We start from the raw sequence: 70,587 nt of genomic DNA on the forward strand, positions 1-70,587 counted from the left end.
AAATGGGAACCCACCAGTTCAAGTCGTGTAGATAGACGGGGAGATAGCTGATGAGTTAGGAGTAGCTAGACTTGGCGCCGGCTAGCCGGAGTTGTAGCTTTTTGAAGATAGTGGGGTCTTAGCCAGACCTGATACAGACCACCGATGCGAGTGCTTTGAGACAGGAAATCATGGTTACGTATTTACACAAAGCAGGAAAAAAGATGAATGCTATTTGACTGGATTGTGAGGCTTAATAATTGTTAGATGCGCAGAGTAGCTTATTGTGCTAACTCAGCCAACGATCGCAGGCGGGCAGTCTCTTCAGCACCGAGCAGACTTTCGAGATGTTCTTTTTTGATGTCGCGAAAAAGCTCCTGATAGAAGAACTTTCGTTGCATTTTCCATTCAGCAACGTCCTCCTCTAGGGTTCCATACTTCTTGACGATGACGGTTCGAGACGAGATCCACTCATCGACTTTTTGGCTACAACGGGCCCTACTCTGATCGATCTCATGGACCAGATGGCGAACGGCCTCTCGGTCTTTGAGTCTGAATTCGGCCTTTTGGTTTTGCGAGCCATCTCGGAGGAATTCATTGACTTTCTCGCAGTCGTCACATGTACATTCTAATTGAGCGCATCGGGGGTTGATGCCTGCATGCGGACATGGTCCAAGGGTTTGGTCGTCAAAATGCGCGATGAATTGTCTAGTGAGCTGCTGGTACAACGGCGTGTTGAGCGGGACTGATCGAGCGACTAGAATTTCGATGAGTTTACAGAGGACCAGCATCCAGAAATCCCTCATTTCTATCTCTGAGAATGTAGCATGCTGTGCGCTTATTTGTTCGATAACCGGCTGCAGCAAACTCTCTCTATCGGTGCTCAGGTCGCGAAGATCACAGAGAAATTCAGACAACGCATCAGAGGAGACCTCCGGCCAATGTGCCCGCGTGTACTCGGTTTCGACTCCTGTAACAATCTTCGACGGCGTTCTTTCATGGTTAAAAACACGCGAGCTAAGATTTCGGCGGAGTTCTAAGATTTCGGGGTTCGGCAAACCTGCCTTTGTTTCAAGAGTCTTGAGCTGCGAAAGGAAAGCAAGCAAGAAAGCAATTGCTTCAGGTTTAGGGAAGTGGTCAAATATCGAGGTGAGACTAAGCAGATTGGAGGCAATTGGAATTCAGAGACAGTCCAGATCATGACTTCCATACATGATTCGATGATAGATATCAAAAGCTTACAGTGCGGATGTTTTTGGCCAGGTATCATTGAGATTAAACACCGCAGTCACAATCGCGCTTCCCTCTTCTTCAGTGGGTGTCGAGGTGGTCTCGAGTGACTTTTGGATAGATTGACGGAGTAAATCTTGAGCCCAGGGCTGGTTTGTAAGTGCTGCATCTGGCGCAGAGGCATCACCAGTGGGTTTTGACATCCTATCAAAGAAGCCGACGCGATCGGCGACGGACGGATAGGCTTTGACGAGTTCTGGTATCCTGATGGACATTTCAATCAGACACGCATGAGCTGCTGATTTGAATAACCCAGAGAAAAATCTCGAGCATACCACTTCTCGTACTTTTCAGCGCGGTCCGCGTCGGGGAGCGCGCTTAGCCATTCCCTTACCCAATCAACAAACGAAAGTGGTAAATTGCCTTGGTGACAGCTGCCAACGGCATGGAATAGCTCGTAGTGACCGTTTTGACAGGCGGCCTTGAGGATAGCACTCACTGTCTCTGGCTCCAGTTGATGGCCAGAGCGCTTGCTACAGATTTTGGCCATCAGATCAAGCAGGCGTATTGAAGTTGAAGGGAGCGAACAACGTTGTCCGAGGTGGCAAAGAATTTTGTTTCTGTTCTGGTCCTTTTTGCTCCCAGATTCGCATTCGGATAAATAGTCTTCAAGGTTCTCGTGGGGAACGATGACAAGAGCTGCGCAGCGATACCAATGGGTAGCAGAAGGGCCCTGGAAGTACGAAGGTGCAGATTCCTGATGAGTCCCTCTCGCTTGAATAATGGAAAGAAGTTCAGTCGACGGACATACCCAATTCCCGTGGTAAGCTTCCTATTCTTCTCTGGCAATGCCGACAAAGGCAAAGGGATCGTCCTCAGTGCATTGGTCTGTATCGAAATCAAAGTCGCTGGCAATGGCCTTGCCATCAAGTGCGTGGAGTGACTTGACAACATATTCAGTGTCATCGACATCTTCGAGGACATGCGAGCCCCCAGTCTCATCAACCTCGATCTCGCCATCGTAGCCGCCACAACGTTTGTAGTCATCGGTGCCATCTGGCTCGCACATCCCCTGTTCTTTTTTCTCCATCAATGCCAAGAATATTTCAAAGGGAAGTTCGGCCGTAAGATCCTGGACGGCCTTGACCCTGGCATAGTCTTCAGCCTTGAGCGCTTGGAGAGACATGGAAGCTTGCGTGTACTCATGTTCAAGGGGATAGTAAAGAAAGCTCTCCGCATCATAGAGGCGCGCGTCTTTGCTCCAGCGTCTGAGCGTTTGTCGGAGCGGCACCTTTTCCAAGTCGAATGTACTTGCTGATGGCCGGGCTTCATCGGGCCTGGTGGCCAGATTATAAGTCAAGACGCAACGATAACCAGATTTCACGGGCAGCACCTCGTGAGTCACATCGGAAAACCAGCACGCAAATGATTGTTTTGCATCGGATGTGCTCAAAGTCTTGGTTTCACCGTTGTGCTTGACGACCACTTCACCACCCGTGTGAGCTGATGACAAACAGATTATCATAGTCCCGAACATGCCAGGTGTTTTCTCAGTGCTACAGATTGCCGCGAAGATAAAAAATCATCGCTTGGTCAGTATCCGGTCTGAAATATCGTCGGTCGAAGTGGATTGAAATAATTCCAACTCTGTGTGAGGTTTAAACATGGCCCCCTTTTCATATATCAGCAGCTTGTGCAAATCGGATCGAATCGGCCTGTCGATACCAAGACTCTTGGCGACACGTTTGTTTAAATCGACCAAGTAAGGCAGCCATAAGGGGTCGAGGAAGCGCAACTGATCGCCATCGATTTCCCATGTGTTGCGGACAGAGACATCGACCAGTGTCTCGCTTCTGCGGCCGAAGGGAGCCTGGTGTGCTTTGGCGATAAGTTTTCGAACGCACTCTTCGCTCAAGGGCATCGAGATGTCTCCCACTCCATCAACATGGAGCCCAGCCGGTAGAGCTCCCAGCAGCACCTCCCATGCCGCAAAAGTCCCGGGCGTCTTGATCGCTTTGAGAGCCTTGTTCAAGTCATCTGGCAAACTGATCTCGTGGTCGGAATCATCTTCGCTGTCATCGTCCATGTCGTCTTCGCTGTCTTCTATGCTGTCTTCGTCCATCTCATCTGAGCTGTCTTCGTGGAGAGTGTCGGGATCATCAGAGTCTGCGATATCGTCGACGACAATAGTATCGGAAGTATCCGACAAGTTTTCTTTAGTCTTCTCGTGCCCCTCAGCGGGGTCGTGCATGCGTTTATCAGACATGACCAGTGTGTTATTGAGTGGGGGATCTTATGGTTATCAACACCGCGTTGGAAGTGCTGCCACACCTTCCGGGCTTTCACGCAGATTACAGAAATTCCCCACGGTGCTGATTCTGAACATGAGCTTGACATGTGGGTCTACCACCCACTGCGGCGCTGCCAGTCCTGAAGTCCTGACACGCCGGCACCTGCACATCACCACAAGGATGAGAGCACAGGCTTCCCAAGGCAGGGAAAGTGGGGATATTCCCAAAGAAACAGGTGTTGTGACGCGGTTTTTGAGAAACACTGTCTTTGGGAAGGGAAAAGGAAACTCCCGGCAAAAAACAGTTTTCTACCCCTGAGGCTGTTTTTATTATCCTGATCTCACCGGAACCTAGCAAGACCCGAGATGGACACGTTCTAGGGATGGAAGTATCCACGGCCTCCAGACAGAACATAAGCACCCTTTAACCCCGTATTGAAACATTCCAAAAAATTCAGGCGCTCAAATTCTCAACCGACTACATAGCCTCATCTGGCCATCATCAATGCCAGCATCCTGAAACACGATAGCCCTTCGGTCCCGAAACCCGATGAAAACATTTGATGGTCCCAACAACCGGGGTGACATACAAGGGACAAATCACCACGTGGTGAGGCATATGCTATGTACCTTATGGAAAGCTCCAAATGATTCCTGCTTGATAGAAACATCTATTTACGGAGCTCGGTTAAATACCAGCTGAAACAGATGTCACTGCCACAGTCGACTTCTTCACTAATGGAACATCTCGTATAATGCTTCTTCGACCTTGTACAGTGGAAATATCGATGGCAGCCAACGGAAGTTGACATGATACCCAAGACGCTACCATTTTCACCATAAAGAGCACTTGGGTGGATGCGCACTCAATATTTATCTGTGCCGCGGTTGCGAAAACGGTTTGGTCACGTCTTTACCCTATCGATTCTTAATACCTCTCTGCACCGCTGAACAGGTTAAAAATATCAATAAATATTGTAAAGCTTAGCTCTCTTGTCTTTGATCCTGTCAAGATTCTCTTGGACTCGCACTTGGAACGATAACCTCGTATGCTTGATCCCTCCAAAAACCTCAAGCATCAGCACTTACTAACATCTACTCTTCTTCGGAATCTTCGTGTTCTGAATCTGTGACAAAAAAGCCAAGTAAAAACAAAAGACCACAATGGTAATGAAGCTATACACTTTCTTGATAGCTCTTTCTCCTTCTTCTGTGGTTGCACTTGGCGAGCACATCATGGCTGGCTGTGAGTCTTGGATTTCCAAACAAACGCGTTGCGATTTTTTGTGGAAGATCTGACCTCACACTCCGCCAACCGTTGCTGATCAAGTCATTCATGTCGACGATTGGAGGCCAGCGAGTTCCTTGTTCGACGAACAACATGCGGCAACCCGGCCGTTAATCACCGACAATGTCAATATGATAAAGTTTACAGACCGAGACAGCGGTCATGTCCTAGCCCACAGCTATGCAGCTGTAAAAGGGGATGCTCAGGCTCTTTTCCAGTGGAGCTACGTAAGAAATGTTGGCCTGCTTCAGAACATTGGCCCAACCAACATCCTGTACGCGATACGCCATGATCAGACTTCAGCCTGGGTAGTTGGTTCCCCATTAATACCCGGACAAATCCAGATAGTCCAGTTTCCTACCCTTTGCGCACAAGGGCCATACTGGCTATACCTACAGGATATCACTGCCTCGGACTACCCAAAATTTAACTACATTTAAAAGCAGGTCTGACAAGAAAAAAAAATCAGCACAAATCAGCACAATTCTTATTTCTCCTATGCAAAACCATTAAACCCGCAAGTAACATTGGGCGCTTCTCCTTCATCAGTGGTTTTTCGTGAATTCTTCAAGTGAATGTGCTTTTACTTCTAGTGGTGAATATTTTTTCTGCTGGTTTAGTTTGCATTGACAACGTGAAACATTAGTTAGATTACAGTAGGTTGAAAATAGCCATCTTTTCTACGTACCCTTGAAGTCATACTTGATCTCGCGAAGTGTCACCGGGATCCTTTGCCGGGCTTACGAGCAGGTGGGGCTCAGGGACATCGATTTATTTGCTCTTGAGCCCAGATAACCAAATCAGTCCGACAGGAACTGCAGGAGAGCTTGTTTCTCTAACCTCATTGGTTGTATACGGGGATGGTTGGAAGAGGTGATGGCCTTGCTGATGTGCGGGCCCCAGGCTGACAAATGTTGATTGTTGCAAGAGGAAGGGGAGGAACATGTGCCCCTCATTGTCTTTTGGATCACCAAAGTTACATATTTGAGTCCGAGGACTGCACCCATCTCAGCCTGATGTTATGTTTAACTTTGCGTGATAATAACTCGATCCCAGATAGTTGCAAAGGTTTAAGTTTTGATGATAGGGGGTTGATGGGAATAAGATTCTCTCAGCTCGGGAAGACAGGTTAGCAAATAAATTATTTACTAGCCACTGAGATCAAATCGGCTTTGTCTCTTTCTAAGTTTTCTTGAAGCTCTTTTACTTCGTCTCTCAATTTTCCTTTTTGCGCACCTCCAACTAATGCCGTGATTTTCCTAATACTTTTTCGGAAATTACTTTCTAATCGCTCGAGAATCTCCTTCGTTTCCTCTACCCGCTGATGGTTTCTCTCGATCGACGGGTCTGTCTCGCTTATCCAACTACTGATGCTTGCTTCGTCATCCGGAGTTGTTAAACGGTCCCCGGTATATTCTTTGGACTCGATCGTTGGATCAAAAGGTGGTTCTTCTTCCGCCGTTTCGGGTTCCTTTTTGACTGCTACGGGTTGAGTCTCTTCTTTTGATGTTTCTCGACTTGATATCACGGTCTCGTCCTTGTCTGGTAATCTTCGGCTGACTTCCGCCTCTGGGACGTCTTTCCAGGAAATGTACGAGCGGTCTTGCGTCGCACTTGTCTTCCTCCTCGAGGGCCTCGCGCTCCGCCTTCCAAGTGATGACTCTTCGTCTGCTCTGTCCTCGCTCCGGGTCATCGGGTCTCGAGTTCGTTTTGGACTTGGCTCAAAATCTGGACTCGAGTGACGTTTGCTTCTTGAAGTAGACCCGCTTTGTTCCTTCGAACCGTTACTGTAATGGCCTCGGCAGGTTGCATCTGACGTTGTGCCGCACAAAACAAAGCAAAATAATCTCATCAGTTTGATTATCATGCTTTGTTCAGATGTAATCGTACTTACTTTGGTCGCTGCGTGTAGCAGAGTTTTCGAGATGTTCGTCCACGTTGTAGGGGGGTTGAAAAGCTGGAGTTTGGGTTTTTCGCGAACTCAAGGATTAGTGAGTGTTCTCTTTTGGTAAGATCCTTCCGCGGGTAGTTGAACTTTGGTCGGTTTGGCTCATCACATCTGCATGCGCAAATGTAGCCAGAGAAATAGAAAATTAAATTCAACGCAAATCTGACAACCAGTGTTAAAAAAAATATGTACATGGAAAAAAACGGTGGCAATGATTTGAAAATTAAGTAATAATGAATTGTAACTAGGATATGTGATCAGCAGTGGCAATAACCCAATGGAATGGCAGATCTTGTAGTCGTGATAGCAAATGAAATGATCGACAGTTGACCTGTACCAAATCGATGAAGTCGGTGGTCCTTGATCAACCGCTCCACGATATAAGCAGCTCCCCTCTCCGAGTGCTCCCCCCACAAATGTACCAGCCGCAACCCCTCGTGCATCGGGATATCATCCTCAGCCTCGCCCTCCTCTTGCCCGCTCTTGAGTCGCTCCAATCTTACTGTTCCATCAGCTCTCCCCGCGACATGCTCTCGCTATCGTATCTGCGTCCTCGCAGCCACCAGATTCGCATCCTCCAGCATCCCCACAAGCTCGAAGAGACGCTCCTTAAACAGTATCATCGACAGCTCGTCTGAGTTCCCACTGAAAGCCTTTGAGTGCGTCTTGGTCTTCAGCAGCCCATCCATCCGCTTCAGCGCCGCCCAACCGACCTCCGCCAGCTCACCGACCAAAACAGCTATCTCTGCGCCATTGAGCCGAGAAATATCTCGAACGTCCGGAAACGAAGGTGCCGTCGTGAGACCGATCCCTGATACACGATCTTCAACCATTCGCAAAAGGGTGTGGCAGAGGACCTGAAACTCGTGCATCCGGGATGTTGAGGATTGCTTGGCCAAATCTTTGCGGTTTGCCTTTTTCTTGAGGGCCTCCTTCACTCGGTCAAACGCCACAGTCGCAGACTTGAGTAAGTTGTTCATTTTCCCCTCGTGAGAGAACGGTCCTGCCATTGATACATGTGTTGTTTTACTCGTGCTGGACTCGGGATTCGTAGTTCTCGAAATATGCGGGCGAAGTGCGGGGTGCGCCGTATCAAAGCCAGTGAACGCCGTGCGATCGGGGCAGGCCCTCTTAGGAAAACCGTTGTCACGCGGCGAGAGCGCTTCGGCATTGGATCGCTTTGAGGTGGCTGTTGTGGGCAAGGTTGAGCAGCTAATCACTTCTATCTCCGAGTCACTGTCGAGAGAGACAGCAGGGTTGCGTTGTTGGTTGTTTGGGGCCCTTGACAGTTAGCAATTTATATTCTCGTGCCAGGTAGTACATGTGTTTACATGCACTACCATGGCGAGTGAAATACGGACATTCGCAATTGATCAGGCGGCCCTCGGCAACACCAGTTGGTTGCTCGAACCCAACTCGGTAGACATGTACTGACGGGCTTGAGAAACTGCCAATGGTGAACTACAGATCCATGTCAACGAGTGATTATAAATGTAGCTTTAGTGTGCAATTTATAACCTTACATGATTTGTATGCCTGTAAACTTTGGCACCTATCAGCTCCAGGTAGCCTTTCGCGATACCGTCTGCGCGACTCTTGGCATGTGATTGAAACCGGTTAACTGTTTGTTTCACAAAGCCTGTGTTGACCTGGCAGGTTTTCCGGCTGTATTTTGGCTCAACGATATCGCAAAAGATCTGGATCACTTCGTCGATACGGTGTCGTGTGGATGGCTTGAGGTATCGGGTCTTGAGGACGTTATGCCATGCCTCAACGTAGTTATTGGTGTCGATGCCCTGGTATGCGGTCTTCCAACCAAAAAAGAAAACAGTCATTATGTGATTAGGTAGGGAGGGGAAGCAGGGAGGCACTTACTGTTTGGTAGAACCGGGACCAATGCTCGATATACGTGTACCATTGCGAGTCGACGTAAGATGCAAATGCCGGGTGGACTTGCCTCCACTTACTGAGGTATATCATCATTCGGCTGTGTGGGTACTTACCCGAGTACATTATGACTTCGAATTCGTCCACTGCCTCCTGCAATCGTTTTCCCAAGTGGACAAGTGCTTTGGCCTTGAAGGCCTTGATGACGTGGAAGACACACCAGTAATGCCTCGGGGCTTGATCCATCAGGTAGTCGAATGTTGCTGTGACTGCCGCCTTGATTGCCAGAGCACAGTCACTCATTACAGAATGAGGGATCAGCCCGGTGGACTGATGCAACCACGTGAGGATCTGCTCAATTGGCTCGCTGACAGGACAAATGGGGAATCAGCCACAAAACTTGAAGTCATAGAAATACATGATTGGTTGGAAAAGGAACTTACATGGCGAGTGAACCAGTAAAGGCCCAACATACAGGAAGGCCCATGCCCGTAACTGCATTTCGGATCATCACTGTGTACAGGCTGGCTTTCCGACCTTGCGAGAGAAAACAGTTGTTCACCGTGTTGTGTGTCGCATCGACCAGAAGCATTGTTGTGCCGTGCGCCATCATCATCTTTCGTTGCCAGGGAGATTGAATGCAAAACAGGAACGCCTCCGAATCGGCGATAACGGGAGCGAAGGTATGCCACCCAAGAGATTTCAGGTGAACTTCCCAGAGGGACAGCGATTTGAAAACATCACGGTGCTTTCGAACATTGTTGCACCTACGTGTTTTGATTAGGTGGCGGACAAGGTCGGCGGTGACACCATTGCCCTCTGGGATGGCCGCACTGGTCTCGCAAAGCTATTTGGTGGGGTTGGGATGGATAGATGGAAAAATCAGTGATCAAACAATCAATCCATGGTGAGATGATGACGGGTACTTACATCATCAAGATCTCGTGATAGAACTAGGTCTTGGATGCTGTCCCACCCGAGCCCCGAGTCAATGCAAGCACAAACCCAGTCATGGACAGCCTTTTTAATGCGGGTTTTCTTCATGTCTTCGACAGTGTTGAGCTCGTGAGAATGTTTCCAAAACCACTCGACCCGCAGCGAGGCAGTCGCAAGGTGGAGTGAAATGTTGAATTTTGCTTCACAGCCACATTTTCTTCCAGATTCAGATTTGCGAGAGTTTGGCGGAGCTTCGTGGTGGCCTTTTCGGGGGCATATGTAGAATAGTTTCCACTGATATGTTGGGGGCCGGCCAGCGTTTGACTTCTTTGCACCAGGGATTTTGGGGGGTGAGAAATTTTCCAACGTCCATCGGACAGTGGCCTGCATGGCAACGGCAAAAGCAAAAGCATCCCCCAAGGAGCCTCCAGGGATCGTAAAGCAGTGTGGATTGGTATCAAATGTTGGGGGGGCACTACCAAGCCATCGGACCATGCAAAGCGTACAGGGAGGTAATTTGATTCCGTGGGGGACTGGGATCTGGGATCTCCTGTGTGAACGGCTCGGGGACGATGTCATCAATGTCGGGGATGAGGGGATAGTTGTTTTGAGACAGCTTTGGGGTAGAAATAATCATGGTTGAGGGGGCTTGTTGGTGGTGTTGGGTAGATCCGGAGGGCTGGGTTGGAAATCCGGGATGGGTGCAAAAGGGGCAAGGAGTTGGTTTGGGAGGGATAAGTCAAAGAAGTCAAGAAGCGCTTGAGGGTGAGCTTAAGGGGAAGTGGAGAGTGGAGTGTCCAAGCTGGGGTTCGGTCAAGGTGCGGTGGCATGTATCTGAGTTTGTAGGTCAAGAAAGGATCTCCAAGTACATAAGCACAAAATAGTAGGTTTGGTCGCAAGCGTGATGTGGGGAAAGTTGAAAGGCAAAGATCTGGCGGAAGTATGGAGGTAACTATGCAATTGGAAAAGTTTGATTGTAGGCAATATTTGGCTAAGAAGTATATTGTAGTTGTTGAAGTTTGTTGTGCATGTTGTAAAAGGAAAAGCCAGGGATATTGGGGGAGAGCAGTAGTGAGTAAAGGAAATGACAAGTTGGGGAAAGGCACCTGGCCAAGTGGGGGGATAGTTGGGTCTAGGGCTCGATTAAGGGGAGTCCCTTATAAGGGACTCACGTTTGTCAGGCTCCCCTAGGGGAGACGGTACTTGCAAGCTTTCTTGGTGTGGTTGGCAGCACAGGCAATGATGCTTGGCTGGGGGGATAATCATGTTACTCATGATTGTACGTCCAAACGGGAAATCCCGTTGATTCTGCTTGCGGTTGTTTCTTTTTTTACAAGGGGAATAACGATGGAGATCACTAGGGGATGCTCTCCAAATCCAGAATTTCTCTGGGTTTATTCGTCGCCCCATAGAAACAGGAAGCATCCGCATCCGTTGCTAAGTTAACCCTACATAGTTCAACCCCGCACCCGCATTGGGTTGGATTAACCGGGAATCAGCTTGACCCAGAGCTCCAGTTATTTGTGATCCAAGGCAATCCAAAACAGGTCCAGGCAGTCTTAAGGGGTTGGATGAAAAGGGGGAAGGCAGAAATCTAGCCCGTGAGTGGGTAGGCAGGTGGATTGGACAAGAGTTTGAATGTGTCTCCTATTCTCCATTGATCAACAAAATGGCTGCATGCAGACAAGTTGGCAGCAAAATAAGGTATCACGGGCTTTGGATTTGCTTATTAGCATTGACAATGGGAACTGTTGTAGTCTACAGATTTCTAGAAAACAGGAAAAAAGTCCTCTCGACTTATGATGATACAAGCATGGAGCGATGCCCTATGCAAGCAATCAGGCAACGGGGTATATCTATACAAAAAGATTATTACATGCCTGATCCCACACCAAAATAACAGCAGAACCGAAAAAGCAAAAGATTCTGGCTTGGTCTATTTCTTCCGTGCCGCTCTTTTCAAAGCAGCTTCGGCAGCAGCAAGCCTGGGGTTGAGGTTCTGCGCTTGATCGCTAGCCACCGAGCCTACTATCTGTCCCGGAGCCCGATTCTGAGGCTCAATAGCAACCGAAGTACTGCAATGAAAGTCGAGTGCGGCCGTTTCAGGTTCGTAGTGGTCGCCTAGCTCTCCGCCCAGTCGATGACTTGATGCTTTGATGCTTTCGTCATACGCCAGCATCCCCTTGTGAATTTTAGAATCCAACTCTTTGAATTTATTGCTTAAAACAAAAACAATGCGTGGGATTGAGTAATGTGCTGGGGGAATTGGTGTTTACTTTTTGGATTTAGGTAGAAAAGAGGCATGCAACTTGACTCAACTCATGGGGACCGAAAACGTTATGAGCGAGCTCGTGGCTCAAAACTCTTCTGACCATCGTGAATGGTCGAACGGACTTGAGGTCGTCGGTCAGGAGCCTGAGACGGATAGATTGTCCGGCGTTTTGATTTACTCCCAACAGTTGAGGATCTGCCCAAGGATGCAACTCGCCCAGATGTTCAACCGTGAATTGAAATTTGACCATTTGTTGGCGTATCGAAGGATGGGTTGAGAGTTTTTCGATTAATTCTTTCCTTCTGGACTCGAATGGCAAGTTCGGTAAAAGAGCGACCTGTCCAAACCTGCAGCGATCTTCGGGATTGTTTCGGTTTTTCATAGTCGTATCTCGGATTTTCGCCGGGTTCTTTAGAGCCGCTTGACGTGCTTGTTCTCTTTTGAGGTTGGCTTGAGATGCTTCCGCGGATCGTTGAACTTCGGCCAGTTCGGTCGTAAGGAGTAAGACCGGATATTGAACATCACTGGAAGTGAAACCGAGTTGATGGAGTGTTTTTCTATCGCAATCGCCTGGTGATACCAATGTTCTGGGTGGGTCCTTCAGTATCAGCTTGAAGATTATTCGGTCTGCGGGTGATGCGAGGGGGTTGAGAGTCGACAGTCGTTGATAACAGAGGTCATGTAAAGTAGTGCCATTCGAAACTAAGAGGGCGGTAGATGAGTTCTGATGCCGGATGCTGAGCGAGATGAGGATGTTGTCCAAGCCTGGGGCGGAGCACATGTTTGTTACGAGCTGATGCGAGTGAAGGGGAAAGGAGATAAGTCCCCCCTGCTGGGAGGCTCGCTGTGGCCGGCGGGTCCGGCCTTGGGCATGTACATGCTCTCGAGCGGAGGGTCCGGGCCGGGGGACCCCTCCCGGAGGGGGCCTCCCACCTCCCAGGGACGGACTTCTGCACAAAATCAAAATTTTGGCTGATAAAGTAATCACAAATGGCTGGAGGGAAAAAGTCCCAGCCAACTTGAATTTAATGGTATATATCTTGCAGTGGAGTGACTTTCTCCCACCACACTGCGTGTGCAAAATTGTGCACCACAACACATGCCCAACAAACCTGCAGATTATGTACATCATTCTAGCTGAACTCACTAGAAAAAAACTCTAGAAACTGCCAGAAGTTGACATGCAGCATACTACAGTATAACTGTGTAACTCCATTAAATTACATCATGCCTTTCATGCACAGTCACTGTGCAATGTGCACAGTGACTGTGCATTAACCTTGATTGAAATCACCTTTAAAAAAAGGCTTGAGTATCAACTCAAGTATCCTTTGATATTCTGCATCTCAACTGCTAGCATTTTCTAGAGTTTTTCTTGGAGTAGACTAAACTGCAAGAAAAACTCGCGCAACTGACGCCAGTTGACATGCAAGATGCCCCTGTGTAACCGCTGTTGTAGCATTGACCAAAGACCCAACGGTCTATTTTTACAGTGACTGTGCATCATGCCCAATGACTGTGCATTGAAGGTTGGTGGGCAGAAGCCTTGAACATAGCACCACAAGCTTCTTTGGAGCTCTCACATGTCAACTGGCATCAGTTGTGCGAGTTTTTCTTGCAGTGCTAGCAACAGTGGGTAAGCTACGCTACCATAGCTGTTAGTGTAGCGTAGCGCAGCGCAAATGCACTATTTTTTAGCATAGTGTTAGTGCAATCGCGCGCATCTGCGCTAACGCTACGCGCACAGAGTGCAAAGCTATTTTAGCTTTTAGCGTAGCGTTAGCGCAGATTCGCGCAATGGCGCCAACGCTAAGCACGCAGGGTGCAAAAGAGCTTTTGCTATGCTGCGCTACAGCGCTTTTTGAGGCAAAAAAGGCCTTTTTTCCGCTAAAAGCGCCTCAATGCAACGTAGCAAAGCATAGCGGCTGTAGTGTAGCGCTAACGCTAAACAAAAATTGGTGTGCTGTTAGCACCACTGAAAATTAGTGCAGCGTAGCGGCGCTAACAATATTCAAAAAAGGCCAGCGCTTTTTGCCACTACGCTAAACATTAGGGCTGAAATAGCGTAGTTTAGCGTAGCGGCCAGCTTTTGGTCCTAGCACCAAATGAAAGCTGAGGCCCAGAAGTATCATTTGGCACTGGCACATTTCTGCGAGAGCTGATTGGGAGGTGGTCTAGAGAACTTGGCTCCGCTGCGGTTGTAGGATGCAAAGCATAGGTAAATAGCGGAGAGTAGAAAAAGCAATAAAACATTTTCCGCCGGAAATAAACATCAACACCATAAAAAAACAACTCTGCTGTAATAGAAGTAACTCTTTGTTATGAGACCTCCTTTGGGGTGGGTTGGCAGTCCTTTGAGGGGGAAATAACAATATGATATTCCAGCTAAGTAATACTACTTTTACAGGTGGTTTGAAAGACCTGCCCCTCTATTATACTACACAGAGTTCTGACAACAAATTTATTTATTGTTGTGGTGTGACTTTATGATGGAGAAAACTTGTATGTAGTAGCTGTCTCTATCAGACCTAGATCAGTTTTATCAAGTAAAAGATGCTTATACAACCTCTATATGGTGAGATGGGTAAAGAATATAATCAAGTAAAAATCTGTTATGTGGTATTTTATGGTTTTTAGCAGAAAGTGTAAGATTTTAGACAACTAAGATGGATTTCATTTTGTCAGAACACAATGTTGAGAAAGCTATGTACAATGAAAGTGCGTATGTATTTTGTGCCTCAATGAAATGATGAGAGTGAAACATCTATTCACCTAAGAGCAGGCGCGATTGCCATGATCCTGAGTTGTTATAAAGAGAAAAAGAAGATTGGACACAACATCTTGTGGTGATGTGATGGAGAAATGGGATTGGGGATTGGCTAAGAGCCATGATGGAGATTGGAATACTGCAATAGTGTTTGTATTGCATCAGTTCTGGGCTTCTGTCATTCAGACAGTTTATGGAGGGACAAGTACCTCTCTTGTTCCTCTCACTCGCAACAACAATGTTGAGATTCTGACAAAGTGGGGAGTTGATCCTGTTACGGCTATTGTTGAACATCTTAATTAGCTAGGTGCATCATCAGCTCCATTAGGAATGATGATGTTACTCACTTGTTAGTCAAGAGACTGATCTGAGAGGCTAGGGTTGGGGGGCTGGTTGATATTTTGTGAGTTAGTGAACTATTGAGAGTGGGTAATTGTTAGTCTAGTGCCCCAGTTCTCAGCTCAAAGCTGTCTCTTGAATACTCACAAGATCAAAGAATTGGCACTCAGAGCTGCCCTGATGCTGCTATCTTTTCTTTCTGTACCACGTGCCCTTGGGGAGCTGTTGCAACGGTGTAAAAAGTGCTATACATGTATATGTATTGGCATATACAGTGTATAGCACTTTTTTGAATACATGAGTCCATGAATACTTTGTATAGCATCAAATTTGCAATACACCATAAATACATTGTATTTATTTTTGCAGATACAGAGATTAGAATCCATTTGTATTGCATTCTAAATGCAATACAAGTCAGATACAGTATTCCTTGTATTCTCTCTACATTTGTTTTTTTTTTTGCATTTCTAGGCGAGGGGAAGGGGAAGGAAAGCCAGGAGAAAAAGACATGATGACTAGAAAAATAAAGAAAGATAAATTAAAGCAAAGAAAATCAACCTTTGGCAGTAGCTGCCTTGGTTTTATCATCTTCCAAGCTGGCCAATTCTTGAGACACAATCTCTTGAGCTGTTTCAAAGTCGCCATCCACCTCAAATCCCTGCCGCAACCATTGATGAACACTCACTGATCTCTCGATCGTTCTGGGGGATAAACTCCCTCGATCTTGTCCACAAACATCTGCCGCCGCGGAGAAGCACCGTTCCACGCTTGCTGATGTTGCCGAGCAAGCTAGGTAATACTTGGCCAAGGAGGCCAGTATGGGAAACTTGTCGTGGTGTTCCTGGGATAAAGAGATGGAGATAAGAATCACAAGATTAGTTACAAAGCTATAAATCTGAATCAACTTGTTTAAAACATTGGGAACTACTTACTTTCCACCATACAAGGCACTGGTCTGCCTGGGAGGGAAGATATTTATATTTACCGCCAAGATAGTTGGCCAACTCGTCAGTAACCACGGCATCCATGACAGCAGGGAACAGGTCAATGTCATCGATTGGACGCCGATGATGGTTTGGTTCTTGTTGCGATGTAGCTGGGGGAGAAGGTTGTGTTGATTCCAAATCAGCAGCGAGTTCCAATTTTTGGTAATTGAATTTCTGTTGTAGTAATGTCTTCGCATATCCGTGGTGAGAGGGAAAATATATCTGGAAAATTGAAAGCCGGTAAGAAGGGTTGAAAGTTGCCGCTAGGAGTATTGCGTTGCACTGCAATGCCTCAGAGAGGTAAGTTTTGCTCTTCTTGATCATTGCTCTGAACATCGGTTTGAGCTCGAAGTCGGTCGTTGACGAGAGGCGTCCCTTGAGAAAATCAATAATTGACTGGTATTCGACCAGGAGCATGCCTGCTGACGAGTGGTCGCCCTCCATTTTTTTCGTTATGAAGTAGAACTCCTGTGTGTAAGAAATTTATTAGAAAATTAGTGAAAGAAGCAATTACAAGTGAAAGAAGCAATTACAATGGTAAAACAGGAAAATCAAGAGGATTGCTTACGCTGAGGACATCATTCAATCGCTTGACGACTTCCCAGTCGCCTTGGGTGATCTCATGATCGTCAAAGAAGCTTTTCCCACCGTTTCGTTCTTGCCGATCCTTCTCATTTTCAATCAGTTTGTTAATAACATTGCGGCTGCGGTACGCTCGATCTCTACTTTGCCACTTAATATTCCATCGAATGCCATACCCTGCAATGAGGGTTGGCCCGGGGTCGTCCAGCTTGGAGTGCCATACCTCAAATTCCGAACGTTTGGAAGACGAGGAGGTTATCCTCTGAATAACAAAATCCACCTTAGCAAGTATTTCGGCGATGGTCTGCGGCATTTCGGCGGACTGGGTGGGTGGAACTGCCAATGGAACGATAGTGCTGTCTTTGTCATCTGAATCTTCCAGTGGATCTCCAAGTTCCTCATTGCCAGAAACAAAGCCGCCGACTTCGTTGTTGCTTTCTGTAATTGCATCGAGCTGAGGAACAAATCCGAGTGTTTTCTTCTTGGTCTTAGTCAAGCCCTCTGTCTCGGTACGTATGGCCTTCAGCCCGGCCGTTATTATCAAGGCAATCTTATGACAAACACAGCGGATGTGATTGTCGCTAAGACCTGGGTTGGTGCCGGTTTTCTTGGTGATTAAGCGGTCGGCCTTGGCGGTCATCGTTCAATTGTTTGAGCCTGAGTCCGTTGTCTGAGCTAAGATGTATATGAATTGAAAGTAATGCATAGATTGATTGATAAGTATTTCAAATGAAAAGCGAGGAAACCAAAATAAAATAAAAACACTCATCTTTTCATGAAGGGATGACTTCGTGATAATATTTGCAAAGGGAACAGCGAGGTACTTCCCTTTGTGAGTCCAGGCGATATACTTCATGCCAAGATGGCATATTTTAAACATCCAATCGTCCGTGATGTAAGCTGCCGCGATACCAAGGAAGGCATGGTGATTGCCTTTTGTAGTCCATACGTCATGGATTAATGTAAACTTTGAGGAAATTGACTGGGTAAGCCAAAGGGGGGTCAAATAAGCTAACAATCCAAGTATTTGTTGGAAAAAGAATGAATCCGATTGCTCACCTTGAGGTTTGAAATAACCTTTGCTTGTAAGTTGACATATAATTGGTGGGCTTCAGTTGCAACCCATGTTCGTGAATTGAGCTTGACACCCGCCCGAGCATAGTTGAAAGAAATTGAGAGTAAAGTATCTTCGAGTCGAATCCAAGGGAGCGCCGATTGCATGAGCCACATGACAAGTATTTGGTTCAATATCCGATTGTCAAAGGTCCCGCCGTGCACAAACCTGTTCAAGGTGTCTGCAGAATTTTTTTTAGCTATTTTTTCCTTGATGGTAATTGGTAGGTTTGCCCCGTTCTTGATCGCTTTGTTTCTTGAAGGGCAAGGGTTTTGTCCAGAGTCTCCATCACAATGCTTGTAAAGATTAGACCTCGTTTGCCCTCCCTTCTTGTAGATACGATCACACCATTTGCACCTGTAGTAAAGCTTTTCCCCACTAGTCTAAAAGTTGTAAATCAGTCTGTAAAGCAAAATGACAGATTGTAAGGTGTTCAGAGAAGACTTACTTCACCCTCCCCATATGTTGGAAGTTCGAAATAGATATTGATGTCGTCAAACTCAGTCAAATTAGCTGCTTGGTTTTTTTTTGTGCGTTTAGTAACCTTAGAATTGTCTTCGTCCGAGTCTTGAGCGAGGTCCAGTAAAGGTAAGGTCTCATCGGGTTCGGAGTCGTCAATTGCTGATTTTTTTGACTTCCTTCGTGATTTCTGCGGTATCAAAGCTGACGTGGATCCTTGCTTGCGAGCAATAGACGAGGTGCTAGAGACTCGCTTGCGGGGCCGAAATTTCTGACTAGGGGTGGGCTGGCACGAAGGGATGGACTCGCTGTTTCTCTGTTCCTCTTGTCGGACAGATCGGCGTGCATTGACTGGAGTGGAAGCTCGGGTAGATTGACCAGAGAGGCGGCGAGAGGAAGATCGAACCATTGAAGCGATTGCGCAATCGCACCGGAGCAGTTGCCAGCAAATTTAAGGAAGTTCTGTGGGAAAAAAGGCTGGATATTAGTACATCAATTCCGGAATCTTGAGGTGATTGGAGGAAAAAGATAAAAAAAAACTTACCTTGGAGTCGGTGGATTTGGAAAGGAATCAGGAGGTGGGAATCGGACTCCGGAGGTTACGGACTTAGAGTTTGGAGCTTGAGCCGCCAGCAATCTCGGTTAACTTGACCATTGACGTCACATATTACATGAAAGCTGATGAACATGGGATGTGACACTTGATGCCGCGGTTCCAGCGATACAGATTCTGGTCTGGAGGTCTGTATATGTAAAATACATGTAATTGCATCCATGGATGCAATACACTAAGGTGTATTGTATTGCATCCGCAGCAGCACCAACTGAGTACAACATGTATTACATCGGACTTGCGATGCAATACAAATACAATGTATTGCCTATACATTCTGCAGCAATACAGGGTCAATACAAATACGTGTATTGGACTTTTTACACCGTTGGCTGTTGCTTGTTTCATCTGTTGTAGAGATGGCAAGACCGGAGACAACAGGGCTAGCAATGATGGCTTGGGTATGGAGGTATGAAATTTGGGGCTTATGATGCATTGCATCAAAGTCAGTTTCTTCCCTGCGCCTTTTGGCACCTAGAGTTTCAACCTGTCAGCCCTTGGCTAGTCCAGACAGCGCCAAGGCTAAAACTGCACGCGCCGCAGAAGAACTGTGCGCGCATAGTGCCGCTCCAGGCACAGCACGCGCCGAAGACGACGAGTGCGCACGTAAGCACAACTGAGTAGAGATTCAACCACGTGGGAATACCTGCCATTGGGTATCATACCCGGCTGGGTAACACTCACGGGTTGTTGAGCTCAAGTGAGCACAATCCACACGAATTTTCCACGTGTGGATTTAGTTTTGTTGAGCTCAAGTGAGCACAAACCACGCGAATGTTCTACACGTGGATTTAGTTCAAACAAGAACATCTTGAACACACAACATCTAAGTGCGGCCTTCATATTAGGCTATGAAAGACCTGGGGCCTCCGCCCCACAAAAGGCTTGCTAGATTATATTTTAGATTACTACGCCCGTCTACCTTGTTTGATACAAATAACTGGGGCTTTATATCTATACATATCTCATTTCCTTTTATACCTTCAAGACCTCTCCTCCTTGCCTCCCTTGACTCCGCCTCCGCCTCCACTTCCCTTTCCGCCTTCACCTCCGCCGTTAACCGCTCTCCTTTCTCCCTAGCTTCTTTCACTTGCTACCTTACCAGGTAAGCTGGAGTTTTCCTTGACGAACCTTTTCAGGTTCAGGTACAACTTAGCTCTACCAGCCCCTCCATCAGAGGCGCGGCTTTCTCCTCCCGCGCTGCGGTTGAGTTGAGTGTGCTTTCCTTTTTAGGAACTCACCAATTGTTCTGTTCTATTCAGGGCGTCGCCACTTTAGAGACGCGCCCTGACACAACCCCTGTATTCTGACAGAAAGAAGTGATGATGGAGTGTGATATGATATTTAAATGTTATTGCTTGATGACCACTGAGCTGAGGTGCTTGGGTGCTGATGGCAAAATGATGACTGATGACCACTGAGCTGGAGTGCCTGAGTGATGATGGTGAAATGATGACTGTTTGACCATTGAGCTGGGGTGCCTGGGTGATGGTGGCAAAATGATGGGAGGAGGGCCTCCTTATATAATATTTTCTGAGTTATTTTTGCTGGTCAGGGCTGCACTGGAGGTAAAGAATGTCAACCGGTACCCCTGGGGCGGTACCCGGTACCGCTTGGCGGGTACCTTTTGCACCCCCCGCGCACCCGCGCAGCGGTCCCGGGTGCGGTACCAGGTACATGGTTTTGGCTTCCAAAGCGGTGTGGTACCCGGATACCGCTCCAAGTACCGCCCAGCTGGTATCAAAGGGGGTGCGGTACCCGGGTACCAAGTACCCCCCAGATCGTACCATGGTCCCGCAGCTGGGTAGCCTGTGACATGTGAAATACACAACACTGTCATCAAGCCAGGGCCTGATATCCCTGATTGGTCCATATATCTACATACCTTTCCTTCACCGCTCAACCAATCAGCAACCATGGCGTCCACCCGGAAACAACACAAAACTCAATCCTCGGGGGCGTCTTCAGCCCAAGATGATGCGGGAGAAGAAAACGATACAAATCCAGTTAGCACAGAAAACGATACCAATTTATCAACCAGCACCAAGCAACCATCAGTAGAAGCTTCAGGAATCACCGACGAGGAGGAGTTGAGTGAGTGTGACCAAATCTCTTCAATTTATACTAGCGCCCTCTTACAAATGATTCTTTGCATTTAGAACGAGCTCAGAAGGTTGCCAAGAATGGTGTTAACACGAGCTATAATTCGTACGACGTACCCGTCCTTTCCAATCAATTGGACAAGCACGGCAGGCGCATGATAGCTTATCCTTGCAAAATGTAAGCAATCTGTTTTCATTGGCCATTTTTTGATCTTAATTGACTTTTGGCTTCAGATGTGGAACAAAGATCAATTGTCCGACGTCGGACACCTCTTGCAGCAATCTAAACAAACATGCATCGATCTGCGAACGCAAACTCCGTGAAGCTGAATCCACACAAAAATTGGGTGCTCTAGGAATTAAAGGCACCGGAGACGTGCAACCAAAGGAGGTAAGCTATTTATTTCTTTGTTCTATGTCAGGAAAGTGACTTTCAACATTTCTAGGTTCCCCAACTATGCGCAATATGGTGTGCCGAAGCCGCTCGGCCATTTTCTGCGCTTGTGGATGCTAGCCACAAAGCCATCCTCCATCCAACCGTTGTCAAACATTTACCTCGACCACATGATGTTTCAAGAGATATTCATCTGCTTTACTCGGCAGTAAAACACAATTACCGCACTGTTTTGAACGTGAGTTGACTCTTTTTTACTTTTCATTCTTGAGCTTTCTAACATTTTAAATATGTAGGCGCACAAAGGAGCGTTATATCTAGGAGTTGATGTGTGGCAGTCGCCAAACGGATTCGATATCCTGGGCACGGTTATCTACCGATTAACAGAAAGCGATGTTGGTGATATAAAACTTGAGGCTATGCCACTTGATTTTGTTCGCCTTTCTTGTAGCCACACGGGCAAATACTTGGCGAAGACGGTAGCTCTAGTTGTGGAAAAATTTGGGATTCAGGACAAGGTGACCATTTTTCCTTCATCGCCAATGCCTGTTTTTTTCTTGTTTCACTTTATTCAATACTTACAAAACATTTTTATATTTAGATATGTGGTCTTGTGAGCGACAACGCAAAAAATAATGAAGTCATGGTGAGGGAGCTCAAGAAATTTAAGTGGCCACGGTTTAGAGGCGAGCCGCAATGGGTCCGCTGTTTTGCGCACATCCTCAACTTAATAGTCCAGGCGATTCTGCGGCCGTTTGGAAATAAGAAGCAGAAAAAAACTGGTAATACTGGAGGCTTGTCTCATGCGTATGTTGACTCGGGAGATTCAGAATTGGACGATGATGATGCACAGGCCCAAATCAGAATGTAAGTCTCGCTTTTTTTCCGTGTACTTCCGATTTAACATCTGTTGAATGTTTTCTATGCTACTCTAGTCTCGCCCAGGGCAACTGTGATGATCCTTCTCCCTTAACAGACGAAGCGAGCGATATCGAATCCCTTCATGGACAAGAAGATCCTGAACATGAGTCACTCGACATTGCCGACATTGAAGAAGCTAGTGAAGAAGATGAAAGTGATACCTATACTACTGATACTTGCAAACTAACACTTGCAAAGGTATAAAAGCTTCACTTTTTTCAATTTCAAACTACATGAATATAGAACTAACTTTTTGGTATAGTTTCGTGCTATTGCTAAGAAATTACGGTTCTCGCCCAATTCAAAAGCCGAGTTTGTCGACACTTGTAAAGAGAAGGAGTGTAAGACTCCGCATAGTGTCGAAAGGGATGTATGTACTCGGTGGAACTCCACATTCTCTCAACTCAACAGCATACTTCGTTGTGAAGCTGCGATGTAAGTACTCTTCTTCGTTCTACTGATGATTTGAATAACTTTTACTGAGTCACTATGATCCTGCATCATCAAAGTCTTGAGTGGCAGCGCGATAAGCGACATGGTATTGAGCGTCGATATTACTTGGACCAGTCGGATCTTAACTTAGCGCGTGATTTAGTCCATGTCCTGGGCCTATTCCAGGAATTAACACTTCAAGTATCCACCGCAGGATCGTCTCGCCTCTCAAACATTGTTGTCTACATTGACCAAATTACCGAGCATTTATCAACAGTTATCACTGATCACAATTACCCTCCGGCCCTCAGGAACGCCTGCCGATATGGATTGAAGATCACAAACAAATACTATAGCCTAACTGACTCTTCTCCTCTCTACAGAATATCTATTTGTAAGTAATTTTCTCTTTCTGACTCTCTTTTACTCTGCCTAACAGATCTTTTAAATCTTTACAGTGATGCACCCGTTGTTTAAGGACGAGTACTTCAAGATGGCGAAATGGGAGCCCGAATGGATTTCGGAAGCAATACGCCTGGGCCGGGAGATGTGGGTATTGTTCTACAAGCCCCAACCTCCAACTCCTCCCTCAACTGCTCCAACTTCGACCAAGGTAAGTCAGGTACTTCAATCCAAAAACAATTCTGCACGGCTGATCATTATTTGTTGTATTATTTAGAAGCCCGTGACTAGTATGCTTGCAGGCCTTGGAAGCGCTGCTGCTGCACGAGGGGGAGACTCCTCAACCGATGCATTCGATATGTGGCTCTCTGGAGGACTTATACTGGATGGCAACGAGCCAGTGAATCCTCTCAAGTGGTGGATTGCACAGAAGCGTTCCGGCAACACGCATGGTGGTCTTGTTGATATGGCACTGGATGTTCTGAGTTGTCCAGGTAAGTTGGATATCAGCGAGCTTATTTCGATACAAAAGCTGATTCCTTGATTGTCTTATACATTATAGCAACATTGGTTGATATTGAACGAGCATTTAGCTTTGGTCGTGATTATGTTGCGGCAAAGCGACACAGACTTACACCCCTCTCGATAAGTACGGGGATGACAGTGGCCTTCTACTCGAAGAAAAATATGATACAAGAAGGTGTCTTGGCCTCGTGGAAACAAGGTATCGGTGAATCAAGGAAGATTGAAAAGAAGTTTAAAAAAAGAAAAGTTATCGTTGTAGATGAGGAATGATGCTTTAAATAAGTAGTTTAGCTATATACAACTTGAATAAGAATTTATGGATGTCTGTGAAGTGAAAAAAAAGATTGGTGGATGCTCACGGAGCAAATACCGGAGGTGGTACCCGCGGTACCGGCTTTAAGTACCGCTGGTACCCGCTTTATGTACCGCCGGTACCCGCCAAGCGGTGCCGGGTGCGGTGCCTGGTGCCTTTTTTTTTGGGAAAAAGCGGTGCGGTACCCGGGTTCCAACCGGTACCCGGGTCTACTTTGACATTCTTTAACTGGAGGCATTTCTGCTGGTGGTGACCCTGTGGATTGCACTGCCTTCTGCAAGGGGTGCATAACTTGAACTGATGTTCCGCATGACAATGTGCACTTTGTACTTTTTAACGCAAGGGCCACCTAGGTTGGTTGCACTGACAATTGGAGGTGTTCTGACCGCATAAATCAATGTAAGGTCCACATGAATCTGTTGAGTTGTTGCGTGGAGGCCTAGTTGCTGCAGTTACCAATGTCTAGGTTGCGTGAGGCAAAGACTAGCACAGTGGTATTTGACGTGTTTTTTGGGACCTTCAAATACTGATTTGTCAATTATTCAAATATTCGGAGATATTTGACGTAAAAACTTCCAAAATACATTAAAAACACCAAAAAATTACATTTTTTGTGTTTTTGCCTTCTTTTGGCCCATTTCTGGGCCATACATTTTTGGGGAGGTCATCTGTCAAAAATATGATGGTGCCAAAGATGCTTACAATATTGCCGGAGGCATATCTCATAATGGCGGAAGCACTACATATGCAGAGTGCCAGACACACTTTTGATAGTGGCAGACGCACTTTTGATAGTGGCGGACACACCTTTTGATAGTGGCAGACGCAGCACAGCGCGTGCTCTTTTGCGCCCTGCATGCTTAGCGTTAGCGCAATTGCGCCTATCTGTGTTAACGCTACACTAAAATCTAAAATGTATCTGTGCTAACGCTACGCTGAAAGCTAAAATAGCTTCGCAACCTGTGCGCGTAGCATCAGTGCAGATGCGCGCGATTGCAATAATGCTACGCTAAAAAAGAGCCCATTTGCGCTGCTCTACACTACACTAACAGCTATGGTTAGCGTAGCTGACCCACTTTTGGGCCTTTTCAAACTCATCTGGGGCCTTTGGGCCCCAGAAAAGCTTGCATTGAGCCATTATTCAAATTTTCTTTGAATATTTGAGCTTAAAGTTGCCCGGGAATTATTTGACTCAAATCAAATACAAACACAAATACGAATACTTGAATTGATTCAATTCAATGTGCTAGTCTTTGGCGTGAGGTAATCTTTAGCTAACAGTGGAGGCCTGCCTAACTATTAAATCTAACTATGCTCTTATATATATACATGCTTTTACTATTTGTGTGAATTTCTACCTAGATATGGCCTGAGGCTGTACTAAACCTATAATTGTAAATACCTTCTAAGCTAACAGAGCTAGCTGGGTAGGTGAAGTGAGTGACTAGGGTTAAATTTGTATGTGTAGTCTATTTATGTAATAATCTTCTAACATATGCAAGTATTGTAGGTTTTAAGTTGAGGTTTTGGAAGTTTTGTTGCACACAACAGATCTGGATCACCACAGCAGTAATACAAGTAACTCTGAAATATAATACACCATATAAAACATGAGAATAGTCATCAGAAAGGAGTGTAACCTCCACCCCAAAGGAAACCATAAAGAACGCAAGATCTGCAACCCAAGTAAAAAAGGAGGACAAGACTCTGTGAGTAGGAACAAGTCCCCCAAATTCCCTCCATATATAAAGGACAATCCAGTGTCAAGTAGTTTGAAATGAACATGGGAAACCCACATGCACACAATCCTTTGAACTCCAGGCTCATGTGCATGCACACCATATAAGCTCCACTCTCATGCACACACACAATCCACCAAGTTCTGCTCTTGGGCCAAACATCTGCACACCTCCGCCACTCAACATTGATTGTTGCCCAAATTCCACACCCCTGCCTGGCCTCTGCTGTTAAGATCCCACTCGCCGCCTCTGCCCCAGCTACATCTGCTGATGTAATCCACTTCAGCTGCCACAGCTTCCCCCTACACTGTGCTTCTACTCAGTCCACATTGGCCTGTCTGGATTGAGTCTATCCCCAAATTGAACTATGCGCACCACAACTTTGCCACTTTCAGTCTTGCACTCCACACTGTCCATGCTCTGCACCGTTGAGAGTTTCTGTGCCTCCAGATTACATATCCAAGCCCAAACTTAACTAAGTCCCTCTCTTGCCTGAGGCTTTGCCGGATGAACTTATGACTTATCAGGAATTCTCGCATGAGAGAACCGGATATTTCAGCCCTCATTTTGTTACATCCACCGTATCTCATGTAATTCTCAACCATCATTCACAAGACCAACTTTTTATACATTGCATTCTTTTTCTCATATTTTACACATTTTTCAGATTCTCTATTTCTTAACTCAAAGTTTTTAAACATCTGATTGAGAAAATAATTATTCAATAAAAGTACAGCGCTTTGGCTGAGCGGGCTTGGACCTTTTCTGTGTGATTTGGTTGAATTCTTCAAAAATGAGACTTTTCAAAAAATAAAAGAGGGATGAAGATTGAGGCAAGGGAGTCTGAAATTATATGAGAAGGAGGGACAGATGCAGGCGTACCATCCACCAAAAACTTAGAAGGTTTGTGATGGTCAGAGTCCAGTTCTGGTGGTTCAAAGGAAAACACCACCAAAACAAAAATATCTCTCATGCAAAAATTCCTGATAAGTCATAAGTCCCTCTGGCAAAGCCTCAGGCGAGAGAGGGACTTAGTTAAGTTCAATCCAAGCCACACACTCTGTAGTACTTCACACAGATTACACCACCAAACCACCTATCTGCAAACACTGTCCATACATTCTTGCACATGGATATCAGCACTCTCCTGTGTACCTTCTCCAATGAAAACTAAATGTGCAGAAATAATGTGTGAGATTGATTTCAAAAAAAAAAAAACCCACAAGTGGCAAAAGTGCTAATTTACTACTCATAAGTCCCTCCTTTGGAGATTCCCTGTGGGAAAGTTTCCCCCCTCTGATTAGTTTCTTGGTGAATCAGATAAGTTAGCTAAAACTGGGCAAGGGAATGTCCTCAACCGCTCATCAGCAGTCTCCTTTCTTGGGTTGACTTTCCTTGGCCACATTCAATTATGGTGTTCAAAGTTGGTTTGCATAATTTTATGCATGCATAAATCATAAAATCATAAAAATATTTTGGTGAGGAAATTTTGTATTACATAATCAGACAGTCATATCCCCTGCAAAAAAGATTTTATGATTTTATGATTTATGCATGCATAAAATTATGCAAACCAACTTTGAACACCATAAATTTCTTGTCAACAAGTGAATAAGTCACCGTCTGGAGCCAATATAATTGTGCAATATAATCTGGAATTTTGTGACATCTGATCAAGGTTTGGCGGACCTGATCAGATGTCACATAGGATGTCAGGCAAAAAAACTCATATATCACCCACATTATATTGGCTCCAAACGGGGCCTAATTCTTTTTAACTATGCAGTTACAGCTGAGAAAATAAAACAGAGCATCTGAAACAGTAGTTGTTGAATATATATGTACCAGCAACACTCTCCACACTGCACAGGAAAGAATCAAATTTAAACCTTAATTCAAATATGAGCTTCACAGGTATAGAATGAAATTCATACAGAAAATGAAAAATACTGCTCTCAATTGAATTGTTTGGGGTGTGTTATTGAACAATTGTTTCTAATATACTGGAAACATGCTTTACAAAACTGCTGGTATATCTAGACATTTTCCAGCAGGAAATAAGTTGACAAACCTCCCAACATTCCACATATATTTCCTCTCATTTGCTTCAAAAAGGCATGAACATGAAGGCACCCCTCATCACACCATTGTTTTTGTTGCTCCAAATCAAGTCAATGTGGTCTTTCCTACCATACATTACTGAAGACAAGGAAGAGGGTTTTTCAGTTGGACCTGTCTTATCAAACATTTTTTACCAAGATTTTCATGAAACAATCTCAGAAAAGCCTGTGTACTTCCCTGAGCCTACTGTGGCGCACACAACTTGTGATATACAAAAAAAGCAACAAGACCTCCCGTCTGGCCTTCTTCATTTCGGGTTTGAGCCACAAGACTGGAAAGAAATAAATGTTCCTTGCAAGCGCAAATTTGACGACTTGATGACAAATCCTAGACAGCATGAGATCCAATCTTCAACCCAGCAAACAAGGAATATCTCATCTAATCGGGGTGAACCACGGATTATTGAAGAAGAGCAATTGAGTCACCATGATTTACCAAATCATGCGGACGAAGTAGAGAGTGCCTCAGGTGGAGCCAAAACTGCAAATTCAAACAATTCACAGGAAGGATCAGGTAAGTCTCTAGCTGGATTGTTCAATGTATACCGCTGGGATTATTTGACAATACCACACAGAAATGATGCAAGCGATCGAGTCCAAAATGTGGCGCATCTCGAAAAGTTCCTCAGCTTATTGAATACATGCAAAGTAGGAGTTGAACGAGAAGATTTCTTTTGGATCCCAAGAAACAATCTGCATAAATTTGTTCCCCGATACGCATTGCGTGAAATGAGGTTCAGCCGAGGGAACGAACCAACTCCACACAGAAAGGAAGAGCTTGGAAAGAAATTGCTGATTTTATCAGACAAACTATTAAATCTTCAGGAATACCCTCTTTTCTCAGATGGAATCATAGGACGACTGGAGAAGAAAAATCTATCATGGGTGACCTCAAAAAAAGAAACAGGAGAACTGAGTTCAAATCTTTCAAACATGTCCTCCAAGCTCAAGCGGATTTCTCAGTATGTAAAAAATGTAACCAAAATATCAGTCTTCCTCATCATCATTCATATGTCTTTATTCAAGGAGCACAGAAATGAATTTTTGATCAAAGAAGATGTCAATAACATCCTGACTTTCCTTGGCAATTTTTGGAAAGAAGTTGAAACAAATGCATCAGGAATGCTTAAAAAACATACTTGGACACGCAGGATTCCATTTTTCTTAGATCTAGAGAAACCAGCTGGCAAAGATCAAGGATATAGAAGGTGGTACAAGGGGGAAATTCTTTGGTATATCACGGCTGGAGACATTTTGAAATGTTGGACAGAGCGCAGAAGGGGGTGGGGATTTAATGAAGCAAATGTTGATATGAATTATTTTCACAATGATGTAGGAGAGATCATTGAAATGATGATTATTCATGCAGATTATGAAAAAATGAAACAGTATATCCATAAAAAATCAATCCTGAAATACAACAAAATTCAATTGAATTCAAATTCACAAAGAATTGCTCCCCAGTAACCATCCAAGTTTATGATTTATGGTCATTCTCCTTTTGATGTTATTTTCAACGTTTTGAGTCTCCGCTGCCTTATCTTTCAATTGATTCTTCACCAAGCTTCATAGATATTTGTATATATTGATGAAATCTCTTTTGAGAAAAAACAAATTTGTGATCCATCATCTTCATTTTTGACCATATAGATCCAAACTGTTCTATATATACACTGCAGTTGTATTTCCATACTTCAGATCACCCAGCTTTCTTCATTTTGAGCTTTCATGCTTAGATAAAACAGCTAAATCAAAATACCCATTTTGGGTAACATGACTCAAACTGCCCACCTCCGCTACAAGTTTTAACTTTCCCCTGTACTGGCAGTGTGATTCTTCAAATTCAACAACCTTCAAGAGGGCTGTGGGCATGCAGCAGCTCTACATACTTGGATGTAAGGTATGGGTCTTTGGTGGCTTCCATTGCACTCCAACCTGACCACTACGTATTGGTTGCAGCAACTTGCAATTCAAAGCCCATACCCATCTCTCATAAAGAATACGCAATGATTTCAGATTCTCTTCCGGTCTGATCTAGTCTGTACTTCTATTTGCATTTTTGATTGACATCAAGCTCAAGGATTGACCAGTAAGACTGATCTTTTCGACAGCATGGCGTGGAAATTAAGGTTGTGACATTTGACTGGCTGCGCCTTTGGCCTGAATCCGTTCGCCGACTTTCGTATTGACGTTGAAGAACTTATCGACACATCTAGGATCCCCAGAAGATTTGAAGATTGGTAAAAAGAATTCAAGCCCCGAGGACGATGTCAATAAACCAACAAATCATATGTATCATCAGACAAGAGAGACCGGTAGGAGACCGATTGCGAAGATGGAGAAAGGGTGAACTGGCTGACCGATCTATACATGTACTTTCCCCCTTGGTTAAATCCGCTTCCAAGTACCGGTTTCCGATACACTTGGTATGGCAAGATCTTACCAACCTTAGAAGATAGGAAAGCCGACAGCAAGAAAGACAGAGTCAGCTTGTTACGAGCCCACCCAGTTACTAAAATCACCAGGATGAAAATAAATAAAATGAACGCTGACGGAGCATGATGAAAGAAAATATGAGAGGGACGGACCGATTGAATAGATCTGAGACCATTTCCAACTCGGTTGCGGCGGCATCGATGTTCGATGGTGTGCTAGGAGAAGGAGTCGACGAGCTACTTCGGCCAAAGATTGACATGTTGGGTATCGATTATAAGGCAAAGAGGCAAGAGTACTCGGTCGATTCGATCGTCTCACGACTCCAAGAATGATCTTGAGCGGTGCTTGGGAAAGAAGTTGACCCGACCGCTCCCGGGGGCATCGGGGGCGACAGCCAAGGTCACGCTACGGACGCGCAGCGTGCGTGCAGGCCCCCTATCGCTAGTGCATACATATGCTCCCCCGGGATCGTCGGTGTTCCACACGGTGGGTTGGGGTAGATTTTCACTGGGTGGTGGTCTTCGCCTTCCTTCCCTCGCCCACCGCGCTCGTCCTCTTCCTCCTTCCAGCAATCGATCGATATTCGAACGAAGCGACGCAGCATATCAAGCATATCTATCTCCAACGCTCGCTATGAACTAGAAAAACATCATCGACGCATTATCGAATCTCACTCTCCCGTTCACACAAGGTCCATTCACTCCTTCAGCTGTCATCATGGACAACCGATTCTCAGCCCATCATGAGCCCGAGAACAGCTCCTCGGGCCGACCAACACCACAGCAGCACAATAGATCAAATTCACTGGCATCACGTCTTTCAACTCGACAACCCCAACCGACGCAGCCTAGTTCGGTCCTCGCCGGACCTAACAATCTGCCCGTCCCAGTTAGTCTGCACTCCTCCCAGCCGATGCAGAAGAAGTCCTACAGTGCCGGGCCGATCATTTATCCACCCAAATCTAACTTCGATGCCATCAGGGGTCGCTTTGGTCTCAATCAAACCACCACCACCACCAATTATCAATCCAACTATACTCCATCCGCCAACATCTCATCATTGGGTATCCACAGGCGCGGCAGTAGTAATGGTGCGGCCGGCTTGGGCACTCAGACCACCAACAACCCCACTCTTACCACCGCTCATCATCAGAAACGTTTCAGTACTAGCACGCTTGACAGCTCGACCTACGAATCCAACAACCGACCGGCCGTCAGTGCTTCAAGTCTAATGTCTGGCAGCCACTCCTCGGCCCTCCAACGCAGCTCTTCCGCAAATCGCCGTCGTCCACTCTCCGTCATCGATCCTCCATCTAAACTTAACGTCGATCCCCACCACTCTTCACCCGATACCCATTATCTTGACCGATCTCAACTGGAACCTGTTAATGAATATGGAGGACAAGACCCTAGCAGGTGAGCGAAGATTCAATCTGAGATTATATTTTGTGCCAAGAAAAGATTGGAAAACAGATTAAGTGCCGATTCCCTGCATTTTTCCCAACCATTAGTTATCATCTCCGACGTGCTCACAGCTCCAATCAATCTCATTCTGAAGCGGATCAACTGATACCTGTCGGACAAGTTGAAGATGTTGTTGGATTACATGGTCGATTGAGACTTACTAAAGATTTACCTCAGTCGCCGGTCTCAACCTACAATAATCGCTATTCAGGTGGTTTGAAGCTACTCGAGTCTCAGCGTCATTTATTACAGGCCTATGAGTATCTTTGTCACGTTGGAGAGTCAGTCTTAAACTTGACTTTATATCAAGACTCATCTTGATTGTTAACCTAGGTCTAATTACCCTTCTGTTATTATTTCACGTAGGGCCAAGGATTGGCTGGAGCTGGTCTTAGAGATGAATGTCGCCGACGGCCCAATACCAGCAGCCAGTCCGGCCTTACCACACCCGCCAGGGTCGCCTATACCGTCGTTGACCGGAACGGCCAATCCTTCCGGCGATCAAGCAACACATCAACTGCACAATCTTTCAGTCACCGAATTCGAACAGACCTTGCGTGATGGCGTAATCCTTGCTCGCCTGGCTCGACGCTTCCGTGGTCGCGAGCATGTACCCAGGATCTTCATCCACCCCAAGCTCCAATACCGGCATAGCGATAACATCAACTATTTCTTTCAGTTTGTAAGGTTTGTAAGATTACCTGAAGTAAGCAAGATTTTATTTTCCATTCTCTCAATTAGACCGACACATGATCAATTTATCATTTGCCTCCTGCATCAATACTGTTAATTAATTTCATAAAACGCGTCAGCTGACTCCAATTTGATTAAAAAACATTTTCCCTGTGAATGTGACCATCAAGTTGTTTATTTTTGAACTAGTAGATTTATACAATGCCAAGAACTTACCTAAAGTGATTTACTGTATCCACGTTTTATCGTGAGTGACAAGCAAAGTTCTCTTGAGGATAGCTCCCCCAGTTTAACGCACCCACTCGTGGGTGGTATGGCTTTTTCTCTTTTTTAGTCATTTGTTAGCTAAACGAGGAATGGCCGAGCGAATTGGCAATTTGGTCGGAAAATTACAATTTTCAAGTAACTTATTCTTCGTGATTAGTGTTCCTCGTGATCAAATCGTTGTACTAACTTCCGTCGACACATGTATGGCAGATGATCAATTGGAACAAACAAATGCCGGACTAGTTGGGAAATCGATGCCAAACTTTGGAGACATCAACAAAGAGCTTGCCAAAGAATGCAAAGAAGAATTCGAGGTTGAAGTAGAGTCAGAATCCGATCGTACGTAATCAGTTATCTGGACAGTTCCCTCTTCCTTTATTCATCAACCCTGTCCCACTTCCTTCAAGGCAGTTATTGATCAAAATTGATACACAATTCTACTTCGTAGGGATTGACCGCGAATTGTCCGATCTGCTTCCCGAAGTGATCGGCCTACAAAGTCAACTTCGCGGCTACCTGGCGCGTGTTCAACATGACGAACTGCTTGCAAAACTTGATGATCATCTACCCGCCACAATCGCGTTGCAAGCAACCCTGCGTGGGCACCTACAACGTTCCTCGGGTGCGCAGTTGTCGGCCGACCTTTCCATCAACCTTCCGCGGATCGTTGGCTTCCAGGCTGTTGTTCGCGGCGCACGGTGCCGTCGGAAATGTCGAGCAGCACTTAAGCTTCGCAAAGAACTAGATATTTGGGCCATCGCTCTACAAGCCGCCGGCCGTGCCCGCCTAGCTCAGCGCAACTATTCGAAGACGTGTGGTACTCTGGGAAAACTAGATTTTCTGTGGACTGCTCTCCAGGCTCATGCCCGAGGAAGTCTGGTGCGGGCTCGTCGGACGAAGGTAATGAGCTCTGCGATCGAATGTGAGCGGGCTTTTACCGGCGTGCAGGCGCTTGTTCGGGCTCGTCTAATGACTCAGGCTGTCCGGGAGCGCAAGAAACGACTGGAGACGGTCGAGGTGGCTAATTCAGTCGTCAAAGTGCAGTCCCAAATCAGGGGCCTCCTCGAGCGACGAAGGTTTTTCGAGCCGATCCATCAGCTCGATCGGCACGAGTCGGCGATGGTTGAGTTCCAAAGCCTAATTCGAACCCGGCTCGTTCAGGCAAAGCTTGGCAAGATGGTTTCTGAATTGATGGCCAGCGAACAAGATGCGATCCCGTTCCAATCGGTCTGCCGAGGCGCCCTCAGTCGTAGGGCCCTCCTTAACTTCATCCAATCCTTACAGGAATGCGATGGCTCGATCACCGCCTTCCAAGCCTGTTGTCGCAAGATGCTCGTCCGCAGAGCTTATACCCAAAAGGCAAAAGCGCTCAATCGCGTCGAAGTTACTCGATCAGTCGGTGGTCTACAAGCCTTTGTCAGGGCCGGCTTGATTCGGAAGAAAATCGTTAACCAGAAAAAGGAGCTCGATTTCATTCAGCCCGACGTCGTCGGTATCCAAGCCCAATGCCGCGGCGTGCTGGCACGACTCGAATGGCAGGCTTGGTTTGCGCACGTACATTCTTCCGTACCCACCGCCATCTTCCTCCAAAGCCTAACCCGCGGGTTCTTGGTCCGACGTCAGTTTTTTGAGACATTGATGCATGTTAGTCATCTCTTCCTTACTCGTCGCATAGGGATGTTAGTCATCTCTCTTGCTCCATGCTGATGTCAATATCGTGTTATGTGTGTAGTACCATAATCAAATAGACAAGGTCATCAAAGTACAATCTGTCTATCGATCACGTCAACAAGCATCTCAATACAGAGCTTTAACCCGACGAATAAATGTGCCGATTTCTGCGATCAAAGCTTTCCTTCACCTGCTCAATGATTCCGATTCCGACTTTCAAGATGAGATCGAGCTCTCGAGGCTCAGGACGGAGGTGGTTAGACTGATCCGAGACAACCAACAGTTAGATGGACATGTGAATGAGCTGGATACGAAGATCGCTCTACTGGTGAAGAACAAGATCACCTTGGATGAAGTTCAACGGACCAGTGGGGGTGGTAGTGGGGGAACCCGCCGGAGAAAAGATCTAACCTATCGCAATTCGGTCTTGGCGGCCGCAAACGACCCGTTTGCGATTGTCTCATCACTCGGCGGTGGGAACCTAAATGGATCCTCTTTATTATTTGATAAAACAACTAAACGGAAGCTAGAAATCTACCAAGAATTCTTTTACCTCCTCCAAACGAAACCGGAGTATCTCTCTCGTGTCTTCTTTATCATCAAGAACTTGCCCTCCCTCCCTCCCAATCCGGACGCCCCATTTCAGGATCCACCTCCCCCGAAAAGACCAGTCATGGTGACGGAGAAAGTCAAGAAAGTCGTCGAGGGAGTCGTCTTGACGTTGTTCGGCTACGCTCAAATGCGCCGTGAGGAATTCCTCCTCTTAAAGCTCTTCCAGAGATCTATTCACGAGGAACTCGCTGGCGTCGTCTCTTTGTCTGAGTTCATCATGGGCAAATTTACCTTTATAAATCTATTGATGCAATACGGTCGGGGTCAGTTCTCACTTCCTTTCTCTTCCTCGCATGCGATTTGTTAACTTTTTTGTGTATCCTTTTCTACTTTCTCTCGGTTGCAGGGGCCAAAGAGCGGAGATATTTGAAAGACTTATTGGGCCCTGTGATCAATGAAACTGTGAATGATGACAACGACCGTGGAATGATGAATATCGAAACAGATCCTATCAAGGTCCGTTTCTTTCTTCTGCTCTCCTAAGTCAAACGGAGGAGGTAAAAATGTAAAGGATTTGGAACGTGTCGGTTTTCTAGATTTACCGGTCGGTTATCAATGAAGAGGAAACCCGGACAGGCATCCAGAGTACCAGGCCTCTCGACGTCACTTTTAATGAAGCTCTGGCTGATCAAGAAACTTTAGCGCTATTCATCAAACGTGGGTATTCTTGGAGATAAAATCTACATTTGTTAATGAGATGAATAAATGATTGACGGTTTGTGCAAAATATCCAGATCTTCAATCTTTGCGAACTTTGACCGATCGATTCTTGTATGCAATCACCAGTGCACCACAGAAGATGCCATTCGGTATTCGCTACACAGCGCGCGAAATGTTCCGAGGTTTGCAGGTGAAATTCCCTGGAGAAAGTGAAGATTCCTTAGCCAAGGTCGTCTTGCACATGATTTATTATCGGTACTTACAACCGGCTGTTGTGTGAGTCTTCCGATATCTTCTTTGCTTACAGTCATGAGAAAACGCTGACTTGAGACCTGGAAATTATTTGTCTGGTTATAGGGCGCCAGAGACGTATGATGTTGTAGATTCGGTGATTGGCCCGTTCGCGAGAAAAAACCTCTCGGAGGTCTCGAAAATGTTGAACCAGATCACTGTCGGGAGGTTGTTTTCAGACGACAACCCGTACCTGGTCCCGTTGAATGAATATGTGTGCCAAGCAACGGAGACATTTATCAATTGGTTCTACGCTCGTCAGTCGTCCTGTTGTCATCATTCATAAAAGTTGTCTGTTCGGCTCTGATCGTTGAGGTTGTTTCGTTGCGTGATTATTGTGCAGTGGTTGATGTCGAGGACGCGGAGATCCATTTCGCCGTCGATGAATATCTGGACCATACCGTGTCAACCAAGCCGGTCATTTACATCTCTCCTAATGAAATCTATTTGACGCATTCATTGGTTATGCAAGACTTGGACCTCATTGTAAGTTATTTTCCTTTTTTTCCCTGGGATCTCCCTTGAAAGCTCCCGAGAGAGATTGAACACTTCGTTCTTTTTTCTGTCAGGCTCCGTCGCGTGATGATCCTCTCAAAGCTTTGCTCTTGGAGTTGGGCGCCGCTCCCAGTGCTGCCTCGGCTGAGCTGGATCATGCTCGTGCTGGTGAGGTAAGCCATCTGCCATTTTAAAACTTCTGCTTTAAAAACCAACCGCATAGCATTTTTTTCATTAATTGTTATGACTTGTCTGGGTTCTTTCCACCGTATCAGATCGCATTGCCGCTGCAGAACAAATTGACTGTCAAATTAGGTCAGGCTTCTTACATCGGAAAGCTTGCCGAACAGAGAGAAAAATGAACTCTGACTGAATGATCGTTTTTTTGATTGGTTGATTGATTAGATCCAGAGGCGGATGTGAAATCCTTATGGTTAAGAACAAAGCGATACGTTTTGGCTATGCTGAAAGTACAACCAGGGGTGACGCTCTTGGATGCCTTTTTAGCCCCGGTTACCGAGGAACACGAGCTCGAATGGGCCCGAATCGTCTCTGATGAAATCGAGTGCGAACGCAATCGCAAACGAGACTCTCCTACCATCTCTTCCTCTGACCAAAATCATTCTGCCCATACCTTGGAAGATGTGCATTCGTATGTCTCTTCTTTTGATTTTCCACGCGTAGTCGATCAATAGCAAATAACTTTGTTCAACCTATCCTCTTCGCAATCAAATAAGCCTTTCTTTCCAGGAATTGAAGGCCAGGACTTTAGAAAACGTTCTGGCACTCGAGAAGAGAGGAAAATTAGATCGAAATGATAATTATCAGGGTATCTTAGATTCTTTGGCCAATGTGAGTACCAATCACCATTTAGACTCTTCCAAGAAAGGAAAGAAACGCTGAAAAGATTGAATGGATTTTGATCAAACAAGGACATTCTGCAACGAAATCGAAAAAGGATTCAACGAAGGATCGATAGCTCAGTCCTTGTGAACACGCTCATGAATCTTAAAGACAAACAAAAGTATTTGGAAGATCAAGAGGCACAATATCACAGCTACATCTCCGATTCGATGGCTGCTATGCAGAAAAAGGGCGGGAATAAGAAGCGGTTCATTATGCCTTTCACGCCGCAATGGCATCATGTCAGGACACTTGAAAAGCAAGGCCGGAAACCTAAGTTTGGCTCATACAAGTATTCGGTTAGTCCCGTGCATCGTACCACCTTCAGATCGTCCAGTGATGGGCCCGACTAACGTTTTCTGAGAATTTCGTTGAACAGGCTCAAAGGCTGTATGAGAAGGGAATCTTATTAGCGGCCAAAGATTTTTCCCCGAAACAATTTGACAAGTTGTTCGTAATCATCAGCTGTGATGAGGTCGGAATCTTCAAGGTCGAGGTCCGGTTTATGGATAAGTTGGTGAAAGGTACTAGCAATGGTAATGGTTCGAGTAATAATAATAATCAGTTGGCTAGTACTAGCAGTCATGCTGGCAACCATAAGGATGGGATCGACGAGCTGCGGATGGAGGACTTGCTCGAAGACCAGTTCTCTGGAAAACAGTCCCTCAACCTCGAGATTGTCAAACTCAATTTGAACCTCTTGCTCCATTTGATCAAGTTTCGTCCTTCCCCTTTTCTTCAGCCGTGCTCGTTCACTCTCTTCCTCTGAGGCGTTCTGCTTCGCGCCGAACAGAAGCTGACCTTTCCTCTATTCATTTCTTTATTCTTTGGGTTGTTCAGTCGAAAGTAAGTCTTGTGTTCTTGCTTAAAGTTCTCACATTCTTACCGTTTGTTCATCCTTTTCATTTAATCTTTTTTGTAGATTTTACGTTTGATGGATGGAATAACCCGGCAATATTTCTTCATTTCTTTCTGAATAATTAACATCAATCACACACAAAAAGAATCGTCAAGTCTCTATCATACAAGTAGGCCAGAAAGAAAGAAGTAGTCTTCTCTCAATAGATCTTTTTATCTACATCAGTACGATCAACTGTATACACATACCATCAACTTTACACGGATCCATTTTTTCGCTTGTTTGTATTCCTAAACATTAAATGGTGAATAACAACTATACATAACACACCCTGTCCTACTTAGTAAATACGATTGCATACTGCAAATGCATCAAGAGTGTTATTCAGTCTTACTCTATTATACTTCCTTCCATCTTTATTCAATCCATGATACTTAGTTTTTGTGTAGTTTCAAGTGTTTGTTTATTTTAGGTCTAGATCATAATATCCCTTTTGTAATTTGTATACATCCCCTAAATGGGCCTGTGTGTATCAATCAATCAATCTGAAAGACGTGGTTTTTTGTCCTGCAGAAACGTGATATGATCTAGAACGTGCGGATTGAGACTTCAAAAAAGCTCATCAGGTGCTTTGTAGACAATCAAATCGCTGCGCCCAATCCTTCTACGCTCGCTCGGCCTTGGTATTTTCGAAGCTTCTCTCCAACCAGACGCAGCTACATAACGCACCGCACTTTCCGAATCGCAATACAGTTAGTGAGTTAGCTTTTAAGGTGCGACGCAGGACGCATGTGATCCCTCTTTGCCTTGCTCAGACGGCTCTCCATGTTCTGAAAGCTCCTCGATCAGGTTAAGTATGACAAACCAATCCATGAGACATGTACTCCAAAATTTCGCCGAGGTTTTGCATGAACGATAAGCAATTGAAGGGCTGGAGGATTGCCACTAGACATTAGCACTACTACTATCCATCAACACCCTCGACCATCAAAATCCATTTTAGCTAATTAGGACCAAAATGTTAGCCAATCTTCTAGTAACGTTTTTCCAATTATCTTGCTTCGCCCTTCTTGATAATACTCCCTGCACAATCGCGTTCAATGGCCTGAGTTCCCCAAGTTTTGCGAAACTTGGGGAAGTCAGAAAGCCCGGGCAGATTGAAGGGGTTACGTCTGTCAAGGACAAGAATACCAGTTTGTATCCCAGCACAATACGGCAAGCATATAATCAAGCGGGAGGCAAAGTATCCACCTGGACTGGGAAAGATAACAAAGGTATCGACATGAGTGAATGGTGAGTAGAGACATATTTATCTTACTAATACTATCTTGAATTGGTCTTCTGGATTCGAGGCTAATACAACATAGCATAATCAGTAGCCTTGAAAGGACTTCCAGTAGCGGCAAAATAAGTGATCAAAAGAAAAAGAATAAAAAGAATAAACATGCCAATAGGCGCCAGTCGTATGCTGTCATTGAATTTTATGTATTAATGTTTCTGAAACTTGCAGTGCCAGGATGACACGACTGTGTTTGTTTTCCTTAAAATCCAAACCTCTTGATTCAGCAATGCCCTTCCGGCTGGGCAAAATTCTGAACATTACACTAGCCAGTCCTCCCAGAACAACATTAATTCTGAGTCAGACCGAGAAGGGTCACAAACTCGGGCTGAAAATGATGTTAGAGTCACTCAAAAGCTCTTTGAATCTGTCATAAGAAGTAAAAGAGCACGCGAATTGGCTATGAAAGAGGATTACTCTGGCAGAATCAAAGCCGCTTTCGAGCCTAGAGAGGTTAACAAGGAGGGTGAAATATATGAACGAGTAATCAAGCCACACTGGCGCCATATCGTCCATGATACTGCGCAAGATACCAGTGTTTTCGTTCGGGAAGCCATCCAAACTTTGGAAATGGCAGGCAAGAAAGGTAAGAAGACTGCTCAGGTGGAGCGTTTGATTTTGAATAAGTTATTGGAGATCTTGGAAACCCAGTTAAAGCTTGCAAATCACCAAGATCACCTGTCTATTGCACCCATGGACAATGACACGTACATATTGTTGCAAGTGTTTTGGAATTGCCATGCAAAGCCATTTTTTCAAATCCACAAATTACTGTTCTCTAAGTTAGGGAGCATGAATATGAGCCTGTATGAATTACAAAGAAGAATTATAACATTCACAAACCAGATAGCACAAAAGACTCTTGTTGAGAATTGGCAGTTAATTTTGAAGTCATTTATCCAGCAAGACAGGAAGCTGAACCCAGCCATAATGAATACATTGCAAGAAAAGTTTCACCTTGATCAAGAGTTCCCTGAAATATTGGATGCTCCGGAACTTGTCTCAATGGGCCCTCTTTTCAAAGCGTGGATGAGTCATCTTGAAGCAGAAAGGAGATTCCGGGATCCAATGGACATAGGACCAAGACCAATCATCAAACTGTCACCGGAACGTTTGGCAATTCTTGAGGAGGCAGAAAGAGTGAATGGAGCCGATTCCTGGAATGTGTATCATTGGATCAACTGTCTTGCTTTGGGGCAAGTGGAAAACTTGGAAAATTTGAATGGCCTTGATATCAGTAGTTCAGGCAAGATTATTCTAAGATTAGTCAAATTAACCACCTACAAGATAATTCCTTGGAACGAATCACCTGATCGAGCCTGTGTGATCCAAATGTTCACAGAGGAAAAATACAATCAGCATCTTAACCATCTCTGTGATTGTCTTAAGAAAATACGCCATAGTGACAGCAAGGGGAACTACCAGAAACATGATGCATCGGAGAAAGAAATCTTCAAGCTTCAGGATTATGATAAGGTGAAGATGTATGACCAAGGCCTTGATATCAAATTAATGCAGACCATAAAGATGACCAGGCAATACAATAAAAAATATTTTTCAGATTGGGATTTATTATTCAAGGATTTTCCTCAACAGTTCAAACCACAACAAAAGGAGTTTATAAAAACCTGGTTTCAAGAAAATTACACTGCCAGAAAAACTCTAGAAACTGCTTGCAGTTGAGATGCAGCAAGCTCAAATCAAACCCCCGCTCAAGCTCAACCCAAGCACTGGGTTTTGTGCTCAGGGGTTTCAAGTGGTGGCACATCCTGATTGAGAACTAAGGCAACTCAATGCCTGTGCAGCCCTGTGCACCATGAATCAGAATGCTCATCCCTCTGCTAAGGATAAGCCAGCCTCCCTCGCAAAACCTCGATGACAGGCATTCTTCCTGGCCAACAAAGGCTACACAATCTGGATGTCCATGAGGCACTCCAGGGCACTCCTCCTGGCCACAAGAGTTGGCACACAATGGCCAGCAGCACATAACGGCTGTCAAACAACGTAGGCTGGTGGCGCGATGGCCAATACATATTGGCCATCAAATCAAGCCAGCTCCACCTGATGGTGTTTGTACAGACCGGCCTCACGCGATGGGCGGCACATACAGCAAGGCCAGGAAAGCTTGCGGGTCCGGCAGCCTGAAAATCGACCAAACAACTTTGTTGATTTCAGCCACCGGACCTGTATGCCCTTCCAAACATTCCAACTCTTCCACCTTCTTCCACCTCCGTCCCCCCCAATCGCCCCCCCCCCTCCAACAAACATGCCCCCCGACCCATTTCCCCCTCCCTGCCCGACCGGACCCACCCACCATCCACCCACCCACAATCCCGCCAGCCAGCCAGCCAGCCACCCGCCGAACCAAAAAAAAAAAACCGCTACCGGTGAGCAGGCCATTCCACTCCGCCGCCCCCATTCTCACCCATCCACAGCTAGCTGACCTCCCATCTGCTTCCTCTGCCCGCCGTCGACTTTGCCCGGCATCCAGACGCACCCGAGAGCTTCAACTGCACCGCCGACGTTCGATTGCTGCAAACAACTTTGGAATACTTGGTCAGTCCTGCCCCCCCCCTGCTCAGTGCGTCCCCGGCTGACCATTGAGGTGCAATCAGACAATGCCAAATTCAAACCCCAGTAACCCTCGATTCACCCTCACCCGCGGGACTTTGGAGCCGCTCCCGTTCCGAAACGTGCCGGGCGAGCCTCAGGAGTCCTACCTTGGTCCCTCCCAGCCACCAGACTCGCAGGCTGCAGCCTGAAAGCTGTTTTACAAGGGATCGCCCACCGAACCCAAAAATCCGATTGATGCAACTGGAACCGCTACTGCTACCGAGCCGCCCCAGCAGCCACAAAACATCCATATCAAGCACTGCTTATTTCAGCGAACTGTTGCAGGCCAGCTGGCCATGGCGAATCCAAACACCGTGATCCACACAAAGCAAGGTCTTGCGGAGATGCAAAAGCACTGGGAAAAGGTCAACCCAAACGGAACCGCAGTCTTGTCAACGGTTGTGCAGCAGGTCACGTGGGCTCAGTTCCAATTGGAGGCTCTGGGCAAGACAAAACAGCACCTCGGGACCCACATCGACCTCATGGATGCGTGTGGTCTCATCAAGTGGCAGGGGGCCGTCAAGAAGCACGCCGTATTTGGCGTTGGACGGAACACAGTGATTGCGTCCGACGCGGATTTTGATTCTTACGTGGACGCCATCCTAGCTAACCCAAACTCCGAGGTCATCATCTGGGTGATCATGGCTGACCCCCGCCGGACTGCCAAGGAGCGTGAAAGTGTGAGTTCTCTTGCGCAATCTTTCTATTCCGCACTCTCCCGCTCGGACTGACATGCGTGCTACTTGCTGGGCAGGAGCGCGCTCAGTCCGATGCCCTGGCGATAGCCTATGGGTCCAACGACGACCGGTTGGCCCTCGAAAGGACCAGTGCCCGAGTGGCCCGCAACGCAAGTCTTTTGTTTTGTTGTGTTACCTTCATACCTGGGAGGGGGCTGATTTGTTTGGTTTGTCAGCCCCATGCAGATGTTGATGCCCAGGAACGGATGAGGATCACCCAAGAGCTGTACGAATATCACCGTCAGCTCTACGGGGGCAATCGCGAGTCGATGCGCGTCAAGGACCCCGCAGACCCCGCGAGATCGTTCCGTGTGACAGCCGATGGGTATAAGACGTGGAGCATGGCGATCTTGCACGGCGCGCACGGGGTCGATCAGGATACCCCACCAAAAACCGACCAGTTTGTCTCCGAGAAGGAGGCCGTGTACACCTTGGCCGAGTTGGCGGCTCAGGCAACCAATTGGCTCTCCAAGCACAAGTCCGCCGCCGCGGCCCAAGAGATTTTGCCATCCGGACCGCCGACGCACGTGACCTCCACCCCTGCTGTGGCAAAGGCGCCGCCTCGCCCACCCGTGTTTGCTTCGGTGGCCCGAAAACCGAGCTTGTCTGGGGCGGCGTCCACCCACCCGCGCTCGCCTGCCCACCTGACCCGGGCCACGTTGCCTCCCGCGGGCGGGGACTCAACGCCGGCCACCCCTGTGTTTACCCCGGCCCGAAGAACCGCGTCCAGCCGATTTATACCACCCCGACTGGTATCATCCGCCCCAGGTGCGCAACCCAGCCCTCCGGCCCCAGACGGCACCGCCTTGGCGTCTCCCACCAAGGCCGCTCGCGAACCGTTGATCCCTCAGCTCATGGGGGCTGAGGGGGTGGGAGACGAGCTCGATGTCTCAGACACAGAGGATGCGCCGTTCAGCCCGGTAGGATCTGTGCGCATGTGTTCGACCCGTCATAACAGCCTGGCGAGCACGGATATTGAGATCCTCCCGCCTCCAAAGTCATACATGGATTCCAAGGGCAATGTCCATCGATCCCCTGCACGCAAGCTCGCCCGCAGCCCGCACGGGGATGGCATTGCCCACACAATCAGCCGCCTAAACTTTGGCAGGCCCCGATCGCCGACCAGGGGCCGGCCGGTGTCGCCCACTCGTAAGACTCCGGCATCTCGTTCCCGCTCAGATTCCATGGCGTCCTGGATGACCGAGTCCGTCCCCACGGCCGACTATCCGCTCAACAAGGCGGGGAAGGCCCTCACAATTGAGGGTTTCCTTGACTTATTGTGCTTTGATAAGGGTGATGTGATCACGCGCGGTTTACTGGCGATGTCCCATATCCGCCGGTGGGATTTCTCCCTACAGACTTCGCCCAAGGTATTGGAGGAGAAACTTGGATTCCCGTACCCAATCGCTTGCCAATTGGTCAAGGGGGCCACATGGCTGATCCCAACCCACGTCATCGTCCCAAACGCAAAAGGCCTTCCCACGGCGGCCGCCCGAGCCGACTCAGTCGTCATCCCGCCCGCCCATGTGAAAGAAGACCCTGGATCTGCCCTTGTCGCAACAAACACAGCGACTGTAGGACTTGCCTGCGCGTCATCCAGCGGGAGCATCGGTAGGGGCCGTGGTTCACCAGCTCCCAGGGGCGAGTGACGACTTGGCTGTGCAGCAGCAGCCCCCAGGGGCTAGTGAGGACTTGCCTGTGCAGACCCAGCACCCATCATCATCGCAAGAACATCGCAGACATGATGCAATTGCGCCAGCTGCAACATTGGGGCGAGTGAGGACTTAGCTGTGCAGAAGCAGTCGCCAGGGGCGAGTGAGGGGGCGAGTGAGGACTTAGGCCGGGGGAATGCGCGTTACAAAATGCCCCCCAGGGGGCGCTTGCCCCAGTAGAAATGGACCCAACGCGCAATGGTTGGTGAACGAAGGCACCGCGCCGCGGGTTGCTTGGCAAGCGATCCTCCGAAGGGTTTTTTTGGTAGTGTAGATTGTGCATTGCAAGGTCTGTTGCGTCAGCCTCAAAGGCCAACCAACAAGCAAGCACAATATAAAACAAGAAAGAATAAAACAAGAAAATCATCAGGAAACGGAATGGAACCGCCACGGGGATCAGAACATCATTCCTGCCGAGTAGCCACTCCCGAGGAATAGGTTCCTCATCATCCGAGGATTTGCTACATTGGGGAGCACCTCCTTGATGATCCGAGCATCCTGTCGGGTCCCAGTGAGTATTTCGAGGCGCTTCAGGTAGGTTTTGAGGGTCGCGAAAACCTTTTCAATAGGGTTGAAGTCGGGTGAATATGTCGGCAAATACAGCAGAAGGACACCAGCGTCCGCACATATTTCCGCAATTTGACCCCCATGGTGGATGGGGGCGTTGTCCATGATGAGGACACTGTTTCGGCCGGGGAAAGGATTCATCACTGGAATCTAGGAAACGATATAACGCAGACCAAATCAATTGCATCTTACTCGCACCAATGGGACCAGACCGGAGATCTTACCAAAACATCCTCGAGAAAATACTCCATGTCAATGCGGCGCATTGTTCCTACCTGAGCAATGCACTCAAGACACCCGTCCAACGACACGGCCGGGAGAACCGAGACGCGAGGGGCCCCCAGGGGCTTAGGGATGCGTTGAGTGCGGCATCTGCGGAGGGCCCAAGCCTTGTCCCGTGAGTGAGTTCCTAGCGATACTCCAGCTTTGTCTGGGGGCCAATCAATGGGTTAGTAACAGCGCAAATGCAGACAGAAAGTTCCCGCAAGTCTTGCTTACCGACAAATACCAGGAATTCCACCGGGTAATTACCGACGCGGGCAATGTAGTTTGCCCGAGCATCTGGGCATTGGTTTGGGTTGACCGTGCGGGCAGTTTTCTTTGTCATGAGGAGGCGGAACTTCAACTTGGCTTGGATCGTGCTGAGGGGATGTTGGGTGCCGGTCATTGCCTGGATGTGATTCTGGATCTCATCCAGGTACAGGGTTGGCTCTGCCTCCAGCGCAGCGAGCACAAACTCGGCCTCCTCGCGGCTGAAGGCCAAAGGGCGACCCCGCTTGGCGTACAGTGCCGGGTCTCGGACAACATCGCGGGTGTGTCGGTACAGATTTTTCCACCGGAGGAGGGAGTCTTTGGACACCTTGTGGTCAAGGGTCCGATTGATCTCGGCGAGGGTCTGTCCTCGCACGGCCATTTTGACGACAATTACCTTGACGTCGCGTGAGTACTTCACAAAGACCATCGGGCCTACCCAAGGGAAAAAATTGGTGAGTGGGGGGAGCATGAAGCAAGGGCCCAAAAAAAAACAGGGCTCACCGTTAGCGGGATGGGATTGAGTGGCTGCGGTGTCCTTGGACTTGTCGGCGGAGCAGTATAAGGGCTTGTGCGGATCTGGAATCCGGGAAAAGGACACAGGGGGAACAAGGTCAGCTGGATGAATGGGGGGGGGGAAGGCTGGCATGGATGGTTGGGGCTGCTCACCGGCGGAAAAGTTGCTCAGCTGGAAGGCCTTGTGCGGGTCTGGATGCCGGGCAAAGGATGGGTGCAGGGGGAAGGAGGGGTCAGCTGTGGATGGGTGAGAATGGGGGCGGCGGAGTGGAATGGCCTGCTCACCGGTAGCGGTTTTTTTTTTTTGGTTTGGCGGGTGGCTGGCTGGCTGGCAGGATTGTGGGTGGGTGGATGGTGAGTGGGTCCGGACGGGCGGGGAGGGGGAAATGGGTCGGGGGGCATGTTTGTTGGAGGGGGGGGGGGGCGATTGGGGGGGACGGAGGTGGAAGAAGGTGGAAGAGTTGGAATGTTTGGAAGGGCATACAGGTCCGGTGGCTGAAATCAACAAAGTTGTTTGGTCGATTTTCAGGCTGCCGGACCCGCAAGCTTTCCTGGCCTCGCTGTATGTGCCGCCCATCGCGTGAGGCTGGTCTGTACAAACGCCATCAGGTGGAGCTGGCTTGATTTGATGGCCAATATGTATTGGCCATCGCGTCACCAGCCTACGTTGTTTGACAGCCGTTATGTGCTGCTGGCCATTGTGTGCCAACTCTTGTGGCCAGGAGGAGTGCCCTGGAGTGCCTCATGGACATCCAGATTGTGTAGCCTTTGTTGGCCAGGAAGAATGCCTGTCATCAAGGTTTTGCGAGGGAGGCTGGCTTATCCTTAGCAGAGGGATGAGCATTCTGAGTCATGGTGCACAGGGCCGCACAGGCGTTGAGTTGCCTTAGTTCTCAATCAGGATGTGCCACCACTTGAAACCCCTGAGCACAAAAACCAGTGCTTGGGTTGAGCTTGAGCAGGGGTTTGGTTGGAGCTCTTGCATCTCAACTGCAAGCAGTTTCTAGAGTTTTTCTGGCAGTGTTACATGTAGAAAACAAAATGTTGGTTTTTGGAATTCAAAAGCAAAATATCAAGATACATCATCTCAGTAAACTTCCCTATCTTTTAAATTTCAGAGCTAATGGTGCCATATTTACATTCTCCTGAGCTCTTATCATTCAGCAAATTACACCCAAATAATAAACAATGTTTCTTGTTTCACTACCAGCTGCATGCTTGGGGGTAATTTAAAACACAAGTGGTGTTGATACTATGACAACCCAACCAGCTTTGATGGCAGGTTTTGATTGTAAGCTTGCATAGAACTTCCCCTCATCAAAAACTAATGATTTTTCAGTTCTGGTTGCATTCTGAAAAGCAGCACTATTATGTCATTTTAAAGTAGGTAGCAATTTCTGGGTAAAATAGATTGGCTTTTTGTGGAAACCAAATGTTGATTTTGAATTGGCTTGTGAGAAGATGGTTATAGCATACTATGCATGATCAATGAGTAGGATTTTTCTGATTGAGACAAAGAAACACAAATATTGTACCAAGAAGAATACTAAAGATGGTAATTTCTAGATCATTTTCTCCTTATCACCTGATACATAATGTTTTGATTAGAGAATGTCAAAGTAGACCCAGGTACCTCCCTGTTTTTCAGCCAAAGTGGGTACCTAGTACCGCACCCAGCACCGGCACTTACTTAAGGCGGGTACCACCGGGGGTTCCTGGGCTACCCAAACTTGCCAAGAAGTGCATCAACATGCACGTCTTCCGGCCATCACAGTCTTGATGGCCTGAACATCTTGACCATTTAGACTGTACAGTCTTGATTGCCAAGCCAAGTCCTTCCCACCCATCTCAATGACTGGGATGTCTTGAGTAAGTCCCTCCTTTGGAGGGTCCCTGCGGGATGGCGTCTCCCCTCCACATAGAGAGGGACTTAGTCAATTTAGGTTAAGATAGCTGCAGAGGAATCATCTAGGACATCAAGAGTACATTCTTGTTGGCCAAGATGGTTCCTGTGCGGCCAACTTGACACTCAAGACACCCCGGCCATCAAGACTGCACACTCTTGATGGCTGGGAAGGAACCATCTTGTGCTGTACTCAGAAGGCTATCTTATAATAGACTAACTACATGCAATCCACAAGTGGTTGACAAGAAAATGCATAATGGATAATTTGAATAAAAGGATTAAGTCTAATACTCAAGGTTCAATGACTAGGGTGTAATTAACTTGTACTAAAATATTTACTGGTCATGCTAGAGAATGATTCTAAACAGTTTGATTGGTTTTAAAGTAAGAGAAGAATCAGGAATCTCAACAGTTATGCTTCTAGGTATTTAAATATTGAAGGATATTCTGACACTAAGGTTTGTTCAAAAGCTGCCATTTTTTTGGAAAATGATTTATAGATGTATATAACAAGAGTTGACTCATGATTCAAAAGATCAGGGCGCCTACGAATGTATTCAAAGGAGATTGCAAGGTGGAATTCCGGTTCAGATGCTTGGAGAAGATGATACAGGACAGCCAGGGTTGCCACCCTCCTTTGAGCTGATGAGTATTTGAAATTTTTGCAGAGGGCCAGGAGGCTGTCAGTCCTGGACTTGCTTGTGGACATCGCATCGGAAATCAGGGGGTCATTTGCGTAGATCAAACAAAACAGGTTCCAATTGCCTGGACAATGAGAATTGAATTCAAAGATCAAGGGAAAAAAAGTCAATGTCAATTGGTTTATGTGCGGGTTAGTGTTGAAGAGATTGCTACGAACGTATCTCTGGTGAAAATCCATCATGGGGATAAAGGATTTCTAATTTGCGGAAGAGGCACCAGTGAAAGAGAAAAAATATATTGAGTGTGATAATAACCGCAAAGATATATCTAATAGTAAAACAGACCAGTTTCCCATCTCAATCTATGTTCTGGAATGATTTTGTTGCACTCGCCTATGTCTTTGACATTTGAAATCACTGCATAGGCATGACGATAAAGCTCTTCGTTTTTGTCTTTACACCTTAACATAAGGCTGTAGAGGCCATACAAAGCTGATGGGACCATGTGTGGTACCACAAGTTGGTTTTGAGTTACAGCTTCCCGCAGAGCACAAATGAGAACTGTGAGCCATTCTTTGACTTGCACAACTGGTGTATCCTGCCCATCCAGAATTTCCTTGAACCCAAGTTGTATTAAGCAAGCTGGATATTCAACTGAAAGGTCAGACCGCTGCATCTGCTCGATGAACCTCCTGCGTGGGTCGGCTTTGCCTAAGGATCTCCAGCCAATGTCGACTGGAACAATTGTAAATCATATTGGTTTCAAGCATAATCAGCACTATTTTGTATTTAAGGAGGGCAGCTCTGATATGTATACCGGAAGGAATTCACTTACCCTGGGCATACTGATGAGCTGTAGGGGAACAGAAGCCAATCGGGCCAACAAGCATAAATTTGAGCAGAGAAAATTGAGTAGAAAATGGTGGCGGAAAGAGGGCAACAGAAAAATTCTCAGTAATGGTTTCTCTCCTCTCAATTACTTGAATGTGAAAATTAGAAGAGATGTATCAATACCGACATAGGTATGGATTTACACCCTCTGGGGTTGGTAATCCTAGAAAGATGAACGTATCCGAACGCATGAGGATCAGTAGGGTCCTTGGCAATGCATGATGTCTGGATCGGAACAAAATATTGAATAATCTCAAGGCCTACGTGGAAAGTCGCCTGGAGTATTGTAAAAAAAGAACAAGTTTTTGTCAGTTTTTGTTTCGAAGGAGAATGATGAACTCGGGATGGAGTTTTTGCAATCAGAAGAACTGTAAGAGTTGAGAGGAGACAATGTATGGGAGTAGGTTTATTTTACCCACTGCTATGAAATTTTGGAAAGATCCCATGCCGGTACATTTTGATAGCAACAGCGGCTAGGCTAAATTCTGTGGGTGAAATCCAGTACGGAACCTGTGCAGGTGGCAGCCGGTATGCGTCTTGTTCCGCTCGAGCGGCCGTGGAGGAAGCCCATGCTGACGCCCCCGGTAAACTGGGAGCTGCCTCGGAAGCGCGGCCCTCTTCGAAAAGATTGGTGGTATACATCATTGCTAGTGTGCTATCCGCCAGTTGGCAGATGAAAAGTGAGAGGTATATGGTGCTTAATGCGATGAATTGCATCTTGTGATGCCAAAGAATTAAGAAGCGGTCGGATGGTTGTAACTTGTTGGTGTTTGGACAGATGGGGAGGAGGCGCCTTTAAGCTCATCTCCGGAGTCCAAGGCTATGTATGCTTTGTTTCTGCTTGCTCTTCGGGCTGCTTCCTCTTGAGCGTCCTTGTGTCAGCTCCGGTAGTTCGATTGGCCATACTTGAAATCCACGGGAAGCTGGAACGAGTGCACAATACGGAAGCCCAGGTATCCTGCCGATTTCCAAAACAGCAATGCCAGGAGTTTCAGCCCCTTCAGCCCAAATGAGGGATTTTCCAAGTTTCACTGATGCGGAAAAGTTAAAACTGGCATGCAAGTTGAGCAACATCGGATGACATGTCAAAACGCCGGTCATGTTTGCAAGGTCTGGAATGATTGGAAGCACGAGGCGGCCAAGGATTTTCCACAGGAACCTTCCTGGCCTTGCATAACACCGAATCGGAGGCGGGCGCTTCGCGCCTAGGAGGGACGTTAAGTTTGGCACAACACCAAGTTGAGGTGCATTGCTTGATGCAGTGTATACCTGCACCGCTAAAAAACATATCCAGTGGACTTAAGCTGTCCCGACCGGTTAGTCTGACATGACCCGACCGATCCCATAAGTTTTGTTCGGCCGGGCTGATTATTCCCAAACACTCATTGGACCGGTACGGTCGGACAAGCGATCAAACAATCGGCCACTTTTGCAAGTTGGTGTTCAAGTTTATTCTTGAACACCAAGTTACAAAAGTGCATGCCAGCCCCATTTTACTAGAGACCCCCCAAGCCTGCATGAATGTTCTTTTGCAACTTGGTGTTCAAGAACCGCCTTGAGCACCAACTTGCGCCTGGCCTACTTTGGATGTCCTGAGTATACGAATACCTCTCTCACTTTCCAACTCTCGACCTGGATTCAGAAAATCTGGCTTGATTTCTCTTTTAATTGACTGATCTTCCCCAAATGACAGTGCCTCATTAGAGACTGGATAAACCTCTTTGTCTTCTTCTGAATCTGCCGAAGTGCATGTGTAAAGATGTGTTTGTTTTTGAAGAGAGAACTAGAGATAGTGTGTGAAGAAGGATGTGTGAAGGACCAAGAAAACAAAGATGAGGCTTCCGATGATGAATATCCAAGGATGTTTGGGTAAAAAGGAAATATGATAATTTAAATATCGTCATCGTCGTCATCGTCGTCCTCATCCATCCATTCATTTTGCAAGTCCTCGATCTCGTCATCGAATGCAAAACCAACCTGTTCATCGTCGTCCTCATCGGAGTCATCCTCATCGTCATCGGAGTCTATTTCGAGGACGACGCCCTTGCTCAAGTAGAAGAGCTCGAGGGCCTCGATCTGGCCGGCGGAGAGGTCGGAGTCGGCGGGTGCGATGATCACTTTCTCGAGGAGGGGCCACGAGTCCGGGTTGATCAGTCGTTCGACCTCCGTGGCCGTGATCGACGGGTTGAGGGCCAGCTCGAGCAGCTTGATCTTCTTGCAGTCCTCGAAGGCCTCCAGGAAGATGATCGGGAGATCGCTGGAGATCGAGAGTGTGGTGAGTTCTGGGAGCTTGAATCTGAACCGGCCCGTCTCCAGTTCCGAGATCGTCCGTGTGGGCAGCCCCCCATCGAAGACCTCCGGGTCATATGGTACATCGCTCAGCTCGATGCTGGCGAGTGACTTGGAGAACTTCATGCAGAACGAATGGAGCGCAGTGAGCGAGACGCGACAGCAGTCATCCAGGGCCAGGTTCTCGAGTGCGCCGGCCCAGTCAATCGTGCTCCAGCTCAAGTCGAAGCAGTCCGCCTGGTCCAGGTCGAGCTCCTTGAGCGAATCCAGCTTGGAGAGATGGAGAGCCAGGGGGGATTCGCAGACGGTGATCGAGCTGGAGTGTTCGATGTCCGGCGCGTGGGCCTCGATCGAGCAGCAGGTGAAGCTCTGGAGCCCTGCCATGTCTCTGATCAGACGGACGAGGAAGGGCTCGGTAAACGGGAAGCCATCGGAGGGCGCGGTGAGTGCGATGGTGGTCAGCAGGGTCATTTGGGAGATCGGCTGGAGGAACTTGGCCGTCGGATGTCCGGGCTCGATGATGAACTCTTGGTGCTCGTCTAAGCTCTGCCGAGCCGGCTTCAGATCGACATCCAGACTCGTCGCCTTTGTGCACATCTTGAGGATCTCCAGGAGCTCCACCGACCGGCCCTCCTCGCCCCACTCTGTCGGCCGCTGCGCCACCCTCTCCTCCTCCGTCCCGCTCATCCAGCTCTCCGGCTCGTACGTCTCTAGCTCCGCGATATCCACCCGCCACCATATCCGTCGCACGCATTCCGCATGTCGTGGCAGTACTTCCGTCCTTAGGTCTCGTAGCTTGCTGAGGGCAAAGTTTTCCAGGTCTAGGGTCTGTTGTCATCACGTGGTTCGATCAGTCAAGATGGTTCTCCTTTTTCGTTGTTGTTGTCTAGGTAGGGAAAAGTAGGGAGTACTGTACCTGCCAAATAAACGGCCTGCAGATCTCATAAAACGAGCGATCAACGAGCGAGAGTGCGTGGATAGAATTCTGCTCGGTGCTTGGAGGTTTGGGGGACGGTTCGGGAGGAGAGGGGTGTTTGGGGGAGGTTTTTCCTGCCTGGGAGCGGGTGATAATTTTCTGGGGGGATTTCCTGGGGGGCTTGTCGGTGAATTCGTCGTCGTCTACTTCCTCGATATCGCTATCGTCCGAGTCGAATGGCTGCTCGATTTCTTCGAAGCGGTTGAGCCAGTAGACGATCCGCTGCTTGATTTCGAATGGGAGCTGGCTGAGGGATGGTCTGATTGTTTTTGGCGAGGGTGAGGGTGGTGTTGGCCCGCCTGCTTGGGCGCTGGGGATGGCGGGTGAGGATAGGCTGGCCATGAGTTCCTCCCTTGCGAATGAGTCCAGTCCGCCTCTTGCCGGTCGTGTCTTGGATGCTGAGCCGGGTGTGGCAGGCATGGTGATGATGGATGATGTTGCTTGGGCTGGTCTTGGACTACAAAAATAGGCAGCTGAGCCAGCTTACACGAGAGAAATGCACCCAGTTGAATATTCAATATTCTGACTTTAAACTCCACCCCCAAGAACTACATGTCCCACAGATTTATGAATACATTGTAGCAGCACGGTAACATAGAGACTAGTACACATCACTTGGATATAGACAAAATTCACAAAAAACATTGAACGAGAGAAGAACAGGCTCAGTCAGAAAACACGGGCGGACCATGAATCTTGGCTGAGCATGACATACAACAACAGCGAATGAAATTGAGTTAGTTAATCATGATTCAATGGGGACTGAGCAAGGAAGGAAGTCAAGCACTCACGATCATAAGCGCCAGATCGGATGGGTTGTTTCTTCCGATGGCTTTCGGAAGGAGGACGGCGCCCACCAGCGGAGGAAGAAGAAGTAGGCGAGACCACGCGAGCCTGCTGCGGTTCTTGTTGGCAATCCTCCTCGTCCTGCTTCTTTTTCCCGTTCGCTCTCTGACTTCGAGAGTCGTGCCTAGGTTGGGCCGAGGCAGATGAATTGAGGTGGAGATTGTTGAGTTGGTGTTCGAGCCCGAGGGCCTGTCTGCGGCGATCGTTGAGATAACTGTCGACCTGTTTGCCGAGAATGCCCGTATACGTGTTGACTGCTCACAAGCAACCGGGTGCCCACGCATACTTTAGCTTCTTGTCTGAGACATACCAAGAGAGGAAAGAAGAGCGCACATTGAGAATGGAATTGGTGGCCTTCCTGGAGGTTGTGCATGATCGAATGGAACTCGTGGTACGCCGAATCGAGCTCTTGGAACACATTCTCTCTAGCTTTGGTCACTGGATCGTCAGTTCTAGAACGCAAAAATTCGCGATTGACGTTCTAAAACACCCCAAGAAAGCCGCCGATTTAGAAAACATAGAATTCAAAAAAGAACTTGATGTGGATGATGACAACTGACCCGGATTTGGTGGATCAAGTCGTTTTGGGAGCGGTGATTGGCCTCCAATTGATCCGAGAATTTCGAATATTTCTCGAGTTGCTTTTCGATAAACAGTTCGATTTGTTCATCGTCAGCGATCTCGATAGCCGACGAAGGCGCGCTCGACGGTCTGTGCTTGAAGTTCTCGATCAACGGGCGATCGATCGAGTCGTGATTGGCGAAGTGGACCGCCGAGCCCACCATCCGTTTTCGTGCCCCTCGAAGATCTTCCAGGTCATCCAACAATCTCCGCAGCTGGCGTGGACTCGACAGCTCGGTTTCTCCCGTCGGCGGCAGACTGAGGTCTTGCGACCCTCGGTTACTCAAGTTCACCGGTGGGATTGCCTTCCGAATAGTATCCTATCAAAAACGACCAAGATCGGAGTCAATGTCCATTCTGGGGCCATGGATGGACAACAGTCGGAAACGTAACAAAAAACCAACTTCATCTTGACACAATAACTCGATCGCGTTCCGCCAGTGTTCGTATCTTTCTTTGACCGAGCGATCGCTCTGGACAGCCGCGCCGAACGTTTCGAGTAACTGTGCCTCCTGTTCGCGGAGGGAACGGTTTGCGATTGCCGAAGAGGGTCTCTGCCATGATTGGGTCCCGAATCGAGTCCGAAACTGCTGGTCTTCTTTTGCCTCATCGTCTAAACTCTTTGTGATCTAGACGGCAAGAATAACAGACGGGGCGTCGTCAATTCTCCATCCCTCCGTCTCAAGTTCGGGGCCGACCTACTTGATTTAACGCCTCCCAGTTCGCACGTGATGCCTGTTCTACACTGGACAGCATTGATACTAACATTTGGGGAGCGTTTTTCTGTCGCAGCTCTTCCGAACTGCGAATCAATGAGGGAGGCAGGTTGATCGGCCTTTCCAACTGCACATCAAAATAAAATGAGATGAGCCATCTAATGAGGAGCAGACGTTCGGGAAAAAAAAAATAATACTCACGGCTTCTAAGGAACCAGGTAAGTTCATTGATCGAAGTGCATCCACCATTTCCGAATCCAAGCTATCAGCGAGGTCTTGAATGGCAGATTTCAGATGCTCTTTCTTCCTGTCCTCATAGACGCCTTTGATGCGATAAACTTGATAAGGCACGACCTGCTCGAAGAGCTTTCTGCCGAACTTATCGTCGGTCAAGAACTCAGCCGGCTCGCTCACGGCCTGGGGCACCGTCGGTTTGACGAGCGAAACGGGCTTGATGACCGGCAACTCGGCATCCGATGGAACTTGCTTCAGATAAATCAAATCGTTGTCTCGTCTGGACTGCTCGAGTGACTTCTGGAGCTTCACAAACACGTTCTTGGCCTCCTGGAGAACCGTCTTCGTCGTCTCTGTCGAACAGGTTTTCGCGCCCGAGATCGTCGCTTTTAAAGTTGAGCAAGCATACTCTAATCTTCCTACTTCGATTCCATATCTATTCGTTCAAGTCATCGTTGGCCACAGCCGAATGTCAATTGTTTCGTTCTTGATGGGCTCATCTTAAATTTTCTGAAACGAGAACTCAACTCTCTAGCCGCAGAATCATCCAGTCCTTTGCGAAATTGGGCAACTGCTAGAAAATGGGCTGATTTCAATTGTACAAAGCTGATCCAATCCTGGATAATTTTCATATAGTTAATCATGGCGAGTTGCGCGGCCAACAAATTTTCGTCAAGTTCGTTGTTAGAGTTGGCAATCTCATTTTTACGAAGAACGACTTACTTCTGGAAAAGCAAATCCAATCCAATGAATATCAAGCTTTGGCACATCTTTCATAAAATTGAGCGTGACATCATAGAGCCGAGAAGTTTCTTGAGCAATCCTACTTATGGTCCCATTAGATTTCTGATCTTTACCGAATTCAAATCAGTACGCGTCAAAACAATGAATGATTTGAAGTCAAGAGGGAGGAGGAACAAAGGTACCTTTGACTGCCTGTTGCCACACCGATTCTTGGGCCTGGGATAAAGAAAGATATTCCAGGGCTGAAAGACACGAATTTGAGAGATCCGGTGAGGGTGGACTGGGTGAACCAGGGGGTAGCTCGATAGTTGCTACGACTTCATCTCTTAATAGACGAAAGCAGCCAGCAGCTTGCTAATTTTATCAGGGAAAATGTTTGGTATGTGCGTCAGGAGCTGGTCCAGAAAACGATGGAGGGAAATAGAGAATCGCAGGCACCTGAAAAAAACCGATGGCGCGTTTGAGTTGGTCGGTATTTGTGCGTGGTAGACTCGTCCCCAACGACATTGTCATAGCAGCAATGTTGAACAAGACGCAGGCGCGTTCGTACTTCAAGTTTGAAAGTTTGATCGGTATACAGCTTGGCAGTTCCCCTGGTAAGATTGATCCGGCCGTGGTGGAGGTTGCGAAAATGGCAGAATAGGAGAACTCGACTCCCACCTAAATATTCAGAAGAAATTAAGTGGTTTGTCAGTCAGAATCAAATCAAAGAAAGCATAGCATCAATAGACTTACATCGTCAGGAAACTTGGGAAGGATGTAAGCCAGATGGGCATGGTATCTAAGTTTCGAATACAAAAAAAATATAGTAGGGATCAGCCGGGCGGATGGACAGATAGATCTGAAAATTAATTATTGAGCCAAGTTACCGAGTGAGTGAGTTCAGGGTAGATTGGTTGATATTCAGTTTGTCTTCGATCGGCGTCCTGCAGGACTTGATGAGCTCGAGATCCGGCTTGAGCGCCTCCGGATGAGCAACGTGGTCTTCATGATACGATTGAATGTAGTTCAATAATCCTTGGGCGAGGTCGGTCTGTTTGCAATCAATGCCCTCCCACAAAGGGAGAAAAAGAACGTCAGTTTGTTGTTTCTAGATTCAATTCCATAGAAGGTAACAAAATACTGACCGAAGAGGTGAGCTTGACTGGGCAGTCCAGTAGGTTGGTCATTGGTTTGGGTCAAGAAGAGCCTTGTGGTGAGGTGAGCAGAAGACAAGGGGGCAAAGCCAACGAGCTATCGCGTGTTTTAATTTCTGGGAGATTGCCATCCGGTGACATGCAGCGATCCGACGGGTCGGGCCAAGACGCCAAGGACTGCGGCATGTGTCATCCAACATCTTGTCAACTCATTCCATTCCTGCAAGCTCCGTCCGCGACACCTGGATGATTTCCCGCCACGCAGACAATTTGAGACCTTCGCAAATGTTGGTGACTTCAATGGCAGAAGAAATCCAGTCGGCCTAGCTACTTCGACGATCTAACCAGATTTGCAATCAAGACTGCATTCATCCCCCGAGGAGGAGACATTTACATGGTCCCCAGATCTCTCCAATGGGTACCTAGTCACAGGAAGTCACACAATGTCCCATCAGGAATTCTCTAGTTAAGATTGATTCCTTGTTCATAAGTTGTAGCAGGAGTTTCACCTCAATTCGTGTTATTTCTTTATCAGAAATCTTAAGCCTCTAGGCCTCAGTTTCATCTTCTTAAACGTGTCATTCCACTAGGTGTCTTCAAGAGCCAGGTCCAAAACTACATGTCCAGCGGGTATAAATGACCTTGGGCCTTGTTGACCTCCACCATTGTACCCCACAGACATCGCCCTTTTCGCAGATCCTAGACACAAATCATTGCTCCAGGCATTGAGACCAAACGGGTTGACCCTGCCCTTTCTTCAGCTCCCGCCACATGCACGTGATGTCTTCGAAGCGCCAACGATTAAGCTTTCTCGTTTTGTGCTGCTTTCAAGCGGCGCACTACGTAGCACCCGGTCACTGGTCATTCCTGCATGTCGGTCATGAAGCGGACGAAGCAAAACAACGTATCTTCTTCCGTTTTATTTTCCTCTACATGATAAGTAAATTCGAAGGACGCATGTCGTATACCATATACTAAGATTGTTCCTCGAAATGCGGAAAACACTTCCTTCATAGCTTTGCTTCAACCTCTGATAGATAGTCCAAGCCCCTCAAGTACTGTAAGAATTTCGCCAGACGTACAAATATCAGATCTCCAACCGGCCGCGCCTGCAGTGGCCCAACAACGTTAGTCATATGTTCCTGTACCACCTAGTAACCTAAACTCAAGAAGCTGAAGAAAGTGATTGTTTTGATTATAATTGATCAGAGATGAAGATCGCAGTCTCTCCGGAATGGATACAAAGTGTCTGATTCCATGCCATCAATATCCTTTTTCATAGATTTCCACGATTTTGGAAACTGATGCGATGAACACTTTTAAATCAAAACCAGGGCAAGAAGGACTGGTGAAAGAATTTTCAGTTTTGCGTAAGGATCTCTCGACATTCAATCAACAAAATAAAGAGTATTTCGAGATCAAGCTCGCTGCGGAAAAGGATGGGCTCACGAAGTACGGAAATCAGCAATGCATTGAGGGTAATGCGGCTTTCCGGATAAAAATCGATAAGTTAGAAAGTTGTTGCCGCCTCATGCAAAGTTCTACGCGAGGTCGGTTGTTTCAGCTCACTGGAAAGTACTTGGAGATCGAAACTCTTCGCCTTCCGGCGCCTGCAAAGCCTTCATTGATGAGGCAAGTAGTCCGAAAAGTTTACAAAGGGAAGAAGTAGGTTATGTTCTGTTCCGATTATGCATTGTAACCATCAAATTTAGAAGAAATTGAGACATTTTGATTGCGGCACTTCTTTCCAGATCATCCAAGGCTCACGAATCCAAGGGGAAGGGCTCGACGTCATCGATCAGAGAGTTAATAACGGAAGAGCAAAGAATGGAGGACAGATCGAATGAATTTCTCGCAGCGAGTTCGCTCGAGCCTGAAGGAAAACTGACCGGGAATACTCGGGATGTGGGAATGGATATGGATCCTGGAGTCACATCGGGATGGCTCAAAACTTTAAATGAGCTGTTGCACGAAATCATGTCGAATGACACAGCGGGCAAGTTCCTTGACAAGGAAATGAATTCTGCAGAAAGTTTTGAATGCTTCTACCTCCAGCAATTCGTGTTTAGAACCGTCGAATTGATGTACAAGTACGGCATTATCTCTCATGAAGCTACCGCGCAGTTCCTACAGGATCGAGACACACGAAAGTTAGCTGTCTTAAATAACTATGCAACTGGGGCGGGATTCGTCTCCACTGCTTATCGTTTCTACCCGGGATGCTCGCCAGACTTCCGCTACTCAAATGAATTTGTTGCTTTATTATCTATGAACAGTGGCCTCTGATTTCCGTTCTGAAATGCCTGTGTCATACCCATACGACATAAGTTTCACTTTCTTCGCCTGTCCATATCCACAGCAAGTTGTTATCCAAGATGTGGACTGCTCCAACTTGACCTGACAAGGTATGACCATGGAAAAGTGTGTTAAGATTACAGTTTTGTCTCTGCCATCTTTCTTTTTCTTTGTCGTGTGTGCTACATACATATTCTCCACATTTCACTCAGATGTCACAGAGCGGGTGTGGAAGGACTCTTTCCTCATCCTTCCACATCATCCTCACTCACCGTCGCCTCGTGCCTGCTGCCTCTAGACCTTGCCTTGCTCATCAAAGTGTTGTCAGTCTTCCAGTCGGCAACCCTCTTTGCACACTGCAAGAAAAACTCTAGAAACTGCTTGCAGTTGAGATGCAGCAAGCTTCAATCAAAGATTGGCTCAAGCTGGAGTCAAGCACCCAAATTCTGTGCTGGCACACCTTCACTGTGTACCTTGTTCACCATTTCAATGTTGAACATGCTGTAGTGCTCATGCAGTAGGCTGAGGCAAATGAGCATCCCCCTGAGCACCCTTTTATTTTCTTTTATTAAACACTCCATGTGCCATTGAATTCAGCCAGAATAACATAAATAGGGTATGTACACATGAAAGGGATATGTACAGATGAAAGAAATATGTACGCATGAAAGGGGAATGTGAGAAGGTGTATAAACACATAAAAGGGATATGTGCACATGATGAAAGGGGTATGTGTGCATGAAAGGTGTATTCATGCATGAAAGGGGTATGTGCAGTAAGAGGTATTTGCACATGAAAGGGATATGTAAACATCAAAGGGGTATGTAAACCTGAATGATGAAAGGGGTATTGAAAGGGATGTAAAAAACTCAAAGGGGACATGTAAACATGAATGGGTCATGAACACATGATAAAAGGGGTATGTACACATTGTGAAAGGGATACATGCACATGAAAGGGATATACACACATGAAAGGGATATACACACATGAAAGGGGTATGTGCACATAAAGGGCTATGTACACATTATTAAAGGTGAATGCATACAAAAGGGACATGTGCACATGAAAGGGGTATGTGCAAATGAAAGGGGAATTTTCACATGAAAGGGGAATTTGCACAGGTATCAACTCCTGTACTCAGTTTTTTGTACCTTAGACTCACTCTTGCATAAATTAGGCAATGTGCATGGAATCAACCAGTGCTTGATTCATGCATGAGGCATAGCTTGCCTTGAGCTCTTGCATCTCAACTGCAAGCAGTTTCTAGAGTTTTTCTTGCAGTGGAAGGCGCTTGACCAGCGCGTCGTCATTGCTCCCTGTCAAGGCGGTCAACACTGCAATAGCCCAAATGTAGCCGGTATGCATAGTTAGACAAGAAGTGATCCTGTTGCCGAACTCAACTAAGTCCCTCCTGGGTGCAAAGCGCCCGCCTCCAAAAGAGGGACTTGTGAAACAATGGGGTTTTTTGGTGTGACAGGTACACACAAACACCAAAATCATCCAAGAATTTTCATGAAATATGCATTGTGTAAAAAAACTCAGTTCCACTCTAATCTTTTGAGCAACTAATTGTTGAAGAAAAAAAAAACAGGAAATGGGAGTTTCAGGAGGTCTGGCCAAGATCAAAGTATCTGATCTTGGGCAACATAGATCAAGGATCAAATTTGTGGAAGTCCCTCAGAGCATCTGCATTGGTTGCAGATTAAGGAGGGATTGGTGTAACTAATCCTCCTTGGCAACCACATTGGGTCTGATTTAATTGGACTAAACTCCTCCCAGGAGTACAATACAGACTAAGTGGGAGTAAATTTACTCCTCACTAATCCTGGAATTAAGTGTTGCATGGCACCAATTCATTGGACCTTTTTCCTCTGATACACCTCTGTCAAGGGTATCCACTTGTCTTCTAAAAAAAATCCACCCTCACCCTGCTATCATAGTTTTGATCATTTTTCTGCTTGATATTTTACAGACCTCCACAAGGGCAGCTGTTAAAGTACTTTCCCCTCACCACACTTCCGACAGTCTAACACTGTAGGAGCTCCATACTGTCAGCCGGCGTCCTCTTGTAGAGAACAGGCTGAAAAAAAGTATACTAATATAGATTATATTACTATAAACTAGATACAAACCCTTTTGGACACTTGAGATGTCTCAAGAGTTGACACATACCGTGAACCAGAAACCTGCCGCTTGAGGCTTCAATTCCCCGTCCCTGTGCCACCTTCAAAGCCTAGTGAAGGACTCCCCATCAAGTCCTTACATTTCCACCCATGTAATGCAAAAAGGGTTGGACTTCAAGAAATACAATGTAAAAAGGTGAGAACAACTGGCAAAGGAAAACCCAAGCAATCAAGTGGTTGAGTAAAGGTTGAATGAAGTACAGCAAGAACTGGCAGCACTCAAACAACAACTAAAGAATACCATTTCAGCTACTTATTGCTTCTGTAATTGTCAAGCAATACTACAGTCTAACTTAACACAAGTCCCCCTGGTGGGAGGCTTGCTGTGGCTGGTGGCAAAGCCGCCCCTCCCGCAGGGAGGGACTTGCACATTATCCCAAATTTTACGCGGGAGTCATTTGGCTGAGAGGTTTTTAAAATTTGTATATCTCCTCCCCACCAATATGCCCTATCTGTACCCTATGCTAATTTTCTTTCTTTACAATTTGGTCTACTCAGATTTTTTCTATCACAATCTGTTGACCTTTTCAAAAGATCAAAAATTCACAAGTCTTCCAAATGAGGCTCCACTTGTTTCGGACTCCAGGAGTTGCTTTTCTGGCTACAAGATAGATAAGTGACTCAAATTCCTTGCAAGAACAGAACCTGAAGTAAAACTCTGTGTATTCAGTTTTTCTATATTAGTTGGGATTTGTAGTGTAGCAGATCCTTTCTGCTCCTTCTTAAATCAAGACTTAACTCATAAGCATCTCCTGCGGAGAGCCCTCCGGGCGGGGTCCCCCGCACCCTCCGCCCAAGAGGCTTTGTTAAGCTAGTACTACAGTTGCACGCGGCATTCTTACTGGACAGAGCTGCCTGCAAAACTTGTTGGGCTACGCGGGGGAAAACCCCGACTGGGTCGGGGGTCCAGCACTCTAAAAGAGTACATTTTTGGAGTCTACAGAGTGTGCAGATTCCAAATCTAAAGTGGCAACCAATTTGGTCCAGCCAATTTTTATTTTTTTTTTGTTCACAGCCCATATTTTGGGACCCACCTCCAAATACGGGCATAAGTACATATGTATGGGGTCCTAAACCCATGCTTATGCCTCCTGGTTAGGAACTAAACCCACACATAAAGGCATAAACTGACATGCAGTGCTTTCAGGAGTGCCTGGTGGGTCTAAAACCATAGCTGGGACACCATACCATGTCCCAGCCGCCCAAAAATATGTGAAAAAACTATATTTTTTCCAGGTTTTGGGCCCCAAAATTTGGGACTGGCCCAAAACCTTGTACAGTTGAATGCCGCGCGCAACTGTATAGCGTAGCTTCCGTGGTTAGGGCTAGGGTCTGGGGGTCTGGGGTCTGGACTGCAAAAGGGCTTACCTTTCTTTGCAGCTGGGCTTGGGCTTGCGCCTCTGGCTATCCGCGCAAGATTCCTTAATGGTTGCTGCGGTTCCTGGTCTGTATTCCTAAAGGCAAAAGATCTAATTGAAGGGTGAGTTGTAAACGCGCATCCAGATCATTCATACTCAAAAGCGCAGCGGGTTAAAAGCGCAAAAGTGGCATATCAAGCGCAAAAGCGGCAGATTTAGCGCTTCCTGCTGCGCTGTTTAGTAGCTAAAGCGGTGTTTTTGCTGCTGAACTAACGCTAAATAGCTTGAGAAAAAAGCAGGGAACTGCTACTTTCAGCGGTAGCGCAGCACTACCAATTTCTGGGCTGGCCACAGAGCGGTTCTCCGCTGCACTGCGCTAAATGGCCGCTTTTTTAGCGAGGTGCAGCGCTTACACCGTTTTTCAGTAGATGACTTCCCCTCAAATATATGACCCTTGCAGAATTTGATTTAGACCTTAACAAGTCAAGATTTCTGCAGGGAAATCTAGCTTTTGGCATTGGCTCTCTGGACTTATGGAAGGCCCTCAGATCTTGAAAGCAAGTCATCCAGGGGTTTTGTTTTGCACCCCCTCAGCAGCATTCCACTCTCCTGATTTCTTTTAAAAGGTACTCACCAAAATTGTATGAATCTTCTGACATAGCTCTGAACCTACAGACAAAACATGTACAATGAGCTCAAAACATGTATGAATTTTTCAAAAATCCAGGAAGTTTGGTTACTGTGTTTGATGGGGGCTTTCCTGGGTCTTATCCTAACACAATCCCCTCCTTTCAGGTGCCGGGGGACCGGCGCACCAGGGGTTCCTTGTAAAGCAAGCCTCTGAAAGAGAAGCTTGCTCTGCAAGAGGCGCCCTGCAGTGCTTTACCCGCTGCACACTGAGAGAAACTCCAACATGGGAGCTTTCCGTGGTGCTAAAATTTTGCCATGTATAGCTCCTGAGCTGATGTGGCATCCACCACACAGGAGGTATGAATTCAAGAAATTCCGGGCAACACTGAGTATAGTGACCTTCTTGTTTACAATACATAGTAGCAGGCCTTTTTTTTTGTATATGGGGTTGATGGGCGGGGTGCTTATTGAGCAAATTCTTGTCTGTCCAAAGGTCCATTAATAAATTATAAGTAGCTGAAATGGTATTCTTTAGTTGTTGTTTGAGTTCTGCCAGTTCTTGCTGTACTTCATTCAACCTTTACTCAACCACTTGATTGCTTGGGTTTTCCTTTGCCAGTTGTTCTCACCTTTTTACATTGTATTTCTTGAAGTCCAACCCTTTTTGCATTACATGGGTGGAAATGTAAGGACTTGATGGGGAGTCCTTCACTAGGCTTTGAAGGTGGCACAGGGACGGGGAATTGAAGCCTCAAGCGGCAGGTTTCTGGTTCACGGTATGTGTCAACTCTTGAGACATCTCAAGTGTCCAAAAGGGTTTGTATCTAGTTTATAGTAATATAATCTATATTAGTATACTTTTTTTCAGCCTGTTCTCTACAAGAGGACGCCGGCTGACAGTATGGAGCTCCTACAGTGTTAGACTGTCGGAAGTGTGGTGAGGGGATAGAACCTTATTGGTCAAAGCTCAAAGCCAAGCACAGCCCAAACAGAAAACCTTGTCTGTCCCAAGAGCAAGCGGCAAGTAGACTTAAAACCTTAAGGCTAACTTGAACATGTTCCTCCGCAGAACTCTCAAGGATTGACTTGGACCCAAGAACCAGCCAGACTTACTGGCCAGACTATTGGAAGCTAAAGCTACCCATAAGTAAAGCCCAGAACAGACCAAGAACAAAGCAAAGAGAGTATAACAAAATAAGACAAAACTCAAATTGCACAATCAATAGAATCAGACGCATTGGAAGCGTTCCGACAGGATAAGACAAAGTTAATGCAACAACTCGGATTAGAACCGTGAGTAGAGAAAAAGAGACACAAAAGGAAAAACAGACCTAGAAAAAGAAACCAAAAGCTGACTCTTTGCCATGCAATTGCTTGGCGCACAGGACTTTTTCCGCACATATAAACGTTGACTTGCAAAGCCTGCGCCAAGCGCAAATTTCCTTTTACATCTCCCAGACATAGATCACGGGCACATCCTGCCCTGCTTTCAGGTACATGCTTGTGCCATCATTCTCTACTCATCTTATCATAATCAGATTTCTACCAATGTACATAGCAATTTAACAAGCAATACAATTTCAGTTACTTGGATTCTTTTATTGCCAACCTGCATTTCAAAATTACCACCTAATCTTGTCTGCTTGTCCCTGTTTTGGACTGTCAAGACGTCATCAACACGGCCGCAAACACCCCAAATCTCATCAAGTACTTAGTACAAGGTAAAAAAACAAGGAATGTCAAGCCATCATGATCAGAGATTAGTTCAAGTAGTCTATTTTCCTATCTGTTTGCTTGAATCGTTATGTTTCTTTTCCCCCGCACCCCCAATTGAAAAAAGGGATCTTGCCTCCCACTGTTACTCCTTTACTTTGACCGCTGCTAGACCGCTAGAAAAGCGGAATATTCACACCGCTTTCCCCCGCCCCCCTTATAAAAAAGTGGGTTTCATACTGCTACAAAACTGCTACAAAAGCGGGAAGCGCGCTTCTTCACCGCTGAACTTATTGCGCTTCCCGCTGCACGGCCACTAAAAATGTGCGCTTTAGAAACGGGCCACTTTTTCCTCAGCCCAAAAAGCAATAGCGCAGCAGGCCGGGCCGCTAAGTTCAGCGCAGCAAATTGGCCGCCAAAACCACTGCAGCAAAGTTGTTACACCTTTGTACTGAAAAGGGGACTGCTGATGGGGGGAAGATTGAGTCACCACTCCATCATTCCCGGATTCCCATACATTTTTGTTTACTACCCCCTCCCCCTCAAAAAAAATTTATACATATGGGATGACTACCTTTACTGGCCAAAATGGCCATTCATACATCTGGGGTGAGTCCCTTTTATGGTTTTTGACCAAAAATCCATGCATTTTGGTTACTGTGTGCAATAGGGGCTTTCCTGGGTCCTGTTAGGCTAGGTTAAGGGAGGGCGCGGCGTGAAGCGCCTCAAATGAAGTGTGACCTCACCTTTGCACAACAGAGACCAGGACCCTGGCAAGCCCTTACTAGACACTAGGGATGAAAGTGGGTCGGGTTGACCCGGCCGGTACCTGGCCCGTGTTGGGTCTGGGGCTGGGTTTGGGTTGACCTTTGTCACAAAAACCCATTTTTGACCTGACCCGCCTCAGACCCGCCAGATTTTTGGGTTGGGTTTGGGCAGCCATTTTGGCTGTCAGGTCAACCCGCCGACCCGTTTACAGACCCACGCAGCAGGCCATGTAAAACACGTGGCCCCGCGCTCCCAGGCTACATCAATTGCGTGGCCGGCGCTCCCACTGGGCCACCAATCATAGTTTGCGGGGCCGTGGCCTGTCAGCACTGAATTTATGTACATATACTCAGGCTGCCGCTCTCAGCTACCGGCCCGTTACCGCACGGCTTCACCATGGCCAGGACCTGCTCTCAACAAGTACGCCACCTCAAGGGCAAGAAGCACGTCCCCTCCTCAACCAAAGACAATACCGGGGCAACTAACGAAGCCAAGGGCTCTATTGAACAAGACCACTAGCCACCTGCAACTGAAAGTGAGGCCGAAGACAACATCAAGGTCCTGGAACCCAGTCAGCCCCGTGAATCCCAATAAAAAGCTCCCCGCTTGACAAATGAAGCTTCCCAAACCGGTGTGGTCATTATTCCTGTGTTTGTAGGAGAAAATTTCAAACTTTTATGTGTACTCACAAAATGCCTCAAGATAAAGCCAAATGGACATCAGATATGGAATTTAGGACTAAAATAACCCCTAGTCACCCACTGAAACCACCCTCATATCTCTACCGGATCAGAAGATACGCAAATCACCCCTTTCACGCACCAGTCCAAGCGGGTTCACACACAGACTCAACTCTTGCTACCATACTTGGTATAAATGCATACAACACATGAATTACTTTTCTTCCTTCCTTTTATAAGTCCTCACCTCCTATTTTCTCTTTGCATATGTTTGTTTCACAATTGCATATCTTTGGTCTTGGAAAATCCTTGTATGAATATATATGATCCTGTTTGCATATCAAAGGGATGCATTGTAGATAGTCTAGCTAAATTCCCTCAGTTGTACTTTCTCACCAGCCAAATTCCCTCAAAGCTGCTCCCCTGGAGCTAAATTCCCTCATCATTGTCTATATAAGGAGGCCTTTGCCTGCCAGTTCCTCATCCCATCAGGGGACATTCCCCCTCAGATCCTCATGCCATCTGGCAGTCTAGATTCCCTACTCCCTTATCACCACTCATATTATCCTCTATCCATATCACAGTTATCAGTTCATATCACCACTCAGTTCACATACCTTTCACACTTCATTTGAAATTTATATCACCACTCAGTTCACACACCTTTCACCAGTAACCAGTCCTTGGTTCCACTCCTGGTTGAGCTTAGCTCCCTCTCACTTTTTGAACTTATATACCCCCAGGCCAAGGACCTAGGTTCAAGCCCCACTCAAGACATCAAGTCACCATCACCTATCTCATACATCAAAACTTGATCAACCTCAGACATCAACAACAATCCTCTCATATATCTCATCTTTTGAACATATCCTATCACAAAATAAATTCCCAAGCTTGCCTTGGTGATCTTGTTTTCTGATATACAGAAAGGCAGAGCCTGCACCTCATCCATACCTTTCGCCATTCAGCAAAAGGGTCTCACAACACCTTTTGAGTCTTACACTGGAGAAAAAAAAATTGTCTCAAGGCCAAAAACCGCGTAAAACCACGAGTGAGATATGGAACCACTCCAAACCCAGTGGGGAAGGTTGGTTATTACTTTCCATCTTGTCTGAATCAAAAGAATTCTAATGTTTGTTCTTTTTATTTTGTTTGAATGTTGAAACAGGTGAAGAGAAAAGAGGGCAATTTTGGTACTGCCAACAAGAGTTATCTTCCAAAAGCTTGTGCAGAAAGAAATACCTTTGGCAACACCTTGAACAATGCACCTCTTATTAATCACAAAGCAGGCAGACTATGCTGCAAATCTTGAAGAATTCAACACTGGCCAATTGGGTGTTTTCTCAGCAGAAGTCCCGTGATCTTCTTGCAAAGATGGTTGTTACTGACAAATGTTTGTTCAAGTCGGTCAAGAGTAAGCTGTTCAGGGAATTTGTGGCAAGCTTACAACCTCAGTTCAAACTCTATAGTTGAATAACGGTCAAGAAAGACATCTTGGAGATGTATCACTCAACCAAAGCAGATATTGCCCTTGGGATTGTCAAAGCAAATCAAATTGCCTTAACAACTGACCTCTGGACAACTTCAAATCAAACCCCCTACATGGTGATCTCAGCGCATTTCCTCTTGTCCGACTGGACTCTTAAAAAGCAACTCATCTTGTTCAAAGAACTTCTGCCACCTCACACCAGATTCCTAATTGCTGAGCAGCTCTTCTCAGCAATTGTTGAATGGAAAGCTATTGATAAAGTCTCTTTCATTACTGTTGATAACGCCACTGCAAACAATGTTGCCGTGGCTTGAGTCAAACAGTCACTTCAAGACAAAAGTAAATCCCCACCAATAATGGAAGGTAAGTTCTTCCATGTGCAATGCGCCGCACACATCATCAACTTGATTGTCAAAGATGGTTTGCATCAACTCTCTCCCGCCATCAGCAAGATCCAAGACTGTCCGATATATCAGAAGTACCCCCTCCCAAAAGCAACAATTCAAAGAGGCTCTTGAGTTGACGGATATTGGAAATCTAGCCCAGCCAGTACTCAATGTGCCAATGCGCTGGAACTCAACATTTCATATGCTCAATTTGTCTATACCCTACCAAGAGGCCTTTGAGAATCTAGCCCTGTGAGATGCAAACTATAACAACTGTCCTGCTGCCGAAGAGTGGGAGGAGATCTTGGCAATGAAAAAATTTCTTTCTATATTCAACACGTGTTGGTAGATATATTCATTTTATCTACTCTATCCATTTGAATCATGTACTCATTTTCAATCCTTTATTCTCAAACCCGCAGCAACAATGAAGCTGTGCATGACTCATTTTCCAACAGCCCACCGTGAACATAGTCAGAATCAAAAAGAAGCTGAACGATGTTCTTCAATCCGGACCGACTGAAATTTGCGATCTAGTGGAACCAATGCAAGAAAAGTACAAGAAATATTGGAAAAACCCTGAAGAGTCGGCCACAATTTTCCTCGTCTTTGAGCTGCAATACAAGCTTTTGCTCATTGAGTTTCTGCTCCTCACACCAGGGGAGACTTTGACACACTCTCCAGGGAGTGCCAGAGTCTAATTTTATGTTGTTCTGGGTCTGATGTGAGTCTGATTTGGATTAGGAAATGATTGATAAATTCTTCAGAAGTCAATGGGAAGTGTGTCAGAAGTGATGCGGAATTATCACGGGACCTTGTGCAATGTTGTATAGAACCACTTAATTTTCTAAGTATAACTTAATTACAATCTGTCATGAAATCATAGTTAATCAATGCCCAACTATTACTCATTTATGGTGAATTTCTGTTGAACAATCTCTCTATGTCAAAGGGGTTCCAAACAACGTAAAGGTGACCTGCCGGGGCTTTCATGGCTTTCTGACCAGTTTTTACTTGTAATGGAGCTGTGAAAGGCGCCTCAACTGATCTGTCACCCTAATTTACGCGCGTACACAAAGGTGACATTGGCAAAGTGGAAAAAAACTCACATGCATGTGCATGGAGACATTGGAAAACAAACAAACACAAAAACAACTAACAAGCTCATATATGTTAAGAAGCCAGGATGTCTATCTGAAATCTGTGACCACACACCTCCAAGCTTGACTTGACTCATATTTTCACCATACTTTCATCCTTTTTTGGCTCAATTCTAGATGATACTGGCCTTATTTATGGAAATATGCCAATTCAGATGGGCTTTTCACATCATTCTGACAGGGATGTACATGTTGTTGATCCATGGGAGGCCCAACCTGCAATTTGTAACAAACTTACACACGCGCACATGGCATTTACATTAGAAAAGTGAAAACAATTACCACCTTCATGTGCATATAAACAATATGAATTGAAACCCAATCATTCATCTTAATTACCAAACACTTCAAAAGGAATTATGCTTTGAATGTGGCCATTGTGTCTTAGTGGTTTCAACCACATTCCAGTTGTTTTCCAGTTAAATTCTGCATGACTTCTGGATGGTTTATGCCTGAATCCAGGATCATTTTCAAATCATTTGTCACCAGGGGGGGATTTGTGGCACTCTCTAGAGAGTGCCAGACTGTATGTTTATCATTCAAATGGTCTGATGTGAGTTCAATGTCAACTGCAACTCTTTGTTCATTTTTTTTGCCAATGCAAGGGTAACTATAGGTGAAGTTGTTGTGGAATAATCTGTGACTCAATTTCAACACATGAACATCTCTGTGTTGATATCATCCGTTTGGTTCATCATGGCCACAATTCTGGATGTGAACTTCAATTTACAACATGTTTTGGCAAAATACAAGTATCCTTGTTTTGAAACATATCCTTGACCAAGTGACAAGGAATTTTTTGCAGAGCTGAGTTTTTTTTTTTTTTTTTTTCATTAGAAAAACACATAAAATCATATAATGAAGCAGAATTTGGAAATTTAGCAAACGCAAAGGCTAAGACAAATGGTAGATGAAT

General features: G+C 46.5%; 10 protein-coding genes across 10 annotated transcripts; 1 reads left to right on the top strand and 9 right to left on the bottom strand.

Annotated features, from left to right (window-relative positions):
- Nucleotides 1-260: 260 nt before the first annotated feature.
- On the bottom strand, nt 261-1,759 carry PtA15_18A426 (uncharacterized protein; the record flags this gene model as incomplete). The annotated part of the gene is made up of 3 exons (XM_053164963.1): nt 261-1,134; nt 1,222-1,473; nt 1,545-1,759. 3 exons carry the CDS (start codon nt 1,757-1,759, stop codon nt 261-263), a joined length of 1,341 nt encoding a protein of 446 aa, XP_053028921.1.
- Nucleotides 1,760-2,041: 282 nt separating this feature from the next.
- On the bottom strand, nt 2,042-3,475 carry PtA15_18A427 (uncharacterized protein; the record flags this gene model as incomplete). Its single annotated transcript, XM_053164964.1, has 2 exons — nt 2,042-2,712; nt 2,935-3,475. 2 exons carry the CDS (start codon nt 3,473-3,475, stop codon nt 2,042-2,044), a joined length of 1,212 nt encoding a protein of 403 aa, XP_053028922.1.
- A 2,453-nt stretch (nt 3,476-5,928) lies between these two features.
- On the bottom strand, nt 5,929-6,841 carry PtA15_18A428 (uncharacterized protein; the record flags this gene model as incomplete). Its single annotated transcript, XM_053164965.1, has 3 exons — nt 5,929-6,599; nt 6,682-6,744; nt 6,823-6,841. 3 exons carry the CDS (start codon nt 6,839-6,841, stop codon nt 5,929-5,931), a joined length of 753 nt encoding a protein of 250 aa, XP_053028923.1.
- A 430-nt stretch (nt 6,842-7,271) lies between these two features.
- On the bottom strand, nt 7,272-7,745 carry PtA15_18A429 (uncharacterized protein; the record flags this gene model as incomplete). The annotated part of the gene is made up of 1 exon (XM_053164966.1): nt 7,272-7,745. One exon carries the CDS (start codon nt 7,743-7,745, stop codon nt 7,272-7,274), a length of 474 nt encoding a protein of 157 aa, XP_053028924.1.
- A 3,749-nt stretch (nt 7,746-11,494) lies between these two features.
- On the bottom strand, nt 11,495-12,611 carry PtA15_18A430 (uncharacterized protein; the record flags this gene model as incomplete). Its single annotated transcript, XM_053164968.1, has 2 exons — nt 11,495-11,777; nt 11,878-12,611. The coding sequence occupies 2 exons, from the start codon at nt 12,609-12,611 to the stop codon at nt 11,495-11,497; spliced, it is 1,017 nt and encodes a 338-aa protein (XP_053028925.1).
- A 5,443-nt stretch (nt 12,612-18,054) lies between these two features.
- On the bottom strand, nt 18,055-18,489 carry PtA15_18A431 (uncharacterized protein; the record flags this gene model as incomplete). Its single annotated transcript, XM_053164969.1, has 1 exon — nt 18,055-18,489. One exon carries the CDS (start codon nt 18,487-18,489, stop codon nt 18,055-18,057), a length of 435 nt encoding a protein of 144 aa, XP_053028926.1.
- Nucleotides 18,490-29,765: 11,276 nt separating this feature from the next.
- Nucleotides 29,766-30,336, bottom strand: PtA15_18A432 (uncharacterized protein; the record flags this gene model as incomplete). The annotated part of the gene is made up of 3 exons (XM_053164970.1): nt 29,766-29,853; nt 30,002-30,088; nt 30,230-30,336. 3 exons carry the CDS (start codon nt 30,334-30,336, stop codon nt 29,766-29,768), a joined length of 282 nt encoding a protein of 93 aa, XP_053028927.1.
- Nucleotides 30,337-30,794: 458 nt separating this feature from the next.
- PtA15_18A433 (uncharacterized protein) lies at nt 30,795-40,457 on the top strand (the record flags this gene model as incomplete). Its single annotated transcript, XM_053164971.1, has 21 exons — nt 30,795-31,492; nt 31,588-31,821; nt 31,907-32,246; nt 32,404-32,480; nt 32,568-32,635; nt 32,711-32,839; nt 32,949-34,144; nt 34,233-35,046; nt 35,130-35,239; nt 35,320-35,440; nt 35,518-35,625; nt 35,914-35,991; nt 36,078-36,220; nt 36,304-36,402; nt 36,505-36,544; nt 36,641-36,881; nt 36,967-37,081; nt 37,162-37,431; nt 37,512-37,849; nt 37,973-37,978; nt 40,409-40,457. The coding sequence occupies 21 exons, from the start codon at nt 30,795-30,797 to the stop codon at nt 40,455-40,457; spliced, it is 5,274 nt and encodes a 1,757-aa protein (XP_053028928.1).
- Nucleotides 40,458-49,583: 9,126 nt separating this feature from the next.
- On the bottom strand, nt 49,584-53,129 carry PtA15_18A434 (uncharacterized protein; the record flags this gene model as incomplete). The annotated part of the gene is made up of 4 exons (XM_053164972.1): nt 49,584-49,607; nt 49,709-49,720; nt 51,482-52,561; nt 52,650-53,129. 4 exons carry the CDS (start codon nt 53,127-53,129, stop codon nt 49,584-49,586), a joined length of 1,596 nt encoding a protein of 531 aa, XP_053028929.1.
- Nucleotides 53,130-53,374: 245 nt separating this feature from the next.
- PtA15_18A435 (uncharacterized protein) lies at nt 53,375-57,039 on the bottom strand (the record flags this gene model as incomplete). The annotated part of the gene is made up of 14 exons (XM_053164973.1): nt 53,375-53,409; nt 53,501-53,809; nt 53,889-54,036; nt 54,116-54,496; nt 54,581-54,805; nt 54,879-55,019; nt 55,094-55,562; nt 55,655-55,743; nt 55,850-55,977; nt 56,053-56,224; nt 56,309-56,530; nt 56,606-56,651; nt 56,740-56,903; nt 56,998-57,039. 14 exons carry the CDS (start codon nt 57,037-57,039, stop codon nt 53,375-53,377), a joined length of 2,571 nt encoding a protein of 856 aa, XP_053028930.1.
- Nucleotides 57,040-70,587: the final 13,548 nt, after the last annotated feature.

Source organism: Puccinia triticina, chromosome 18A (genome assembly GCF_026914185.1).
Source record: "Puccinia triticina chromosome 18A, complete sequence".
NCBI lineage: Eukaryota > Fungi > Basidiomycota > Pucciniomycetes > Pucciniales > Pucciniaceae > Puccinia > Puccinia triticina.